The sequence below is a fragment of the Leptosomus discolor genome, chromosome 1 (genome assembly GCF_034619465.1).
Source record: "Leptosomus discolor isolate bLepDis1 chromosome 1, bLepDis1.hap2, whole genome shotgun sequence".
In the NCBI taxonomy this organism is placed as follows: Eukaryota; Metazoa; Chordata; class Aves; order Leptosomiformes; family Leptosomidae; genus Leptosomus; species Leptosomus discolor.
Genome location: NC_141391.1, coordinates 95,094,535 through 95,164,003, shown reverse-complemented (window position 1 = coordinate 95,164,003; position 69,469 = coordinate 95,094,535). Strand labels below are relative to the sequence as shown.

The 69,469-nt window shown below is 51.4% G+C and overlaps 1 protein-coding gene across 2 annotated transcripts; it reads left to right on the top strand.

Moving 5' to 3' along the window:
- Positions 1-19,627: 19,627 nt before the first annotated feature.
- BCOR (BCL6 corepressor) lies at positions 19,628-58,485 on the top strand. 2 transcript variants are annotated; one of them, XM_086471528.1, is made up of 14 exons: positions 19,628-19,713; positions 21,232-21,310; positions 22,229-25,057; positions 25,754-25,807; positions 26,253-26,436; positions 34,432-34,713; positions 35,108-35,461; positions 40,927-41,255; positions 41,589-41,858; positions 47,446-47,612; positions 54,722-54,867; positions 56,055-56,132; positions 56,342-56,492; positions 57,688-58,485. In XM_086471528.1, exons 1-14 carry the CDS (start codon positions 19,628-19,630, stop codon positions 57,980-57,982), a joined length of 5,304 nt encoding a protein of 1,767 aa, XP_086327654.1. In that variant the 3' UTR covers positions 57,983-58,485. The 2 variants fall into 2 exon arrangements, with proteins under 2 accessions (XP_086327654.1, XP_086327732.1); XM_086471606.1 differs by lacking the exon at positions 25,754-25,807.
- Positions 58,486-69,469: the final 10,984 nt, after the last annotated feature.

The window sequence follows — 69,469 nt, the reverse complement described above, 5'->3', positions numbered from 1 at the left end:
GCAGCGTGCAGCAGACGGAGCCTGGTCTCCCAGCGGCAAGGTGAGGAAGAGCGGCTTTCCCGGCGGACTAAAGAGGGGAGGGGGGGGAGAGGAAGAAAAAGAGAGAGAGAGAGGAGGAGAAGAGGAGGAGGAGGAGGAGAATTAAATCCCCAGCCACACACACACAAAGCCGCGGCGGCCAGGGCACGGGAGACGGCGGCGCGGGCGAGATGTGGGGAGCGCCGCGCTCGCCAGCGCAGGAACTTCGCCCGGAGCAAGCCAGCAACATGGCGCTGCCAAACCAGAGCCGGCAGCCGGAATGAGCATCGCGGGCTGCCGCTCCCGCTCCCGCCGCTGAGCCCAGCCGAGCCGAGAAGCAAAGCCCTTCCCGCGGGCACCTGCCCCGTCGGCGCAGGCGGCGGCCGCACTCCTGCCCCCCCCCGCCCCCCCCCCCCCCCGCGGCTCCCTGCCTTCCCGCACCCGTTCCCCAACCCGCCCGCGCCGGGGCAAGCCGCGGCACACGCACCCACGGAGAGGGGGAGGTGGACCGGGAAAACTTTTCTCGTCTTCTCCCCCGTCCCCGACCCGACGGGACTGCCCTTCCCAGGAGAGGGCGAGGCGACGGTGTGGGGACCCGCGGCGCGGACCGCGCACGCCGCAGCCCCGCGGCGCGGCAGGAAGGTCAGTGCTCCGCTCCGCGAACAGCTACCGTGCGGAAGCGCCGCCGCCGGGTCCCGCGGTGGCCGGGCGGCCGCGGGGCTCCCTTCGCCCCGCCGCGGGGACGGCAGCGTGGCAGCGGCGCGGCCGAAAGTTCGGTCGCGGGGCAGCGGGGCTCGGGCGGGACTGGCAGGCGAGCGGCCGTGTGTGGGGGGGAGAGGGGTCTCCCGGTGCGCCTCCGGGGCTGCGGAGGGGAAAGTTTGGAGGCAGTTGCTTGCAAAGATGCCTGTTTGGGGCGACGGAGGGGTGTGGGGGGGGGTTGCTGCCTGTCGCGCTGTCGGCTGCGGTACGCCCGTGGTGGTGGTGGTGTTCCTGTCGTTTCGCACTTTGCGATCGGGAAGGCGCCGGGGCAGCGGCGTTGCGAGGCTCCCGGGGGACGAGGCGAGCGAGGAGCGGCGCTGCTGACCCGCGGAGCGGGGACGACTCCCGCGCCGGGCGGGCCGGGCTCCGCGCTCCCCGCCGAGAGCAGCGGGCGGGCCGGGGGGGCGGTGGGCAGGTGAGCGGCGGGCGAGAGCCCGCTGCGGGCTGCCTTCCTCTCACCGGGAGAGCCCGGGGCGCCGCTTCCCCCCCCCCCCCCCGCCCCAGCGGGGCGGGCGCCGCCGCGCACGTGGGGCAGGGCGGCCCGGGGCTTTCCCGTGCGCGGAGCTGTGCTGGCGTGAGGTCCGGCGTGACACGGAAGTTTAGTCAGCCCGAAAATGTAGTTTTGGAGTTGGAGAGTGAGCCGGAGGGAGGCTCGGGGCTTGCCATCAAAGGGCCGGCCGGAGGGGGGACGGCCAGGCGGGGAGGCAGCGGAGGCTGCTTTGTGAAGCCGGGGCCAAGTGGGGCGGCTCTGCGCAGCATATGAGGCATGCATTTGATGTTCGCGGAGCGAGTCCGCGGGCGAGGGCTGCGGAGCGTTCACGTTCCTCTTTCTTTCTCGATGTGTGTGTGGGGTGCGTGTTGGTTCTTTTTTTTTTTTTTCCCTCTCGTTTCCGCGATGTCTGTCGGATCCCGGGTTCGGTGATCGCGGAGGGGGCGAGGGGGAGGCGAAGAGCACCTCCGCCGAGAAAAAAAAAAAAAAGGCCCCCGACCGTAGTGAGCGGTGTAAAACTGACAAAGTGTGAGGACTGGTTTTAATGGTATCGCCTCGGAGCTCCTCGCAGCATTAATTCCCACTAATGAATCTTTTCCAGAAACTCCGTTCATTGCTTTCATCTGCTCTTTGGAGCCTGCAGCTTTTGTATTCGTGTTTGTATTAAAAAGGGGGGGGGGGGGGCGCGGAGGGAGCCCAGCCCGCACCACATAGCCCCGTAGCAAAGCCCGGATTTTCCAAAGATTTCTATTAACTTTTTTTTTTTTTTTAATTATTTCCCGCCCCCTCCCCGTGGCCCTACCGCGGGGGGCGGCCGGGGAGAGCCGTACCCCGCCAAGAGCCGCTTTGGGAACAAAGCTGGGGGCGAGAGCGGGCGGGCGGTGCGGGGTCTCGGCCCCCGGGGCAGCGTCCGCACCCCCAGCCGGTGGCTCCGCCGCCGCCCCCCGGGTCGCCGCCGCCCGCGCTTCTCCCGCAGCTTTGTGCGCGCCGCTGCCCGCCGTTCTCGCCTACTTTCGTCCCCGAGACGCTGGTGCTTGCCTATGTGTCTGGAGCCCGGTGCCGTCTCGCTTGCGACACACCGATTCATTTCCTTTCGGTTCTGCTGTTGGAGCCGCTGGGTGGTTGTGTGTGGGGTTTTTTTGTCCTTTTTTTTTTTTTTTTTTCTTCTTCCCGAGAGGTAGCCAGCGCAGCGCTCACCCTAATTGCTTTTAGGAGGATTAGGAGCAAATTCCTCCCCCCCCCCCCCCCCGCCTGCCGCCTTCCCCCACCCCCCCGGGTTGCCTTCGCGCGCCGGGGTTGCAGTTTATCCCTGGTGCAGTTCTTTGAATTGCTGTCACAAATAGGTGACTCAGAGTTAATTAGGAAGTATGCACCGGATCAATGGGCTGCACAGCTCATTAGTTATTCCCCAGCCTTTTGCAGCGTTGGACCTCCGGCTCCTCGCCCCGTATACCTCTTTAATACGCAACCCGGAGGGCTGGCAGGGACCAGGGAGCACTTCGGGTGAGGGTGGGGTGGGGTGGGCCTGGGTGCGAAGGGGCGTGATGGCTACGGACATTGAAGTTTCCAGGTTGGGAGGTTGCGTGTGGACGAGTGACCGGATCCCCTTTTGCTCCCCCCAACACCCAGCCCCTCCTGCCCCGGCTATCAAACCTGCCTCCCCGCACGGGCGTGGTGGGCCCTTGCCCGCCCCCAGGTCGGAGGGACGAGCCCGGAATGTTACCAAAAACAAACAGGCACCAAAAAAAAAAAGAAAAAAAAAAAAGAAAAAAAAAAAGAGTGTGTGTGTTTATTGGAGCGTACGCTGAGAGAGCAGACAAAATCTCATTTGTCAGGCATGAAGGTGGGCTGTGTGGAAGGCTATAAATATACCGGGGAGGATTGTATCGCGGTCACTTTTCTGTTCTTCGCCATTTCTAAGGTGAGTGGCGGAGGCTGAGGGACCGGGCAGGGGCTTCTCCTGGTATTGTTTGTCCGTCTGTGATAGATCGGTCTAGACAGCCGCTCAGGCTCCCTGCGAGCTCAGGAACCGGAGCCTGAAAGGGAGAGTGGGGGAGTCGGAGAGGAAAAGGTCACCGCGATATTTTTTTTCTTTTTTTTTTTGGTGGCGATGGTTGTTAACCCTTAAAGCTGAGAAGGGATCGGGGCCGGCTGCTCCGGCCTGGAAAGATGTGGGAGCAGCAGTGGTCACAGAGATGCTGCCGGAGCGGGGGGGGGGGGGGGGGACACGGACGGGGGCAGCACACCTCGGGCTCCCGGCGCTGCCCCGTCCATCTCATGGCTTTATAAGAGCTCTTTCCCACAACAGGAAAAGAGTTCACCAGGCGAGCGCCAGATTATTTCGTTCCCAGGAGTCTCCTCTCTCTGGAAACTCCGAGGAGCTCTTGGAGCCGGGGTCGGGGAAGCCACCGCAGCCCCTCGGGCTTGGGGGCAGCGGGGCCCGGGGTTGGCCGGGTGGCCGAGCCCCAGCGGCGGGACATCCCCGGGCGGCTCTCCGCCTCCCCCGGCCCCGCCGTGCCGCCCCCCCTCCCCCCCTTTCCCAAGGGTTGCAGTGGAAACCCCGCGGCGGAGGTTCCCGGCCCCGCGGGGGAGTGTGTGTGTGGTGTGTGTGTGAACGAGTTTCCGCGGCCGCCTTCAGGTCCCGTCAGCTTGTCCCCCTGGCAGCTCGGCGCCCTTCACCCCACGGGGCCGTGCGTGTGCTCGCAGCGTGGGGCAGCCCTCGGCCCGCATTTATGCATACAGAAGCCGGGCATCCCTGCCTGGGGGTGTTTGGAAGCCCACGGGGGCACGCACACCTCGAGGAGGGCGAGGACAAGGCGGAGAGCGAGGTCTGCGTTGAGGCTCGGGTGGGTCGGGGGTTGTTTGCAGCTCCTGCGTGCGTGTGTGCTTCCTTTTGTACTGAGACGTCCTCGGTGGATGAGATGCGATCGTGGCGTGCAAGCCTGGGCGGTACAGATTAAAAGCAGTTAAGGCTTTAGAGCGATAGATAAAAGCTGGTTTTGTTGGATTCGCCTGCAGCGCAGACCATTCCCATTCCTCTTTGTCTGAGCCCTGGTTCCGGGCGCTACAGCCTTATTGGAAATGCTCCCGAGCAGTCCGCGCAGCCAGGGCAGCAGGCAGCTCAGCGCTTATTTACACGTCACATCTAAATACATCTCTAATTAGATAGAAGCAACGCCGGAAATGGCAGATTTGTTGCATATCTAATAGAGACCAGTGCAAACAGACTCAGCAGGGTTTCCCTCTCTTCCCCCCCCCAAAAGACCAGCAAGACCAAGCCAGTAATCTGAGACCGAACAGCAACGACTTCTCCCATTTGAGTGCGTTATGAACCACATTGGCGAATGTCTCTATTCTAATATTTAAAGCAATACTTAGGATGTGTGAACTGAATGCCCAAATATGGACTGGGTCTTGAAACAATACTGGTGCCTTGGCTTTATTCCTGCGCTGGTGGACAATCCAGGCTCCGTGTCACGCACTGTATCTGCCTTTGCCCCAGGATATGCCGAGAGCTGCAGTTTCTCAGGCAGTTCGAAATTGTTATCTCTTTTCCCGCCTCTTCTCTCACCCCATGATAATTCACTTTTTTTAAGGTTGGTAAAGAAGCCAAGGTCCTCTAATGGGGATGCCAGGGGCAAGGCGACTGAGCTCCAAGGGCTCCTGTCCAGTCCGCGCAAGCAAACTTTGTGGATCTGTGCAGCTGTGAGACCACACAAAGTTGTTGACATGCTTTCGGGTCTCCGTTTGCGGAGAAAATGGACCCAGGCCACCACAGCCCAAAATAATGAGTGCTGCGCATACCAAAGTAGTCTTAGCAATCTGTGGCTGTCGTTTAAAAGGTCTCTCAACTTTGACCGGTGAGTGGCCCCTGCAAAGACGCGCAAAAGGCCTGCTCCAGCTCAGGTCGTAGCTCCAGCAGCCACGTCGCCCTGGGAATAAATGTGGCCTGGAGTAAATTGGTGCTCAGTGCAGAGGAGAAGCGTGCTCTGATTTCTGCACATCTTGACAAAGGTGTGGTCTCCTGCTGGGACTCTGCAGCGTGGTTGGGTTGCGCAGGTGATATGCGATACGCTATCTTTCCCCCGCTCGAACACCGCAATAGATCACGTTTTAGTGCGGGCTTAGAAGGAGCAGCATGAAGCCGAGTTTAATACTTCCTCCTTAGGCTGGTGTCGCTTTGGAAATAATTGATGGCCAGAGCGGGCCCGCAGCCCTCTTTCTTGGTTTTGCAATAACCTGAGCGGCCGAGTCGAGCCGGCTGGCGGGGGAGAGCCGGGCAAACCCCTTTTAGCTACGCCGAGCAGCTCTCGCTGGCTGCGTGCGTGCGTGCAGGAGGCAGAGCGGAGGCCTGGGCTGCAGGCAGGGGGAGTTCCCCTGGCCGTGAGCAGCTCCCGTTAATCCTCGTGTTCTTTCAGGGAACCGGTTTACAGCAGTCGCTGCTCTGGAGCGACCTTTCCTTCTGACCCGATCTGCTCAGGTCCCGAGGCTGTGGCGGGCAGGGGTGTCTGTCCCGGAGGAGCGCGTCTTTTGTGGGGGGTTTCTCCGGAGTGGGCAGCCAGCGCTACTTTGAATGGCCGAGGTGATGAGGTGGGGACAGAAAGGAGGCGGGCAAGAACTCGTTGCAACTGTGGGCTTAGGAAAGTTCTGCTGCTTTCCAGCAGAGAATTAATTTTTCCTTGTTTGCTGGACAGCAGTTCTTGGCCAAGTGGAGATTTTTTTTTTTCCCCTCCTCTCTTCCACCGCTGGAAAAGTTAGCGAGTGAGAGCACACTTCAGTATCTGCCCACCTGTTTTCCTAAACTGTTGTCCAAATTACTGGGGACTCTCCCTCCACATGCAAGTGCTCCTTGCACCCCAAACCCATCTCGTGAGCTAATAGATTCGGTGCTGTGTGATTAGACATGCAAGGAAGTCCGCTTGGAGAAGATCCTGACAGCATGAAATATAATTTGTGATCTGAAAGACAGTTTCCAGTATAATCTCATTATGCACCACAGACTCCCGGTGTTATTTTGTAGAAGGCGGACAATGATCAATTTACATTGACCTGGGGCTGGGCGAGCTTTTAGATGGTAATTGCCATATTGATTTGCATGCAAAAAGAAGACCTTCTAAAATTAAAGACCGGAAGCTAAATTAAACTAAATTTATTGTCTAGGTGCAAACTAAAAGACTTGTTAAAGTCTAGGGTAGACTTGGAAAGCTATGAAATTCAGAGAAAAATGATTTTCATCCTGATCGCTCCGGAAAAATGAATCTACACGATGGAGACCGGAGCTGCAAAGACCCCATTGTGAACAGAGGCACACAAGCCGGGGCTGTTCCCTGTAAGCCCTGACTCTCTAAACAATCGGAGAGTAAAATATCTCCTCTGTCCAATGAAAATCTCGGCCTGAATGTTGGGATTGTCGTGCTAAGGAAAACAAAGCTTTATTTGGATAAGACAATTAAAGTGGAAAGCGCAGAATCCACCAGCCACACTGGGAATGGCTCGTATAAAGAGCTGAGTGTGTTCAATAGAGCGCTGGGGAAAGGGGGAGGCTCCAGGCTGTGCTCGGTGGCCGAGCCTGCACCGGGAAAGCCTGGCATTGTGCTTCCTCCGCCTGCTCCTCAGCCAGGAGGGGCAAGAGCGCTCCCAGCCAAATGCGCTCTCCTCTCCGTGGTTCCCTCTGCCCTCGAAGCAATCTCCCACGGCCAGGAGCTGCACTGGCGCAGCGCTGCGGCAGGGTCGTTCCCCGTGCACCTCCATATGGCCCGTGGTGGGTTGCAGTATGCTCGTGCCGCCAGCCTGCCTGTTCTTTCTCAGAGCGTGTTTTGCTTTTCATTTTCAGCTGAAGTAGCTCTTGCTCTTACCCCAGGTGTTCATTTAATGCTTGAGAATACCTCACCTAGGAGCCTTGTACGTCTTTCGATATTTGCATGTTAGAAAACATTCGGGCCTGTATCTTCTGTTATAAAAGTCAGATCTCCTCTGCCACGGGACTGTCAGGGTAGCTGGCGCCTGGCACAGCTGATAGCGGAGAGAAGTACACCCGTACTTGCACAGGCAGCAGACCCTATGCCTGGTGCAGCCCGGTGGCTATCCCTGTGCTTGTGTGGACCAGGTACCGTGGGACTGCCTGTCCCTCACCCCCTGCTGCGTTTGCCCCATGCTCCACAGGAGTGGGATGGTGTTGCAGCTGGGGGGGGGGGGTGTCTCCTGGAGGGGGATGGGAGAGCTCTGCGGGGCTCATTTAGCCGTGGCTTGAGTATGGCATTTGTGCATGGTGGTAGGTTGGGACAGGGAAGTGAAATCAAAGCTGGAGGGGCGTATTCTCAGCCTTCCTTGAAATTCACAGAGAACTGGCTAATGGCACAAGCAGGGATGGGCTGAGCCCCTCTTCTTTCTAAGTGTAAATTCCTTCCCTGAGCCAAACTTTCTCCATGTGAAAGCTCCTGGCTATGGAGAGATCCTACAGGGATCCCTGATCCCTGGGAAATCCCCTTTGCTCCCACGCCCCAGCATGCTGGGTTGTGTTCTAAGCCTCTCCAGCTTGCCCACAGCAGTAGGAGGCTGAGCTGGGTGTTGGGGGAAGACCTTCCCACAAGCTGCGGTCCCCCTGGCTCACCTTGCTCTGGCCTGGTCGTGCTCCTCGTGCGGTGTTTTCCTTTCCTCCCATTTCAGTAGTCAAGCACAAAGTGGATTAGCAAAGCCCCGTGCAGAATTAAGCAGCCCGTTCCGAAGTTATGCTGAGCTCCGCCTGGAGGACTTGCCTGCCTTTGCTCCGCAGACCTCCCGTACCGTGCCGTGCTTCACCGTGCCAGGGCAGCCCGGGGCCAGCGGGCAGGAGTGGATGCTTCCCAGGGTCTCCCCACTACGGTGGGCGAGGAGAGAAATAGCTCCGGCTAAAGTTGTGAGCAGCCGGGGAAGCCGGAACAATACTTGCAAGCAGGAAGTGATCTCCCAGGGTAAACGTTTTAATGGAAGTGTAACCTGGCATTGCACAAAAACCCAACCCAGGGCGGCTGCTGCCAGCTGGGGAGGATGCAGGGCTCGGGGAGGTGTGTGGGAGGCTGTGCCGTGCCGTGCTGTACCGTGCCGTGCCAGGGGCGCCCACGGCAGAGCCCTGCTTGCGGAGCTGGGGGCGGCTGCGGCGCGGCCTGCCCTGAGCAGGCGGCTGAAGGTTGTCTTATTTTAGCTACAGAAATATCTCTGTAGATCCGTTACTGCGAGATCTCGTTTGCAATAAACTGTATTGGCTCTCCTCTTTATACAAATTGCTGGTATGAAAGAAAACCCAGCCTATATGCATGGAGGCAGGCATGAGCTAGTGAGATCAGGTTTCCTACTGAGCTCCCGGAGGAGAAGTCAGCATTTGATTGAAGCTACACTTGGTTCTTGGTTCCCAGGGGACAGCAGCCCTGAAACACGAGAGCCCTCCCTCCTTTTTTTCCCCCCTTCTCTCTCTTCTTCCTCTAAAAGCCTTTGTGCTGAAAGAGCCTCAGTAGGCACGAATCGCCGGTCTCTCACAAGTGTGTTGCAGCCTTTGCTGACATTGTTTTGTTAGCAGTGGTTTTTACCAGGCCAGCAGATTTCTAGCTACGTATGGGCAATGAATAGTCGATGATACTGACCTGCGAGTACGTACTGGCATCATTTGTCGGTGAATCCGATTCGGAAGTCGATTGGAGGCATATCACATTGGTGTGAAGCACCTTACCTGCCTGGGGAGCGCTGCCCTTTGGCAGGAGTCAGGCCAAGATGGAGATGTGCTTCCAATATCAGCTGTTTTCCCTTGCTGGTGCCGGCTCCCAAACTGCGTATAAGCACCTAGAAAGTGTGCTTCCAGCTCCCGTGGCCTCTTCAAGAGTTTGTGTGGTACACAAGTTTCAGAGAAGGTCTCCGTGTTGTGGTTTTCCCTTAGAGATGCACAATTTGGCTAATGCTGAGGAATCAAACTGGGCAAGGAAAGGTTTCCTCGAGTTGATTTATTTTTCCCTTGCTTTCTATTCAGTAAATTCCACTTCTCTAACTTTGCCGCTGATAGAAAAATAAGTAAGGGCCGGGAAGGAGGTGCGGGGATTTGCATTCAAGTTCCAGCTGTGCCCAGTGAAAGGCCCGCTGAGAGCGTGCAGCACGCCGCGGCCGGGTGGTTGTATCGCAAGCGAAGTTGGACTCGTGTGTTCGGTTATTGAGGTTTTTCTTTCTTTTTCTTTTTCCCTTACGAGGGAAAGGGCTCAAGGTGGAGATGTGTCTCCGCCGGCCGGCTGCGTGGCGGGGCCGGGGTCATCGCCCGGGGCGGGGGCAGGGGCGGTGTCGGGGCCCCTCGGCGGGAGGTTTGCGGTGAGAAGGGGTCGAGCGCTGTTGCCAGCGGCCCGGTGGGAGGCTGCGGGGGGCAGGGGGGTGCGGGGAGCCCGGCCTTCCCGGGAAAGGGGCTGCTCGGGGGCGCGCCGCGCCGCGGGGGCGAGCTCGCTGTGCGCCGCTGCGCAGCTGCAGGCGCGGCTTTCCCCGCTGCTGCGGGGCTCCCCCTCGCCCTTCCCGAAAGCCAAACCGAGAGCGGAGCTCAACTTCTGATAAGGCGGAGTGCGGGCTGGAAACCCCTCTCCGCTGTGGGGGAGAGCCCCGCAGCGCTCGGGACCCCGCCGGCATCGAGCTGGCGGAGCAACCCCCCGCCCCGCAGAACCCCCCCCGGAGCAGCGCGTCTCCGCCTGACCAACCGCCGGGAACAAGCACGTTTCTGGCCCCGGGGCGGGGGAGGTGGGTGGTAGAGGGTGTTCCTTGTTTCGAGTAAACCAGCTGCAGTAGTTGATGGTAAAGCAATGTGTGCAGACACAATGCTGCTGTTGTTGGTTTGATCTCTAACTGGGGATTGTTAGTCTGGATTTAACTCTGTGGCGAGGAGCGGGGCGGGGGGGGCAAAGCGAAGGCTGTTTACAGGCAGCGCAAATAATGTGACAGCTGTTGGGAGCGCGAAGAGCCCCGCGCCTCGCCGGCACTCGCACACAAAAGCTCTCGCTGCGGCCGGAGCAGCCCCGGGGCCGCCCCGCCGCTCCCGGAGGCACCGCCCGCCGCTACGGGGCCCGAGCGGGGCGCCCCGGGGGCTCGGCGGGCATCCCGGGCGGCGGCAGGGTGCCGAGCCTCGCTCCCCTGATAGCAAACGCCGCTGGGCGGGAAGAAGCCGCCCCCCCTCCCCCAGCTTCTCTCCTCCTCCTCCGCTTGATTTACAAGCGCAGGGAGGCTGCGGGAGGAGCGGCCGGCTCCGCGCCCGACCCCGGACGGCTTCGGCGCTGGGAAATCCCTCCCGGCGGCGGGTTTGCGCCGGTCCCGCTGGCTTTGCGGGAGAAGCGTCCTGGGAGCCCCGCGGGAGGAGAGGGCGGCCCCGCTCCGAGCCGCTGCTGGCCTCGGGCAGGGCACGGCGTGGTTGCGGTGGCTGGCGGTGCAGTGCGTGTTTGCCTCCCAAGCACGTGTTGGCGGAGAAGTTGTTATCTCTTGAGATGGCAGCACCCACCCAACCCCTGATAACCTGGACGTGCAGGCAGCCCCTGGAGTGGGTCCTTGGTGAAAAACTCCTCCTGCGTAAATAGCCCGAGCGGCTATTTTCTCCTCAAAGCCTCTGCATCTAAGCCCCTGGGTTTGCCTTTTGAGCGCAAGATATAAAATACTGCCTGTTCTTGAAGTTTGCTCCGGTACCCAAAGTGATCTCCCAGCCCTTTCAGAAGAGCCTCTGGAAAGTCGAGGGAACTTGGAGAACTGGGTTCCGGCCTATATTTGTACCTGACATAGTTTTGCTACCTACAAGAATCGCTGTGTTTTATATAGTAAGTGACCTCCACGTACTATTGTCTTTTTGAGGAGGCGGCTCTGGGGTAGAAAGCAGGTAGGAAGGGGAGGTGCTTCTATTTCCTCCCCCAACCCCCTTTTTGCAATTTCAGTCGATGGATTGCCTGTATCTGTTTCTCTCCAGTCAATTTTTCTTTTTTTTTTTTTTTTTTTTCCCTTTTTCCTCCTCTTGGCCTTGACTGTCCCCTTGGCCCTTTATGGATTACGCTGTGCTATTAGTGGCGAAAGTGCACCAGTAGTCATTCAACAATTTTAGCATCAGTTCCTATAAACTGGTCTTTTATATGACATGTGCCATTTTTCTGCAAGAATACTGCTTGCGAAACTAGTTTCGCCTTGGAGCAAAGGCGGAAAGATAAACAAGCCTGCATAGCCAAAACACTGGCAATCTCTGCCTCCTTCCAAATCTTTTAAAGTCACGGAGTAATATTTTCAGGATTATGCTGCTGCCTCTAAGGAGGGAATGTCGCTGGTGTTAAAAAAAAAAAAAAAAAAAAAAGGAAAGGAAAAGAAAAGCTAATGCAAATTAGAGAAAAATAATTTTCTTTCAGCGATATGCAATGTATTAGTCACTTGTTATCATGCTTAGAGGCAGACCTCATTTGCGCGTCTGCCAACTCGTTCACATCTGCTCAGAGCTGTTCAGGGCATTTTAACCTTGGCGGTGTCGTGTCGTAGTCCCACGGATCAAGAACGAGTAATTAAAGCTCTAAGCAGCAGCAAAAAATTCATAGCCGCCCATCTGCATCGCAGTTGATTCGCTGCTTTGTTTCGGTGCGCAGCGCCGGGATGGGAAGGCAGGGCCGGCCGCGGCCTCCGCGCTGCTCTCCTCTCTGGCGGGGCATCGCCGCCACCGGCAACTTTATTTCCTTTTTTCCCTTTGTTATCCCCCTGCCCTTTTTTATTTTTTTCACAGAAAAAACGAGCGTTGGGTTTCCTTCTCCCCCCCCACCGCCCCCCCCCGGCGTTTTCTGCACGCCGAGACGGACGGTGCGCGCCGCTGGCTGTGGCCGCCCTGAACGTGCGTGTTTCTTCTAAAGGTCTGGAGAAGGTGATGTGAAGCTGGGACACAGAGTTGCGGAGACGTCTGTTGAGGTGCTCGTGATGTTGCTTTCGTATCCGAGGGCTCGCCAACGCTCTCCAGAAGCGCTCGGGAAAGCGTTTCCCATCAAGGAGAAACGTTAGCGCCGTAAACCCGACATAAACTTTGGGGCGAGGCTAATTTTTATGCATTGTTTAGCAGAAACCGAGCTGTTTATTTGTTTGTTGTTGGGAGGAGGAGAGGCAAGGGAAAAAAAAAAAAAAAAAAAAAAGGAAAAAGCCCCAACTTCCCAAGCAGTTTTTCTTACGTGCGGCCGACGAAGGTCCCGGTGCACCGGGGGCGGCCCCGGCCCCACCGTGGCTCTGCAGACAAAGCCGAGCGGGGGGTGGGGTGGGGTGGGGGGAGCTCAGGCCGGCCACGCTAGGTAAAACGAGAGACGGAGGCACCTAAGTTTAATATTTCGCTGTTATGCGCCGGCCATTTGCTGCGTGAGGCGCGGAGCCGCCGTCCCCCGGCGGGGCTTGCCGCGGGTGGGGGGAGAACGGGCTGACTTGGGGGGAGCGGAGGGAGCCGCTCCCCATCCATCAGCCCCTCGAAGCTGTTGCGCCGTAAATGAGGGAACCACAGGCCCTGTCAGCCGCAATTATGCAAAATGAAGTCGTCCGTGATCAATATCTCCCAACGTCCCCGACGGATGCGTGGGGGGGCCGCCCCCGCCCGGCGTGCCGCGGCGGCTCCGCGCCGGGGAGCGGTGCGCCGGGGTGGCCGGAGGGAAACCAAGGGCGTACGGGGGTGTGGGCAGGGGCTGGGGGAAGGAAACGGGGGCCGTGCTCCGGTATTTCTGCAAGGATAACGTTGCGGAAGCGAGCGCAGGCTTTTCGCCCAACTCTCTCTCCCAGGAGCGCTGGGACTTTCGTGTTCAATGGGGGGTGTGTGTGTGTTTCTTCACCTCCCCCCTCCCCCCCCAAGTTTTCCGAGGGGAATGAGGGACACGGCAGGGCTCGGCGGAGCCCGGTGAATGGCGAGCCCGTGGCGCTGCGCTCGCCCAGCCTCCCGCGGCCGAACAATGGGGGACGGGCGGGGGGGAAAGGGGCTGGCTTGGTGGTATTTTTCTTTTTCTTGTCTTTTTTTTTTTTTTTTTTTTCCTCCCCTTCCCCTCTCTCTTTTTTCCTATCCCCCTCCTGAAAAGCAAAAGCCATAGGGAATAAAGGCAACAATGAAGGGCTCCCGGGTTGCCGAATGCGTGGTGGGTTAATGGGGTGGGGGCGCGCAGGCCTGCGTTCTGGTCTCCCTTCCCCGCGCCGGGAATGCGGCCTTAAATTACCTGAATTGCACATTTCTGCCCGGCCCGCGGTGCGTGGGTGTGCGTGTGTGTATGTGTGTGCGTGTCCCTCTCCTGCTGCTGCCGCTGCTCCTCCTTCGCAGCCCGGGCTCGGCTGTTGCCTGTTGTCTCTGGCAGCAGCAGCGGAAACCTCGCTGCCGTGCGTGTGTGTGCGAGTGTCTGTGTGTGGGTGAGTGAGTGTGTGTGTGTATGTGTGTCTCTAAAATGGCGCGGACGGCCTGGGTAGGGAGATGCCGCGGCGGGTGGGCGAAGGAGGGAGGCCGGGCTCTCGCCGGGGGGCCCCGTCTGCGCGGGGGCCCGGGGGTTTCTGCGGCAGAGCCGGTTTGCGGTTCTTTCCACCACCGCCTCCTCCGGCAGCCTTGTTCATGGCACGGCCGGAGCGGCGGCAGGCTGAACGCCCGGCGAGGCGTGCAGAGGAGGAAAACCCCCGATTCCCGCCCCCCCCCGCCCCGAAGAGAGCAGCCCGCCCGCCGCGGCGTGCGCTGGGGGACGGAGGCATCGCCGGGGGGCGGGGGGCGGGCGCTGTAGCGGCAGTGCGGGGCTGCCGGTGCGGCGGACGGGGTCGGTGTTTCCCGCGAATCGCCGGGAAATCCTTCGTGCAGCGATGCCTCAAAGTTGGGTACCAGCCGCCTCGCCTCCCCCCCGGGGTGTGCGTGGGGGAGCCTTTGCAGCCCTATGCGTTTTAAACGGGGCGGGGTGGGGGGGTGGGGAGTGGGAGCGAGGGCCCCCGCCCTGCCAATGTCCCGTAACCTTCAGGTGCGGGCATCTCCCATGTGCCGGAGCAGCCTTGGCCCCCCGGGCCGCCCCAAGGAGGCGTGTGTCTGGGGGTCCTGGGCTTTCCCCGGTGCTCCGCGGCAGGCAGTGCCGTGTGGGCTCCGGGGGAAGGCGGCCAGGGTTATTTGAAGGATCGCCAGCCATTTTAACTTTCCCTTATTGGCCTCCTCCCCCGCCCCCTTCCCCAGTTTCTAGGCTTATTATTAATTGAAAACTTTTTTTTTTTTTTTCCCCTCTTTTTGGCTGCCGCCGGCGCTGAGAGCGATACAATGATTCGCCTCGCAGCATATGGGAAAGGGGGAAAGCGCCGATGCCGCTACGGCGCAGCGACTGTCTGTGCAGGGTCCAAGGCGTGACAGACGGCGAGGGGGGGGGGCGCGGGGGCCGGGGCCGCCTGTGCCGGGGGGGCGGCCCCCGCCGGAGCCCCGCTGCGGGCGGAGGAGGAGGCGGCGGCGGCGGCGGAGGGGGGGTGGGGGTGTGTGTGCGTGTCTCCGCCGGGCCGGAGCCAGGCGCAGCGCGGCGGCCAGCCCGGGGCGGCGGTGCCCGGAGGCGGGGAGGATGCCCCGCAGGCTCCGGTGCTGGCGCTGGCTCGGCGGCCCCGGCTGCCCTCGGACGGCTCCGCCGCGCCGTGTTTACACGGCAGAAAGTCCTGGTCGCCGGTCGACACGTGACGGTGTGGGAGCCGCGGGGGGGGACACTCACACACGACACGACGGGGACGGGGAGGGGGGGCGGCGGCTGCGACAGGAGCCTTAAAATAGACGCCGACCCCCTTGCGCTGCCTAAACCGAAATGCACTACCGTCGTGCATGACTCAATATGTATTTTAAATCGGTTTAGCGATCTCGCTGGCGCATTGTGCTTAGCTTTATGGTTAAATGAAATGCCACACGTCCCGGGTAAAGGTCAAACTTCTTCTCTAATCCGCGGATCCGTGCGGCGGCTACTTAGTCTGCAGCTTCCTCCTCTGGTTTACAAAACGTGTCACTAGTGGTGATGCCGTGTGGAGATTGCAAAAAATAACCTACGGTATTTTTTTCTTTTTCATTTTTTTAAAGCGCAGCCACCCCTGTTCTTTAAACACTTGTCTAATATTAGATTGCTGGCTGCTGCCAGAGCTTTATACGGCGCATTGTAAACGGTGCAGCAATAGTGTCTTTAGTCTCCTTTCTAGCCGTGGCACAGGTCGTTGTTTTTTATAACTCGTAAATATGTGAGTCGGAGGTACAAGATAAACGAGGTACCTCAACACATTCATAAGCAGCTGCCCGTATTTAAGCTTATAAATACCGTATCAGCGCTGCCCTTTAAATCAAGCTCCATATGAACGGGTTGAGGGCTAATCGAAGTGGATCGCTACGAGTCCCCGATTGCTTTTCACTCCTCTCTCAGGGATTTTCACAAATCTAGAAATGATCCTTTCAGTGGCCTGGAACCGGGCAGCGACGGGGGTGGGGTGGGGTGTGTGGAATCGGAGCCGGGTAATTTATTGCACCATTTTTAATTTCCGACAGGCCGGGTTGTTTGCCGAAGCGCCTGCCGCTCCGTCGGAGCCACCGGCTCTCGTAGACTTTTTTTTTTTAATCTTTTTTTTTTTTTTTTTCCTTCTCCTCTCCCCCCCGCCCCCCCGCGCAGCCCTCCCCGCCGGCTGCCGTTGCGCTGCTGCTGCCGCCGCTGCCGGCTCTGTGGCTTGTGCAGTGGAAACTGGCGGGCTGCCAGGCGGAGCTCGGAGGTGGAAAAGAGTAAAGGCGCCAAAAGGGAACTCGTGCGCCGCTGCAATTCTCCTCCCGCCCCGCTTCCTGGCTCGCTGCAGCCGCCGGCACCGCCGGGCTTTCTCCATCTCCCATCTCCACCTCCCCCCGCCGCGACTTTCACCTCGCACAACTCGCCGCCGGGCATCCCGGGTGGCGAGGGGAGGCTGCCCCGACCCGGGCGGTGCTGCCTTCCCCTCTTCTTTTCCCCCGGAGACACGGAGAAGCGGCGTCTTCCACCCCCTCTCCTCCCCTCCCCGCGGGCATCGGGTTTTTCTCGTTTCCACGCCAGGAGCGTGTTAACAAAACTTTGCTGCTGCTGGCGTCAATGGCTGCCAAAAGTCTGTTGACGTTGCGAGGGAGACCCAAACGTTTCCCTTTTGCATCAGCTGCCCGGACAGCGCGGGGTGTGTGTGTCTCTGCCTGCCCCTGCGGGGCGGGGGGCGGCGGGTGTTCCCGGCACGACTCGGCTCGGCACGGCTCGGCACGCCGGGGCCCCGCTCGGCAGCACGCCGGGAAGCAGGTTAGTGCTTGCAGGCGCTTTTCACAACTGGTTTCACACGGCGGCATCGCTGCGGAACCGCGTGTGCGTTGAGCGTCTCCCTCCCTCCCGCCCCCCCCCTTCTCCCCCCGCCTCCCTCCCTCCTCCGTGCATCACCGTCTATATTTAGCCGCAAATGGCTTTATCGGTCAGACACCTCCCGGAGGAAATGCCGTGCGCTCTCCGGCGGCCGAGCCCCGCTCCGCTCCGCGCCCCGCCGCGCAGCGGGGGCGGCCGGGGGGGGGGGGGGTGCTGCGGCGCCCTGGCAGCGGCGGGGAGGGCGAGGGGGGCCCGCGGTGGCCCGGCGAGTGACAGGCGGGGAGGAGGAGGAGGAGAGAGGGAGGGAGGGAGGGAGGGAGAGGGAGAGAGAGAGAGAGAGAGAGAGAGAGAGAGAGAGACGTGTCCTCGGTTTCCTCCGTGTGCTGGGACGCTCAGCCCGCCGTCGGGGTTGCATAACGGGGCCGGCTGCGCCCGCCCCCGCGGAAGCCGGGTATAAATAGGAGCGGTGCTCCCACACCCCCGCCCCCCCCCCCCCCCCCCTTCGCCCCGTCCCCGCAGCGCTGGGGGCTTGCGGAGCTGCGTTTGGCCGAGCCCCTGGAGTCCCCTGCGGATAGACGGCCGTTTGCGGGGGGGGGGGGGGGGGGGGGGAAGAGGAGGAGGGGGGAAGGGGTATGCGAAGAGTTAAAAGCCTGCTGCTTGTTACAATGAAATTATGGCTGGCAGTGGCGCCGCTGCTCGTTCAGCAGACCTCCACTTTTAAACAGTTCACAAGAAGTTCATCAGGGCGGCGATTATAACTGCACACGCGCTCGCACCGGGCGAGCGCCAAGGGGTGGCTTTGGGGAAGGGACTGGCAGTCGTCGAGGCGCAGGCTGTGACCCACCCAGGTGGGCCCTGGGACATCCCACCACCTCTCTGCGCTCTGGCAGGCTTTGCCCTACTCCGGCGACGGTGGCGGTGGTGGGACGTGGCGCCTCCAGATTACCCAGTGTGGCTGGGGAAGCTCTCGGCCGCCCGTGCCGCTTCAGCGTTTCGCTGGCTGCATGTGTCAGGGGTTTGACGGGCTCTAGTTCAGGCACCGCGCCTTATCTTAACCATACACTTCCATCGAGGAAGCCAGGTGGGCACAGGCAGCCCCTCTGAGGAGTGGCGTGGGTTGGCCTCGCGTGCCCTCGAAGGAAAGTGGGGAGTGGGGCTGCGTGCCGCTGAGGCCTGTCACCTCCAAGCCGGCGTCCATCCCTCACGGATGAGGCAGCGCACGGGGCGGCTACTAACCTTATGTAAAACCCTAAATCACTCTCTCCATGCTGCTGCTGCCTCTATTGAAAACATTACGAGCGGCGCATCTGGAAAACAGTAAATCTGTCCAGAAACCGTCTTTCCAGTGAAATAACTCCTTTTGAATGATAGCGCGGTATCTAATCTCCGCGGATTTTTGTTTCCTCGCAGCGATTTTTGCGGACTTCATTAGGCAAACCTAACCGTTCTGGAGAGAGGAGGTTCAGCATGCCGTTTCATTAATATACATTTGTTCCAGACGTGGAGTTTTGCACAAAAGGCCTCTCTGAGGGGAGAAAAAAGTGTTGGGGAACAAGGCTTTCCTGCCGTTTCAGTTCTTAAACCTCTCTGAACCTGTGTGAAGTATTGTGTTAAAGGCCCAATCTGGGCTTCTTCCCCATTAAATGCCAAAGTGATCATTTGCATATTTTGTAGCCTGACAAAGGAAATGAGTTTGCTGGGGAAGCATGGATGCTTTGGGAGACGTTACGCATTAAACTCCCAGTGGTCAATCGCCCGTTACTGGCTTGTGTGTGTGTGTGTGAAAGGAGTATCATGCCTCCCGCTTAAAGGCTTCTATTTTTGTGAGAGAGGAAGAGCTGAGGGATATCCTGTGCATTAAAGGCTCCCCCTACTTATTAACCCAGCATTTAGCAGCAGGATGCAGGCTGAAGCTCAGTCAAAAGAAACGACTCAACCTCCGAAGAGCAATTAAAATCTTGCACTGGAATAAATCATGCGCCGCGATAATCCTGTTAATAAAACGCAGCTTGTCCTGACACTTCGCTCATGCAGCAAACTAGAATTTAATGCGAGCGGAGGTGGCGTTAGGCAAGGTAGAGGGGAGGAAAAGCCTTTCCCGCTCCGCTGCTGGACGCGAAAATGCGGTTACCTTTCACCTGCCCCTCCGGCTGCACACGGCGCCGATCCTCTTGGACTGCTAATACTTCTCCAGCAAGCCCGCTAATGATTTCTTTCCCTGGAGTGAGCAGGCATCATTGAATTACTGAAAGCACTCGCAGCAGCAGCAGCAGCAGCAGCGGCGGCAGCAGCAGCAGCAGCAGCTCCGATGCAGAAGCCACCAGGGCTCGGTGCTTAATCAAATCAAGGGGTGGGGAGCTCGCCAACCCACTTACTATTTTTAACCCCTTTTTCCAAGTTAGTCATGTGCAGACGCTAAAGGAGAGGTTTTTATTTAGATCCCTTCTGTAGCAGCGTCTCTTCAGTTTTAAGTCCTCGTGTGAAAGCTTTATCAGCAATCAGCGTAGCGAATACGCACGGTATGTGGCTGTTCCTGTGATGCACTCCTGCTCCTGTGTACTCCTAATGCAGGGCTTTTGTGAGTGCCTGTGGGTAGTTTCGCATGTTCCCTTGCCCCGTGGGGTCTCCCTCCTTGGTTCAGCCTATGTGAGCTGAAGGTCTGGGGACTGGTGTGTACTTGGCCGGCTGAGTCATTTCTTGTGGAAATGAAATGCAGTGGAGAAACTTTTATTTGTCGATAGCCTGGAATGATTCTTAATTTTCTAGATGTGCGCTGGGGAAAAGATCCATCTCCTCTGACCTATAAATGCCCTCAATTTGCTCCTTTATTGCAGGGTATCTCCCTTAGCGGTTAACGTAGGCAGCTCACTCCCCGCACCAATCCTGCATTCATTATTAATTACCCGGAGGGAGGCTGGCTGCTCCGCCGTGATGTTTGCACTTCCTCGTAGACAAATCTGCTCAACTTTTTTTTTTTCCTTTTCTTTATACTTTTTTTTTAATAGAATATAAAACCGTGAAGAAAAGCGGTGATTTTTAAGAAGACGTCATGCTTTCTGCAACTCCCCTGTATGGCAACGTTCATAGCTGGATGAGCAATGAAAGGGTCCGCATGTGTGGAATTAATGAAGACAGGTAAATATTTAAGCTTCTGGCAAGTTAAACCACACTGTAATTCTGCAGCGTGAGGTCTCGGAGTTTGCTCGCTTCCCTAATGCTGGAGCAGTTCGCTGCTGCCTTGCATCGAGATCAGCCCAGCTTGGAGGAAGGGCAGGGGGGGAGAAACAAGACGTGCCTGAGAGCGGTAGAGCAGCTGCTGATTTACTATTTAACAGGCAACCTGGGTCAGTGAAGCGGGGACGCCCTTTAAAGAGATTACTCCCCAAAGCAGCCTTTAAACGCACTTTTACAATTAATTTATTATTTCGTATTTGTGAAGGGGAATTAAACCAAATAGTGCACGTGTTCTTGCGGTGACTCACTATGGCAGAGGGGTTTCTGCCTGCGACTTGGTGTTCCCTGCCTTTGGACCAACAGCTTGTCCTGTGAAATAGGAACAATGGGCTTTCTTGTCTCCCACAAGTGAATGTCTCTTCCTCCCGACCTTTTTTTCTGCTGAATATCATTCTTTCAATGATTAAAATTACAGTCTTTAATAGAATTTTCAATGGAGTGACGCAGGCAGTGGCTGGTGTCCTCTTCCCTTAACCCCCAACTTTTTAAAAAGCAAAACGGCACTGAACAGAAGCTGCAGGTATGCCTGTGGTTCTCTGTGCCAGTTTTGTGTGGTTTTAGTGTCTTTCTGTCTTCTCTTTGAGCCCGTGTTCTCACTGTTGTGTGAAAAGCCTCCGAGAAGCTGGGGAAAGTTTTTGGTCTTTGCAGGGAATACTCTTTGCAAACATAAGCTGAAGCAAAATGGCCAAATGTCTCACTTTGCTTTTGCGCCCTCCCTCCCCGCTTTTCTCCCAGTTATTTAGGGATAATAATTTTACTCGCTGCTTGCGGGAAAGGTGAATCTTCTAAAACCAAATATATTAAAATTGCATTTCTGCTTTAAGGTGATAATACACCTTTAAACACTTTGATTGAAAGGGGTTCTTTTGGGTAGTGCGAAACTTTCCTTCTGCTGCACGTCAGTGATTTTTATGCCTGGGATTTGAAATTTGGCACTAAGTTGTACTCTTTATCAGTGCTTTCTGTAATAACAAGTCCCAGTGCTGCAACACTGGTGTGGCACAGATGCGCAGCTCCCTCTTAAGCATGGAACGGCTGATGTTTGTATGATATTACTGTGTGTGTTTTAATTTTCTCCTCAGCAGCATCAATGGATGGTACATGAACAGGGTATGTTTAAAATGCGATATTCTCTCCTTGTAAAAAGAAAAGGGCAAGGGGCAAAAGAGAAAACCTTGGCAAAAATCACTTGTGTTGCAAGAGATGTGTTCGGTGTGTTCTTGGTGTCAAAACCTTTTATGCTTGTTTTCAAATGGTCCTTGCTTTCTAAAGTAGTCACTGTGCCTGGGTACGCAGAAGGATAAATATGGTATCGCATGGGACTTTTCTAGGGGAGTCAAAATATGGAGGTGATAAAATCCTGTACTGATCTGAGATGCACAGGATGTTTTCAGATAGTAAGCTTCTGTTTTTTAACAGGAAAATTCCCGTTAATGATGGCGATGCACCGAAAAGCAGACTGGAGTTGAGGGAAGAAAATCACCTGAATCACAGTGTGGTAAGAAGTTAATAGCTTCACGCTGCAGCTGAATCCGTGCTTGTCCTCCCCACCCTTACCCTGGGATGTTATTACATGATCCATTTGGAGAAAAATGATTAAAACACCTTTCTGTTGCAGCTCTAGCTGGGCTTGGGCCACATGCAAATTGTTTCTGTGAAACAGTGGAATGGGGCTTTTTTACTTATCTCATTAATCTTTTGACGCTGCCTTTGTGGTGCGTGGTGTTGTGTGACGTCGTACTCTTTACTTTACCTGTCTTATGGATAATGTCATGCATCATACTGGCATGTGTAACAAAACCAGTTCATATAAGCGTTAAGTGCATCAACGTTTCAGCAAAGTTGGTGGTTTTCTCCTTGGAGTGTATGCGGGGAGCGGCGAGAGGGGAAGAAATGTGACAGGAGACCTTTCTTCATGCTGCATCCTCAGAAGCCTTGCCCCATGAATCGTGTGGTGGTGGCGAGCCCCGGAGCAGAGCTGTGGCAGATGGAGAGGTCCTGGAGGAGGAGGAGGGAGAGGCTCTCCGTACTTCTCTTCCTGCTCTCCATGCCCCAGCCCACATCCTCTTGCACTGGCAGGGCTAGAGCTGACGAGCTGTTTGGTGCATGAGAACAGTGCCACCAAGCATCGTCTCTGGGCCACTTGTGGCTGCTTGGGCTATGGGTCCTCATGCCTTTGTTTCTAGCTGATGAATTTTGGATGCGTAGAGATTTGTATTGATGTTTGTTCTGATATATATTGCTTGGTAGGTTGCTGTTCTCCCGTTTTCCAGCGCGATCAGCCTCTGTACGTTTTCACGACGAACAGTGCGTTTGCACTGGTATTGTTTCTCTTCCAGAATGCTGATGTATCTGTAGCTTGAGCGATGGTCATGTTAGCGAAATTTGAAAGTAACATACTTCTTGTTCTGTAAAGGTGGATGCGACTACAGCACATCGCATTGACAGTCTTGCAGCTCTGAGTATGGACAGGTCTGGACTCATGCGAGAAGGACTCAGAGTCCCCAGTAGTATTGTCTATTCCAGCTTGTGCGGACTCGGCTCGGAAAAATCACGGGATGCTACGAGTTCGATAGCCGGGCTTGGATTTACTCCTGAAAGAAATCCAGAGATACAGTTTAAGTCTAATCCCCCTGAAGCAGTAGAAAACGCAGCTGTCTCTGGAAAAGCCCCGAACGGCTTCAGCACTATATACAAAACGCCACCTGGAATACAAAAAAACTCTGTCCCGACGGGGGAGACGCTGGGTTTGGACCGAACTGCAGGTGACAAGCAGAGTCCCCTCGGTGTCAATGGTGCTAGTTACCTAAGGCTCCCCTGGGTAAACCCCTATATGGAGGGCGCGACGCCCACTATATACCCTTTCCTTGACTCACCAAATAAGTATTCGTTGAACATGTACAAGGCATTGCTACCTCAGCAGTCCACCTACAGCTTACCGCAGCACCTGGCTTACTCGCCCGTGTGTACGAACGGTGAACGTTTTTTATACCTGCCTCCTTCCCACTACGTTGCCCCCCACATCCCTTCATCGCTGGCATCGCCCATGAGGCTTTCGACTGCTTCGGCTTCACCGGCGATCCCGCCTTTGGTGCACTGTCCGGATAAGAGCTTGTCGTGGAAGATGGGTGTCAGCCCTGGCAACCCCGTCGACGCGCATGCCTATCCCCACATCCAGAGCAGCAAGCAGCCCCGGGTCCCTGCCGCCAAGCCAGCCCCGGCCAACATGCCGGCGGACCCTGCACTCCTATTGCCGCACTCGCCCCGGCCGTCCCCCCGCCTCCCCCTGCCCCCCCAGGTAGGGGATGCCTATGCCGATTTCCACAAACACTTCCCCAGGATCACCACCTCTCCCTCCTCTGCCGTCACCCTCCCGAAGCCCTACGTGAACGTCGGTGGCGAATTTCCACCCTCCCGCCTCTCCAATGGGAAGCTTCCTAAAGGCAGCGATGCTGGGGAGGTGCCCCCGCCAGCTGCCCCTCATGTGCGGAAAGCTGGCCATGACCGGAAAGACGGCAGGTCCCCCCCGCTCCTGGAAAAGCAGACCCCGACCAAAGACGTCACCGACAAACCGCTGGACTTGTCGGCAAAAGTCATCGACGCAGAAACTGCCGGCAAGTCGGACCACGGTAAGAAAATGACGCCGACGGTGCTGGTGCATGGCAGGGCAGGAGGGGGGACGCACTTGCCGGGCAGCGACATCGTTCAGAAAGAAACCGTTTCTCCCGGGAACGGCTGCCCCATCTACAGGCCTGAAATTATCAGCACGGCACCATCCTCCTGGATTGTTCCCGGTCCCAGCCCCGGCGAGGAGAGCGGGAAGAATGTCCAGCTGAAAAACAAGGCGCTGGACTGGGTGATCCCACAGCAGCGGAGCTCCTCCTGCCCCAGGATGGGTGGCACGGAGGCGGTCGTCGGCAGTGTTTCAGGGACGGTGTCGGCCGGGGGGCGGCCGGCGTCGGCGTCGCCAGCTCCCAACGCCAACGTGGATTGTGCCAAGACGGCCAGGAGCTCTGCGGAGAGCACTGCCTCGGTCATACAGCACGTCGGGCAGCCTGTCGCCACCCCTGCGAAACACAGCAATAAGGTGGCCAAATCCTGTGGCCAGGAAGCCAACTTCAAGGCGAGTGAGACCGCGCTGACCTCCAGCCCCATCTTCCTGCCGCCCAACGAGGCATTTCGCTCCCCGCCTCTGCCCTACCCCAGGAGTTACCTCCCGTACCCGGTGCCGGAGGGGATAGCCATCAGCCCTCTCTCCCTCCACGGGAAAGGACACATGTATCCGCACCCCGTCTTGCTGCCCAATGGCAGCCTCTACCCTGGCCACCTGGCTCCCAAACCTGGCCTCCCCTACAGCCTGCCGGCGGGGCGAGGGGAGTTCATGACCTACCAGGATGCCCTGGGAATGGGGATGGTGCACCCCATGCTGCTGCAGCATTCGGCTTTGGAGATCAATAAGGAGGAGAAGGCAGAAAGGAGGTCACGGTCTCATGAGAGGGTCCGCTATGAGGACCCGGCTCTGCGGGGCCGGCTGCCGGAGCTCCTGGAGACCAGCGGGAAGATGCATTTCGACGTACCCGGTGACAAGAGCGTGAAGTTTCACCAGAGCTCTGGCCACAGTAAAAACTCGGCCAAAAGCGACAAACACCTCTTCCCAGATCTTCTGCGAGACGAGCAAGAGGCTAAAAGCGAAGCAAACGTAACGAAAGCCAGCTTTGCTATGGAAAGCAGTAATCAGGCTAATGACCCTACAAAGCACAAGGTAGAGCAGGCGTCGCAGCACAGGGATTTTATTGTAATGAGAGAGGAGTTTGGAAGAAATAATGATCTTCACGAAACCTATAATTTCAAGCAAGCCCAGAGTTCGTCGGTTTTTGGCTTAAGGAAAGAAGATTTGTCCATCAGCCAGCCTAAAGAGAGAGTGATGGTCCAGCCTTCGCCTGATTTCTTGGAAAGTGCTCACGAGAGTGACGCTCCGGCTCTGGCTTTTGGCAAGGTGCAGGAGGACGCGAAGCCATTCTGCATGGGGACCGCACCACCGAGCATCGACGCCAACCAGACCTATACCAAAGACGGAGCCGACGACGCAGAATCTGCCGATGGCAAAATACTGAAGCCTAAGCCGTCTAAGTTGGCCAAGAGGATCGCAAACTCTGCTGGTTACGTAGGTGATCGATTCAAGTGTGTGACAACTGAACTGTACGCCGACTCCAGCCAGCTCAGCCGGGAGCAGCGGGCATTGCAGGTGAGTCCGCGCGGTCCAACGACCGCCGCGCTTTTGGTCATTATTTCTCTGTTGCAAGTCGCAGTCAAGTATTAAAGTTGAGAGAAGCAACGCAGGTGGGGAAATCAGAAATTTTTCTGTTAGGTCATGCTTGCCAGAAACAGTTTTAAATCACAGAGTAAGTTTGTTAGTGAGAGAGAGGCGATGTAAAGAATAGGATGTATGGCTGTTACGTATCTACGCGCTAGTAAGCTTAAAGGGCTTTTACTAAGATCTGATAAAAATGTTAATGTACGTGTGAAATGTTTGTGCAGTTACGGAGGGGAGTCGGACAGGCATGCATGTTACCTTGGCACTAGCGAGGGCTGTAATTTCTCAGCTAGCCTGTAGTGCCAGCTAGCAGAGCGTACCCAGAAGTTGTGATTAGTATGCCAAACGTGCCGTTTGATGGAGAGGAGTCGCAGCCATGTATTAGCGGGTCTCGGGCAACGTTTGCGCCCAGCGAACGTGTAGGAAAGAGTAGGAGCGGTATTGAGGTTGATGCTGAGGGATGACAGACAGATATTGTATAGGAGTATCTTTAAGGTATTTTACTTTTAATGAAGGGATGAGTTAAGCCAAATTGTTTTGCATTGTTAAGAAAAGAATTGGTTTATGCTTATAAAAATGGATGAAATTATCTAAATGATCCATTGAGTGCCCATTTTAATTACATAGATGGAAGGATTACAAGAGGACAGTATTTTATGTCTACCTGCTGCTTACTGTGAGGTCAGTTCTTCAAATTTTTATTACTAGACTCTTACATAAACCTTTGAGTTAAATTTCATTTCCAAATACACAAAGGGAAGTTTGTGGGCCATGGTCGTCTTAATTCATTGTACAGTTTTGTGTTGTTTTGTTTTGTTTTCTTTTTGTTTTTGTCTCTTTTTACCTCCCAAACAGAATGTTTTTGTTTTCTATACAGTATACATTTATATATATCTTATATATATATATATATACACACACACACACTTATATGTGAAAGAATTGTGTGGCTATTTGCATATAGATGCTAGAACACTGTTCTACAAGTCAGGTGTATTAAACTCCTATCTATCTGAAACCTTGGTTTTTGAGACGATTTTTCTTTGGAAATGCTTTCATATAAGGTAAGGCAAATGAAGTAGCTTTTATCGCAAGACTTCTTTTTTCATATCAATTCTCTTTCTAGCGTGCAATGATGCGCTTCTCAGAGTTGGAGATGAAAGAGAGAGAAGGCCAAACAGCTACCAAAGACTCAGAGGTCTGCAGATTCAGCCAGGCAGACTGGGAAAACTTGAAAGGAAGCAGTGAAAAGAAGCCAAAGTCTGTCGCTCTGGAAGATGCCATTGCCGACCAAAATGACAATGACAGATGTAAGCAAATTTAGATGGCTTTCTGAAGCGCGTACGTGTCTCTATGCCGTGGCAGCTTGCAGCAAAGCTGCATGGGCAGCGTAATCTTCATGTTCTCGTGGTGTTGCTGGTTAAAGTCACTGACCTCAGCCTCTGCAGGTACAGAGCTGCCGCGGCTGGTGCTCTCTGTGCTTGTTTGGGGTCTGCAAGTTGCTGGTTACAGGAGATGGTTAGCCGTCATCGAAGTTACTGTCTTAAAAAGACTGTCGTTTTAATCGGTGGGGTACCACATCAACCAGTGAAAGCAAAGGTCCAAGGTTATATTTTAAATGCAGAAAGGAAGTGGAGAAAAAGGGACAGGCTCAGCTTCCTGCACTTGCTGTAGCGCTGGGACATGCCAATATTGCAGCTTTCAGGCAAAGCAAGGATGGAGGACAGAAGGGTGATGGGGAGCAGGAAAGGACGTGCTCTGCCAGGCTGGCTTACCCATAAAAGTTGGCTGTAAAACTCCAGGTGATGAAAAGCTGGTTTTCCTGGGTGACTTCTTGCTGCAGTGGCCGCGGGGGTGTGTGTGTGTGTGTGTGTGTACAGCTGGCCAGCACAAGTCCTCGCAGGCAGGTGGGGGGGGCTGTGAAATTCCCCATGGGACTGGCTGCTCCCTCTAGGCTGTGGCAGGGTGTCAGAGGACTATGGAAAATGCGTGCTAACAACATTGTCCTAAAAGTAAGAAAAACTTTAAAAAAAAAAAAAAAAGATACTAGGCGATTTTTTACTGTATGCAAGAAAAATCACTCTTTTTTTTCGGTAAGCATGTGGCTTTCATCAGTCTCCCAATTTGTTTCTTTTACCAATATAATTAAGGAATGGATCAGTTCCTCCTGCTGCTACTTTGTTTGTAATAACTCGGAAAAAAACCCAAAACATGCTGAAAGTGTTGCAAAACAAGAGGAAACACACTGCAGACTGTGTTGTGGGCACTGTACGTGTGCTCTTCTGTAGGTGGAGATTCATGAGTAGGGCTAGTAGAAAATTTCATTCAGGCAATTTAATAACTTTGAATTATCGTTCTGGTCTTTGGTTAATGCTTTTGGCAGAGAGCATGCTGGTCAATCGTACTTGCTTGGTTACTCACCTAAATCAAGTTACTTTGGTATTGCTGTCACTGAAATAACAGCCTCAACAAAAATCGGCCTGGCGAAATAGCAAGGGAAAGTTTTAATTGTGGAAGTGGAGAAAGTACCAGGTGGGGGGAGGCAGGCTGAGCCCCTGGAAGCTGAGCGGGCTTTCCCTTCTCCAAGCTATGTCAAGGCAGCTTGGGGGAGGGAGGCACTGCTACCTTTGCAGTCCCTGGGCTAAAGCTCAGAGCTCGGCAGGCTGCTGCCCCGGCTCTCCCCCTTGCAGCCTCCCTTGCTCCTCAGAGGGCTCAGGGTGCCCTGCTGATGTCCTCTGTTAAATCCCACCCTGGGTGTGCTGGAAAGTGTAAAGAGCAGCAGCAGGGTCCTGCCAGCTTGTTCTGGCTGCAGGGGGAGATGGGTCCGGCAGGGGAGAGGGTGATGGTGGGGGTTGGCAGTCTGCGGGGTCAGAGGTGGGTGCAGGGGAGGGAGGGAGAGGCTGCTGGGGGCGGCGTGGGGAGGAAGAGCATTAGAGCATCGCTGTTTGAAAGCACCGCCCCTCCCATCCTTGCAAAGGGTTGACGATACCGTGTGTCCTTAAATTCATCGTTTAGTGAGCTCTCCGGTGCTTGAATCTGCTGGCTAAAATGTGTTTGAGACTATTAAATAACTATTGGAAGCAGGGAAAGTATGTTCAGTCTTATGTTAGTTTATTCCTCTTCTTTACTAATTAGCTCTGACTTAACAGGCTATTTCAGAGTTTGGCCGAATGTCTAAACTCCTTAAAGCACAGATCTGTTCTGCTGAGGGAGCTCCTCTTCTGTATGCCTGCCTGAACAGCAGCAAATACTTACTGATACAGATTCAGGTCTCAGTAAAAGTTTTTTATTGTGGTGGTTCACCTCCTGCCCCTCGGGATAGCAGCTGATAAATCAGGAAGCTGAGTTTCACACTTCTTGGAATGCCTCTAGTGTAGTGGCTTGGGCTCTGGTGGGGCTTGAGCCACCAGCGGTCTTGATGCATCTCTCGCCGAGCGACTGGCGATGGGGAATTGTGGTCTACCTGCTCTTCCCTTTCGTTTGTCACCAGCGAGAGCCAGGGCTACCTGTCTCTTCTCTTCCCTTCCCTTCCGATTTCTAACCATGCTTTGGTGCATTTGACTTTAAAGCTCTCGAGTGGGAACTAGCTGATGGTTTGCAACCTCTTTCATTTCCTTTTCTGCCTCCTGCAAGCGATCTTATGCTGAAAAGATGTTTCACCTCGTTTTACGTAGCAGTAGTCCAGCTTTGGCTAAAAGCAAAGCAGCATGCCTTTGTGTGTGCGAGTGGGGAATTTAGGAGCAAAATAGGTGAGCTGTTTAGGCGCTGCTCCCGCCTTGAGCACTTTACCTGCCCGGTGTCAGTGGGGAAGAGGAAAACAGCAACTGAAACTGCCATTGTGGCACAGAGCTGGCTTGCAGGGCTCCTCCGCTGCCGCCTCGGCTGCAGCCGTGCCTGGTATGGAGCGCAGAGCCGATCGGCGCCCTAGCAGCTGCTTGCCCCCTCGGTTCCTCTAAATCTACCAGTGTGACGACAACAACAACAAAAGGCTAAACAACACAGGCAGGTGATGCTTACAGAGGCATCTGATGGGATGGAAGCTCCTTTTTTTAGCGTGTCCTGGGACTTGTTCATTTTCCTAGCTGTATAGCACATGTACGGAGTTTTTTGGAAGCAAACGAAGGCACAGTACCTGATTCCTTAAACTTTTCCTCTCACTTGGCGGTGCATGGCTTTGCCGTACCCAGAGTCTTCTTAGGCTTCATCGTGCCTTCCAGAGAAGGGTAAAAAAAGGTGTTTGGTTTTAATTAATTATTTATTTCTTTTTTAAAAAAGACCCCATTTAAGGGAGGTAGCCATGTTAGCTAATTAATGAGCAATTAAAGCCGAGGAGTAAAGTAGAAAGTGCTTTAATTCTCTCCCATCTCGTTTAGGTTTTGCCGGGCATTCTGAGAGCAGCCGCGAAGCTGCTTTGTTGCCAAGGTGACTTGTAAATGTTGCTGAGGCGATGCTGCTCCGGTGCATTTCCATAGCACAAATGTGATAAATTATGGGATGCATATGTCATGAGTCATAGGATTGTTCAGAGATCAAGTGATTTAAGCTATTGGCACAGACACGCGCATCAATACGGGCATGTGATGATCGCATGTTGGTTCATAACAAAGCTCTTTTAGCAGTATTGAAAATCATACCAGAGTGTGAAAGATTGAATAAATTCTACAAGCTGTGGATTTCTTGATCGGGGAGCGTGATTTTACCCATTTATCTAATTTTCTAGGAGGAAGACACTGCCCGTTTAAGCCTTAGCTGGGAAAAATAAAACCCGATATGTTAAAAGCCTGATCTTAAGGTGTGAGGTCATGGGGAAAAAGTTAAAGCAGTTTCTATGTGTGAAAGTGAATGGTATAATGTGCCAAAGCCTTTAGAGCTGATCTTCAGCATCGGAGCGAGGTGTTGGTGTCCCTTTGCATGGTAATCCCCTGCTTTTCTTTTCTCCCTGGGCTGTGTGTATATACGTGAACAAATGAAGGATGGAGACAGTAAACATGTCCTTTGCCCTGGTCAGTTATTACCTTCCTGCCGTGGGACATAGTGCAAAAAAAAGGGAAAAAACAAAAGTCTGTGCAGGGTGAATGGCGCTTGCTTGTTTGTGCAGTGCGGCAGGCTTGGGCAGAAGGCAACAAATATGGAAAACTCCCAAGCAGAGGTACTTGGAGGGAGAAATTAAATCATCTGGGTTTCCTCTGCCCCATAGGATACTCAGAATTGGATGCTGAAGGTGACTTACGGAATTTCTTACTGTTGTTGTGATCTCCATGCTGAATAGCAGGTTTTAGCATTTGGATAGTCATTACCGACCTCGGATGAATAAAGGGTGCCTTGCATAAGTGAGCGCAATGAGAGGTTGCTCCAGGGAAGAGGAAAGGCTGTTTTTAGCTGCCATGTTATTTGAACAAAAGAATCGCAGCTTAAACACTAAGATGTGTTTCCTTGTTTGCATCGCATGGGAGGGCCTGGCCTCAAGCAGCCGACAGCAACAGGAAGATGGAAAAATGAAGGAAAGTTTTTTTTTGGGTAGCGTGTTTGTGCGTGTGTGTAACCGTTTCTCGTGAGATTGTAACCTGTGCCCTAAGGAGATAGTGCTTCAGGCAGAAACCATATGGAAAGAAGCATCTTCTTAGTTCTTTGTTGTTTCTGGTTGGGTTGAGAAATGGTTTGAGTTTGTTGGTGCTGGTTCTCACAGCTGGTGTGAGACTGGCAAATGCTGGAGGCTCGAGGAGGGAACACGTTTAGGAGTTTAATCTCCTTACTCATAGAGGTGTGTTGCTATGAGAACTCAGCATTTATCCTGTGTTTCTGGCTACCTCATCGCTGTTTGAATAATGATGATATGAAAACTCCCAAGTATTTTGTTGTTGTTTTCTTCCTCGGGCAGAGAAAAGGATGTTGTAGATACATGGTGGGGGGGATCAAAACCAAATAAATTCTCCTTGTCCTTGTTGGGCATGCACGATATGCTTATGTTGCTGTGTCTCATGTTGACATTTATATCTTAATTTGGGGAGACGTTGCGTCTGATTCGTGTTGCTTGCAAAACAGTTTGAGGACAGAGTGGAATCCGGTGGTAAAATATTAATAGAACCTGTGCTCCGTGAGGCGGTTGCTGCTGTGCCAAGGGGAAAAACCTCTGGGCGTGCGACGTGTCCCTGCAAGCTGCATAAGAGAGCCTGACAGCCTGTGGGTTATGCTGTGTCCCGAACAGCGACTGACCTTTGTTCTTTCGCGGTGAAAATGCAGCCGTAGAAGAGGCGGGGAGCATCGGCGGTGGAGCAAGGACGCGTCCTGCGCAGCTCCCTGGCTTTGTGGTGGCTGTCCTCCCGTGTCGATGCAGGATGATTACACAACCTGGATTAATGTGCAGAGATGTCGCTCCTCTTAATGGTCTTAACCACATCTAGCAGGACGAGGTTCAGGGACGCGTGGGCAGTGGGCAGTCCTCAGGAGGGATTTCTGGCGCGGCGGACGAGGACACATAGCTCTGGTCGCCTGAAGGGTCCCCCTCAGATGTGACCGGAGAGTGGAGGCAAAGGTGTCGCAGAGACGCTGGCAGCGAGGGCTTTTTGGATAAACTTCAATAGGCGTGTGCTGTTCTCCTCGGCACGTGGAGCCCTGGGGAAGCACCAACGGTGATGAGCTGTTAGCGAGGTTGCAGCAAATGACTCTCCCCTCCTTTTTATTTTTTAGCACAGACGGTCTGAGCCGAGCGGTTCTCGGCATCCCTGTGCCAAGTCCTCTTGCAGATAGAGAAGGAATTAATCTGCAGCGGGTTGCTGTTGGTGGTGGCAGGCTGGAATTAGCTTGCTGTTTCCTGCAAGCCCTAAAGATTAAGACCATCAGCCCCCACCCCCCCCAGCCTGCTACTTCCTCTGACCCTGCGAAAGCTTCTCTGGGAGTTGGTCAGGATGTGCCTGCCTTTTCTCAGGCCAGACAGCATGAGGAGCAGGAAAGCTGTCCCGATCTAGCGACTCTCTGTGTGAACCACGGCGTGTAGCTGCTGGTACTGCTGGAGACGTGAAGGCTACAAACAGCAGCAGCGTGGCGGAGAGTGCCCTTGCCTGATCTGTTTGGGGAAACTGAGCATATAAGTATAATGTTTCCTTATGAAAGGGGGAAAAATAGCAGATTGCATTAAAAATGTGAAGTGAAATCCGATAGAAGCGTTTCTAAAGTGATACTTAAAACGTGGCTGGTCCGGCTGCTTTTATGCTGTGTGAAACAGCACTGCCGGTGCTGTTGGTGTGGTTATACGATACAGCTGTTGGGCAGCATCTTCATGCCAGATGTGCAAGTAGGAGGTGTTGCCAGATTCATTCTGGTTCAGGGGGATGCTGGTGATTTAGAGGCACAGTCATAGTAAGCTGAGATACCTGTTTTCTGGAACGTGTCAGCATTGCTGTCTGGAAGAAGTGTGACAAACTGGGTTTTAAAGTCTTGAAGAGAGCAGGTGTTGGCCAGACGGCCTGGTGGAGAGGAGCATCGCCAAATAGCAGAATGGCCCGAGTGTCCTGCTCGCCTGGAAAAAGCCAACTTTTGTTTTAATTTTTCTTGGCCAAATACCTTCTGCTATTTTATAAAGCAGCCCTGCAGGCAGCTTCCCAAGCAGTGTAAAAATGTTGCTGGGGTGTCTTCTGGTGTCTGCAAACATCTCCAGAACCCTAGGTGCTTCTTGGAGCCATTTCCAAATTGTAGTGAAGAAAAATCTCATCGGAGAAGCTTCTTTTTTTTTTTTTTTTTTTTTTTAACCCTCAGCCTTCCATTGCTGACAACAGGTGCTTCAAGGATGGTTGAGAAACCAGAAGGTGTCGGCAGAGCTGTAGGAAGGGTGTTCTCAAGATAAGGTGGGATAGAGTTGGGCTGCATCCAGGGGCTGCCAGTGCCTGGACACTGGTGTGGTGGGTCTCAAGAGGGCACAGGAGGGGAGAGGGGGCTGCAGGGGAGCAACCTCTGCCCTGGGAATGGGGAAGAGCAGAATTTGAAGGCCAGGCTGTACGGGGGAGAAGGCTGAGTAGGGACTGGGAGGATCAGGGGGAGGGGAGGGAAACGGAGCTGTCAGGAGTCCAGGTAGGAAACCAGCAGATGTGTTTGCAGGAAGGGAAGTGGGAGAAGGAGGGAGGGCAAAGAGGAGGAAGAGGAAAATGGACAGTGAGCCATGGGGAAGCAGGATGGAGCATACACACAAGTTTGCCAAATAGTGGTAGATGTGCAGAAAGAGTATTGGTCAGCCGGGAGGGCTAAAACGCATGGGGAAAGCAACTTGTTTGTGAGAATTGTGAATAGGAAGCTGATTAACTGTGTTGCAGTCTGTACTGCCTGTCTGCCTAACCATGCCTTGGCTAGTTTGGTTAAACCCAAGGAAAAATACCTACTCAAGATGATGATTAAGTGTCATTTTAAGTCAAGCATCCATTTAAATTGCTTAAGCTGTCTCTAAATTTGGGGGAACAGTATCGGAGAGGGGAAGCTGAAGTTCGGGCAAGCATGGCAACATAGGTTTTTTTGTGGCTAATTTGTCAGACTAGTTTCTAGTAAGCTTTTCAAAGCTCACCCGCTCGCTGCTGATAAAATTATTCCCTGAAAAAAGTGAGGTCTTTTTTTAAAAGGAGGTGACAAAGATCATGTGATACACAGTGACTGGCTGGTTACTTGAAGTGAGGAAGCCTTTTTATAACCTTGGATTCAAGTAGTGCTTTTTGCAAAATATCACAGCTATTCTTAGTGGTATTCCCGTGTATGTGTGTGCGTGCTCCGTATCCCATTTATATCTCCAGAAGAAGGGACGAACGCTTTTAAGTCAGACTCTGCAATTCGATGCGAGAAGTTAGGGAAGGATTAGGAGTTAGCGAAAGACTAATACTTTATTATCATCAGAAGGTATTTTTGAAAACAAAGTAATTGCAAAATGGAGCTTGGATTATTACTTACCACGGTTTTGAGGGGAGAGGTTGCTTTCTGAAAAGGGTCTGTGCTTCAATTGCTAAAGATGTTTCTTTATTTAAAAAAGCGTATTGTGATGTTTCTATGGATACAAGTATTGTGAATATTGTACTTCTTTAATCGATATAAAAACAACAGAAAGCATCGCGCTTTTGGGGGTTTTGTACTTAACCGTTGAGAAAACTGCTGCCTTAGGCTGACCGGAGGACCCACTTGCTCTGAAGTACAATTTTGTGTTTATTTGCATGCCTCATGAGCCATAAGTCATGATGGATATGACACTGAAGAGATCAGAGAGCATAGCTTTCTCACAATGAATTGTTTTGTATTTATTAGATCTTGTGGTGTTTGTTTTTTTTTAATTGTAGGTAACTTTACTAGTACAGAAAACAACCAAGGTCACTTTCTTGAAACTCCAGAGGAAAAAGATCTCTCAAATGAGAAATGTTATTTAGAGAGACATTCTATATATGAAAAAGCAGAAGACCAGCCAACAGAAGATATTGGCCAACATCCATGTCCACGTCTGGACAGGAAGCGTAAACACTCTGGTGAGAGAGTGCAAAATGATGGCAGCCAAAATGAGAACTTTGTGGATGAACTGCAGGATGAACTTATATCAAAAGCAAAAAAGAAGAAGAACTCCAAAGGTAAGACAGAATTTTGCTTTGGTCTCGCTCAAGGAATGTCTTGTGAAAGGAATGTCCCTTTGGCTTAATGTGTTTCCATTTTTGAACTTGATAGTTACTAATGTGAGCACTGTCATTTCACATAAAATTATATATATGTATATATATGTATGTATATATATGTATATATATATGTATATATAAAAAACTTGGTATATAAGGGTAAAGCACTAGTCGTTGGACACTGTAGCCACAGCAGTGCAAGTTACTGTAGTGCATGTAACCCGTAATGAGTGAACCTTTAAAATGCATAGTGTGGTGGTAAAGCTGAGACTATATGCCCCGAAAGTGAAATGTAGCTTTTGTTTTAAGTTGAGGGGGCTTTTTGATTAATTTTTAGTTATTTTTCCATTAGATGACTGGCCTGAGAGGGAAATGACAAACAATTCCTCTAACCACTTAGAAGAGCCCAATTGTAATGAGGTGACCAACCTGAAGGTGTGCATTGAATTAACAGGGCTCCATCCCAAAAAGCAGCGTCACCTGCAGCATCTTAGGGAACTATGGGAGCAGCAGGTGTCACCAGAGAGATCCCCGTCCGGCAAGTTGGGCCGGCAAAGCAGGAAAGATTTAGCTGAGGCTGTTCAGCCAGAGGCCACTGCAAAGGTCAAAGACTTCACAGAAGAAAGGCACACCAAGAAAAGGTCAGAGGCCAAAAGCAATAGAAGTTGGTCTGAAGAGTCCCTCAAAACCAGTGACAATGAACAAGGTATGCAGAGACTACTAGGGAAACCAGCCGGCTTTAGCATTTACAGTGACGCATGCTGCCACCGATGTTAAGGAATTGTCGAGAGCTTTTTTATTTTTTGGAAAAAAAAATTTATATCTTTATATTTCTGTAGATGTCCATTTGTATAAGGACTGACACCTCCTCTTTAAGAATTACACCATAGTGATATTTGGCAGACAAGAAAATGTGTTTGTGTATGTGTGTGTAACTATGTGTTCGTGCATGTGTGTGTGTGTTTTGGCTTTAAATACTCTTTCATAGATAATGTGAAGATGAAGTTCATGTCTCTAGAGGAGAGCTGGGGGGGGCATACAACGCGGGCATGCTTCTGGGCGCGGGAGGGAGCAAACAGTCTAGTCTGCTAGTTGGTGTAAGAGCGTTTAACCACATGTAGGATTTGAGGGGCTGTGACCCTCTGAAACAATGTCAGCACAGCTAGCAGCTGTTGATCTTGGGAACCCAACGCCTCCAGCACCCTCAGCACTGCTGGCTTTCCCTGCTTTTCCCAGGGCATATGCTCAAGAGCAAAGCTCATCCTCCTCTCAAAGAGGATGCCTTGCTGGTTCGACCTGGGTATGTTCTGCAAACCCCTGTGGCCCCACTCCCTGGCCCTTGGCAGAGATCTTCCTAGTGGCTCGCTTCTAAGGGCCCACTTCCTCAAAGCACATCAGCTTTCCTTGACTTGCTTCTGGCTGCTTCTGTCCCTCTCACTCCACTTCCTCCTTTTCCCCATCCTTTCCCCCTTTTCTCCCCGTTCCCTATCTCGGGGGAGAGCCTGTGGAGACAATCTGTCGAATTTTCCTTCCTCCAGTCCCCGCTGTCCTCAGCCCCCCGGGCACATTGTCTGCTCTGCTGCTTTTCCCCTTCTCTTCGACATTCGCTGCCCTAGCTTGGTTGGAGGATTGGTGGGGAATGGCAGCACACAGCCCACGTGGCTGATCCCCCTTGCGCATCCCCTGCACCTTGTCATGAATCCCTGTCTCTTCTGGGCACAGCAGGGAGCCCTTGTCTCCTTTTTCAGCTTTTCAGGTAAAAGGTTGCAAATAGTTTTCTTCCTTCCTCTCCTCCTCTTACCTCTCCAAGTCCTTTGCCTGCTTTTGAGGAAAGGCTGTTTCTGGGAGGGGGAGCTCTGAGTTGGACGTCTGGGCTCCTTCCTCCTTCACAGACCTGGGAGCTTCATCAAACTGATAGACATTCGCCATCCAGCTGGCCTCACCTGTAGTTTAGCTGGGATCCCCTCAAAAGAGGGAAGCACGAGGAGAGTGGATCCTCTTGTCCCATGCCATGGAAAGGACTGAGTCCAGGTCATCCTGCACCGGTGAGAGTTTTCCTGGGTGGCATCTCCGAAACAGTCACAGGCAAAAGTGTCGGCTTCCCTTCTGTCCTAAAGCTTCTCACCCATCTTTCCGCTTGGTAGGATTATCTCAGGGTAGAAAACCCCAAACTTTGATGCTTATTGGTGGGGAAGGTTCCTCAAAAGGATTTGTGGAGCAGGAGATGAAAACTTAGTTTAAAAGGAGCTTTGACTCTTACTCCCTTGCTTTATGTGCTGCCTTGGCAAGCGTGGTATCTGCTCAAACATCCCTGCCCATCACCTGCTCCCCTTTGTACTTTCAGAAAGAGATACCTTGTAGAGATTAAACAGGGTCACTAACAAGAAGCCGCATTGTGTAAAGATGCTCAAGCTTTCCCCTGCAATGCCTCCCGTGGCAGTGACAGGCTTCTCTAACTCATGACCTCGGGAAAGAAGAAGAGGTGGCTCCCAATTTATGCACCATTCCCAATGGCATTCAGATTCAGTCGCCCCATGGCTGTGAAAAACCTCCTGGTTTTGGAAGCTGCTATAAAACGATAAACCTGACTTAATCATGCCGTGCCATTCATTGTGCACTGGAGAGGCACTGGAGATCATTCAGATCACTTTGCTGATGTTCCTTCAGTCCCATTGAACTGTAAACCTTTGAGTCTTCTTTTTCTTAGTTCACTAGGATAAGGACGTTTTTCCCCATTGTGTGACAGAGCATCGTCTGCATGACAGTTGCATGGGGATGGAGACTTCCAACTTACCTTTCTTGCCTGGGACTAGTGCTCGAGCTTTCTTAAACAAGCAGATATTGTGAATACCAGAATATACCCTGTCACTTGCAGCTTTTTCTTGCTCTGGGGCTGGGAACAGCTGTTCCTGGTGCCCAAGCACTGCCTGTGAATGTGGCAGTCTGCTGCTGGGAAGCTGCTTGTATCCCAAGAAGTGGACTGTAACAGGGCATCAAGGTCTGCCCCTGCACCCGTCAACCCTTACTCTAACAGCAGGATGATTTGCGCTTGTGCCTGCTAATCTCTGGGAAGACAGAGGTTGCTGACTTCTGGGCTTGTTGTTCCAGTCGTGTTCAATATGGGATTTTAGTGTCATGTGTGGCATTGCAAGCCGCCACTGGCTTGTCACCCCTCTGTCCCCTGGTCAGTGCCTGCTGGCTGGGTGACCAAGCTGTGGTCGCTGGAAATGTTCCCCCGGTGACTCTTCTGGCTGTTGCCTCCTTGCAGCCTCATTTGTGGGTCAGAATCATGAGAGCTGGGATGTGGCTTGCCCGAAATAATTTCAGGGCCCTGCCTCATCCCGCTCACAAGGCGATGTTGCCCGTGCTGGCTGTCCAGGGCGCAGCAGGTCCGTGAGGATGGGGATGCCTGCAACCTCAGGGCATTGTGCTGCTACCCCAGACCTTCACTGTGGTGGGAGCCACGGTCTCTGCTGGGGTCTCAGCCGAGCATTAACCCTCTCAGCGCTGGTGGTGTGCGGTAGCCAGCTCTTCCGACAATCCCCCAGGGAGCTGCAGCCGCTCAGCCGGCGTGAGACGAAAACTCAGGCAGCACGAAAACCCAGGCAGCACGAGAAGAAAAAATGCAGGCAGCACCAAAACAAAAGCCTCGAGGAGAGGAGCCGGGAGGATCTTGCCCACCAGGAAAGCCACTGCGTGCCCCTCGGAGCCGCCTCGGGTTGCAGGCAGCGCGGCGGCCGCTGGCTTGGCAGGCAGGAGGAGGCAGCTGCCGGGGTGGGAGCTGAACAAGTGAGCGTTCAGGTGACGCGGCAGCTGCTGCTTTTCCACGTGGACCTCTCTGCAGCCCGCTCCTTCGGGAAGGGAGGCTGGTCCTGCTTTGAGTCAGGCTCGCCACAACCCACATCAGTCAGAGGCCTGGGGTTTTTTTGGGGTTTTGGTTTAGGTGTTTTTTTTTTTTTTTTTTCCATGGATATTTGGGGATATTCCTGCTCACTTTTGGTTTTCTTCTCCCTTCACCTGTGTAGTGGTCAGAAAGATGGGGTGGGATTCCAGGATTAATTACATGCCTTTTTTTCTGTCCATATGTCTGGCATTTCCCAGGCTGACACTTGGCTTTTTCTGGATAGCACTGGCCTCTTGCAATGTTATTGATCCCAAAGCTCCTGGGCATACCGTTGCTATTCTCCATCTCTTGGCTGCGGCACCCGTTTAGTCTGGTGCCTGCTGTCACCACTGTGGAGGGTCGAAGTGGAGCACGGAGTTGACATGGAGCTTGCAGGCTGGAGTATGCATTTTTTGGTGGTGATTAAACTTTTGCTTTTAATGCCTCAGCCTCCCTGCATGGGAAAGCCTGCAGTTCTTTGAGATAGGCTTCTCTTCTTGTGGTTTTTTCCTCCATCCTTTTGGAGTTTATGTCCTTCTCCAGACCTGTGAGGTGTTTTTCTACGTGCAGCAGTTTCTTGCTTCGCTTTGCACTCACCAGACCTCATTGCTGCTGCTTTCCATCTTTGCAATTTTTTTTAGTAAGCAATTAAGTAGAGAATGATGATACTTCTGTATTGCAATTGGGCTTTTCACGTGCTACTCCAATTAGGTTAGTTGGGAACAGGAGAACGAAATACTCCTTGCTTCATGCTGTCTGCAGAGTTGGAAAGACAGCCTTGCATCCGTAGGCTTAGCCTACAACTAGGTGCCTTCCTTCAGGATTGCAAAGCCTGAAAAAAGTACTGGATTTTTTGCTGAACAATCTGCACATCCTCTGTCCCGTAAATTCCCTGACATCTGCTTGGCAAGCTGTGGTATGCATCTTTTTCTAGAAAAAGTGACTCGAAAGAACTGAGGGATTTCTGTTTTCATCTTTAATCTAGAAAGCCTTCTGCAAGTTGCGTTCGCAGATCTATTTAAAGGAAGACAAAAGTGTGAAGCTGCCCACCAAGAGGATTCTAGATTTTCTTTTTTACCGACTGGCTCTGGATTGTGTCTCTCTAAGTAAAGGTCTCTCTTCTCTGAGCAGCTTCCGTATTTGCTCCTGCCATCTCTTCTGTTCTGAAAGTAACATCACTTCAGAGACTTCTCGGAGCAAAGGAGCCTGTTTCAAGTGCTCAGGGTTTTTTCCACGCCTTCCCTCAGTGGTGTGGTATTGTTTGGCTAAAGTGTCCTTTCCTTTCCAGTGATCTTTAATTTTTCTGCAGAGGAGTTGGTTCTGAGGTCACCTCGATTCTCTTCCCAAGGGAAATTCAAACTATAAAAAGTCAACTTTCCTGTCCTTGTTTTGTTGTAAACCTGCTTGCACTCTGAAAAAAAAAAAAGTAACCATGCTTTTTTCCATGTGGCCCAGATTGTGGGATCCAGCTTGTCAGAGCTAACCCTCGGAGAAAACCCAGCCCTGCCAGTATCCTGCCGCAGGCGGCAGAGCACTGGCCTTAGCTCCCCGATGTCCATGGGCTTTCTGGTCTCACAGAAAGACTTGCTTCTGGATGGAGTCCTTGGAAAAACACAGCCGATTGCTTTTCCTGCAAAATTCCCGCGCTTGTTGATAGAGAGTTTGCACAGGGTTTCTGTAGGGCTGGCTTCTTAAGCCTATCTTCTCTTGGTTTGTTTTTTAAATAAAAATGCTGCCGAGGAGACGTTCCCAGTCTTATTGCCGTCTTAGGGCTAAGCTCAATGTTGCCACTTGTGCTGTCCCATTAAGACCTCATCCATGCTCCTGCCTCTCTTGCTCTCCCCTCCTCCCCTGCCATCCATGTATCTGCCCTGCAACCACACCTAGCCAAAGGTGGACAAGCCCGGCCGGGCCCAGGCTGCCGGAGGAGTTGGTTCCCCTTCAGATAAAACAGTTCCAGGTAAGGAGGCGAGTTTTTCCCCCAGTGAGGCGGTGCAGCGGCAGCTTTGCCAAGCTGGCACGGCACAGCACAGCACCGTACGGCCTTTGCGGTGCCCTGGCACCCGGCGCGGGGCATAGCGATTTTTATCAGAGCGTTGTAACTGTTAACGTAATGTTGACTGGCAAGATGCTATTTACAATTTGAATGTGGAACGCTTAAAATATTAATGATTTGAAAATGTAATTGGTAGAACTCTTAAGCAGTTGAGGAGCTTGTATTAAGTGCTAGCAATGTATTTTCCTTTTAACACACCATGCAATGTGTAATGCCTTTCCTTCCCATTTAGGCTTGCCCGTATTCCCAGTGTCTCCGCACATGAAGAGCCTTTCATCCACCAATGCAAACAGCAAAAGGCAGGCTCAGCCAAGCTGTACTCCAGCCTCGAGGTTGGCTGCCAAACAGCAGAAAATTAAAGAAAGCCGGAAGACAGATGGGCTGTACACAGACGAGGAGGAGGATTTCCAACATGCATCTCTGCTGCAGAAATACAGCGAGTGTGAGAAGCCATCAGGGAAACGTCAGTGTAAAACAAAACACTTGGCACTGCAGGAGAGGAGAAGGAGGTCATCTCTGACAGGGGATGACACCACAGATATCGAAAATGCTGAAGATAAGGTATCTTTATGTAGACTTAATTGTCCACCAGCCTCTCAGAAGGCAGAGCCAGCCTGCTTAAAACTAATGCGCTGTCATGCATGCAGGGTAGCGGGGATTGCATTCACGTTCGTCTGTGGATGCTTTGCACATTTTGTATTTGCTTTTCTTCACCCAAGTTAAAGGCACTATTGCAGGGGGTGAGGCATCTTGCATTTAAAAGCTGTAGCAGGTCTTTTGTAAAAAAATTAAGTAAGAGTAGAAAAGTGTGATTCTTTGCTGGCAAAATATATTCCCATTGCTAAATTGTAAAAACGAGGATTAAAAAAACCCTCACAATAATGGCTTTGACAGGTCACAGTAACGAGGAAAGTCAGGAAGCGACCAGAGCCTACTTCAGACTGCGACTCCTCGCCAGCCAAGTTGTACGAGCAGAAGCTGTATGATCGCCTGCAGCAGACCCCCTCATTGCTACCTGCCTCACAGCCCTCGCAGCTACCGATCGCAAGCCCCCCTCAGGAGACCACCCCGAGCCGGCCCATGCCGCCCGAAGCACGGAGGCTTATCGTCAATAAGAACGCGGGGGAAACGCTGCTGCAGCGGGCGGCACGCCTGGGGTACGAGGTAAGGGTCCCTGAACGCCCTGCAGGGTGATGGATTTTTTTACTTAAAAAGTTAAAGCCGTCTTTCGAGATTTATAGACAGAAATTTTGCAAAGCAGCAGCTCTGAGTTTGGTCGTTGAATTTCGGAGGTGTCCCCCCCCTTCCTTGCTGCATTCCCTTCCTTGGCATGCGGGGTATGGGGGCAGGTTGCTGCAGGAATAGGTCCCCACCGCTGTTGGGTCAGCATCCTGCGCGAGCGAGCAAAGGGTAAAGATTTATTGGCAACCCTCGCTTCCGTTTAAATATAGGCCATCTGCAAACAGAATGAATGTCTTTTTTTTTTTAAGTAGTCTTTATGGTGATCTTTAATGAGCTGTATGATTTTGCTTTTGTTATTTGTGAAGAGCATGTAGTTTAGGAGAAGGGGTTTTTTTTTTGTTCTTTTCTCCAAGGAGTAACTGGTATGTGACACAGGATGTGGCGCTTGGAGTGTCCTCTTGCATGATCAGATGCATCGTAGGAGCACTCTGCATGCTTTATGCTCAGAGTCTGGAGCTGTTTGGCGTAGCTGGAACAATGTTGTCTAATGAAACAGCCCCCCTGTTGCTACAAAAATCAGAAACCGATGAATCCCCTAGCTGTGCTGTTTTGAAGCACGCTTTTGTTGGAGAAGTACGGGCACATAGGTATGGGTATCGTTCTTGCTCAACTTCAGATCTCGTGAAGAGGTGTTTCATTGCAGGGAGCGATTGCTGCCTTCGGCGCGGCTGCAGGGTTCGCCTTGGTGGTCAGAGGACTGCTTGGACCTCAGAGCTGGGTTTGAGCCCTGCACTGGAAGGTCACATCAACCTGGGCCCAGGTGGGGCCTGCCCAGTGTCAGGGATTTGTTGAGACCTCAAAATGTCCTTTGTATGGCTGGAGAGCTTTGTGTGGAGAGAGGCCTTCTCCAGCTCTGGAAGGCAGGGTTGGTTGGAAAGGTTTTGTTTGCTGTAGACAAAGGCTTCTTCTAACCCAGGCCACTTCAGCTCTAGCTAGGAGGAGGAGAAGTGGTTGTTACAACGTTGCTATGGTAATCTCCATAGTTTAAATGATTTAATTTCCCATGGACCTAAAATTTCCTATGGATCCAAAATCAAAATGTGTTGTAGCATGTTCTCCAAGCTATCAGGGTGTATTTTCTTCCTGCATGGTATCTGTCAGGGTTGAGTACGCTTGGGCACTTTGCTTTCTGTGCCCAGCGTGCTCCGCTGAATGCAGCTTAATGGGAGCAGCTCCGAAACTTAGTGATGGGCTGAGGTCTCAGTCAAGCAGGGCCTGAGGGCTCTCTCTTTGCTTTGCTGATAGTGGGAGCTCTCTGCAGCATTGGCCGTTAGTTGCAGAAAGCTGGGGATGCTCGGGCTCACCAAGGTGAGGGTCCTGGGGCCATGGGGTAATGTTGTGTGCTCACCATGCCTTCCCATCATCAGCTGATTGGGGATTTTGATTTTCTGACTTGAATTCACCCAAAAGTTCAAGTGAACACCGTATTTTTAATAGGCTTAGTTGTTTGACTTGCTCGTTCTGCCACTGTTGACAGCTCAGCAGCAGGTCCTGTTGTTGGTCAAGTATGGGGCAGGGAGGAGAGCCTGGTCCATGCACCTGAGCTGCTGCCGGGATCCAGCATCGTCTGTGTCTTTCAAGGCTCCGAGCGATGGGGGGCTGCGCCACCCTGTCAAGGCTTCATTTGGCCTGTGGTGAGCTGCGACAGTTTGGTCAGCCGTGGAAGCTCTGTAGCTGTGATGTTTTTCTTGCTAGTGACCAGACTACTGCCGTTAGTAAAAAGCTGAATTTCCTCTGTCTCCAGAAAAAAAATAGAATAGTTCAGAAGTTACACATCCCTCTATTTAAAAAAAAAAAAAAAAATCTCGACAGGTCAAGGTAATTTACTGGTCTGTGACCTGTGGCAGCTGCACACATCTGTTTTCTGCTGTCCCCATTAGCGGGGCAGCAGCCTTTGGTGGCTGCAGCACCATGGCTGGGGGCTGATGCTGCAGTGGGAGCGCTGGATGCTCATGGGCACCTGGGGGCTTCTCACTGCTGCTGCGGTGGCCGCGGGCAGCCCTGCGCCCCTTTGCCAGCTTGGTGGTAGGGGAGGCAGAGGAGGTTGCGTCACCAGGGCCGCAGATTGCAAAGGGACGCTGAGCGCTGATGCAGGACTCGGAGCTGGAAGTGGCTGGCACCGCGGGGCACCACCGAGCCCTGACGACAGCAGGAATGCCGTACGGGGCAGGGCAGCACCAACAGCTCTGCCCTGAGACCAGATGAGCTCGTGCCTGCCCTTGGCAGCCTGCCTGCCTGCCGCCTGCCTTTGCAGCAGGGATGCTCTGCGGCTGTGCAGAGATCCCACCCCAAACCCAGAAGGCAGTGCTGGCACCTTTGGCATGCAAAGGTGCTGGCAAGCTGTGTATATCCCTCCTGGACCCACTGGGAGCCCAAATGCTGTTCGCTCAGGTGCCCCTGTCCCAGTCCGCACTGTACGGATGTGCCCCAGATAGTTGTGGGAAGGAGGACACAAGCGGTTATGATTTTGCGTGTAAAAGCTGACACGAGAGTGAAATGCTGAAGGACAAATGTGGCTTGTGTTTGGTCAAATAAATTGCAGGGCTGCAGCCAACAAGGCTACTTAAAGACAGTGCAGCAAATGCTCTTCGGCTCTGGAAATCCGTACGGGCTGAGCAAAACCCTGCCGAAGCTGGTGGGAAGCTTTGCCTTTTCTTTGCTAGGCTTCTGCACCAGGCCTTGCTTCATCCGGATGTTAGCAACCCATCCCAGTGCATGGACGCTCTCAAATCCATTCTGTTTTCCCCATTTGAAACAAATGACTTGAGATAATAGTAGTCTTAAAACTGTAATTTACTTTTTGTGAAGGGGGAATTATAGGGAGCGTAAAGTCTTTTTGGGAAAAAAATTACAAAAGGCTTGCGTAATGGATTTGATGGGAGAGGAGACACTGGCTGTCTTTGTGCTGCTTGTTGCTTTTTGGTGTGTGCCTGGACTTGGAAAGTTCTCTGGTGAATTTAGGATTAAATCCTGCCTGGGAAGGCAGTGAAATTAGAGGAATGTGTGCTACGGGTGGAGGAAAGATAGTGTGTTTCCAGGGGGTTTAAACACTCATGAAGACAGGGCTTGTCCAGGCAGGGAAAGAGGATTTGCCCTGGACATGCCTCCCGTGAGGGTCTGTCCGTGGGTCCCAGGTGGCACAGGAGCTCCTGAGCATCATCCTGCCCTTGCACAGCTCCCCAAGGACTCTGCCGGGGAACAACCATCACTTCTGGGGTTTGGCACAGCGCTGCAGGGAAGCGTTACAGCTCAGCTTATAGTGCCTCAACCGAGGACCATGTTTTGACGTTGGGTGGAGGGGAATAGTGCTTCTTGGTGGCAGCATGTGTGTCCAGGGCATGGGGGGTGTTCGGGGAACGGGTGCTGACCCCTTCCCTTGGGAAAGAGGCAGGAGCTGCTACAGAGCATGGGTGGGAGAGACTAAAGTGAAGGGCACTTCTTTGTAGATGAGGATGGAGCATGCATATTTGCATGTGCCTTTTAACGCGTCTGTTTGTAATTTGGCTAACAAACTGCAGGCAGCAGACGTGGTGGTGGCACATATCTTGGCTGGTGACCTGCTAGCTTGACTCTTTGGATTCACTGCGAGTGATTTTCAGATTGCTGGTTTAAATAGAGCACCTGAACAGACATTAAATTGCCCTGTGGCACTTTCACAGCCTTTCTCTAATGTTAGCGAGAGATGCTTAGGAAACCAAAAGTGTGTTTGTGGCACCACATGTTCCTGTATTCGGCAGCGATGGCTAATTTTTTTGTAAATTGAATAAATCATGTTAAAAAAAGTTAATGAGGCATATAATTAATTAACAATGTAGAGTTTTATGGTCTTTATGGTTACATTTTGTGGTTAATGACATTCTTCTTATAGCCTCTTAACACAGAATTGCCCGACAAAATTAGCCTTTTTGTCCAGTAGTAGGTATTCCGCCCTAGGACGAGCCTTTCCTTTTTACAAAAATAGATGAAAGGTCTTTTATTTTGAGTTGCAGAATCTATTTTAAATGGTAACTGCATGCTAAAAGTGGAGCCGAATACGGCAGCTGCTTCTGGTACCTATATCCATCTGCTAAATTCCCTGGCAGGGTGGTCTGGTTTTGAAGGAAAATTCATACCTCGGAGGTATAATTTTGCGCAGCCCTTTCTTACAGGCTTGAGTGAGTGCAGGGTAAAGAGCATCCATTCTGGGCTGATTTTTGGCCTTTGGGCTGATTAGCAGGAACATGAAAAGAGCCCCTGTTCGGCGAGAGGCGGGACTGTGGGGATCCCTGGTTAAACCGGTGGGTGCGTCAGGTGTAGGTGGTGGACTGCTCGGGACATGATGGGGATGCTCTGGTGCCTGGGACGGGCAGCTCATTAGCTCCCCGCTTTAGCCTGGTTAGTGAGGGCCTGCTAAAAGAGCAGCTTCATGCTGTATCCTGGATACCAGCTCTCGGGTCAGGTATACCCAGAGCACAGATTATTGCGGGCTTTCTGGTAGATTTTGAAACGGAAAGAACAAATGCATCGCACCCGGCGGTTGTTTCATTCTCTTGTTTTGTCAAAGCAAACACTCACCCCCTCTATGCCGTATCTGGCTTTGTGACGATGCCGCTCAGCCTCTGAGAGGAGCAAATGCAAAATTAATGGCTTGCCACTAATCTGAGAAAGCGGGTGCTATTTTATACATACAGCATCACTTAGAACTGTGTTGGTTTTTTAATTTTGCATCTGACACAAATCGAGGAGGACTCGCACCATCCTAAATTTTTGGTTGAGTGATGGAGCAGTCATTGTTTCAAGGCTGCACGACAGCGTAGAGCAGAGTCTGGCCTAGGCTCTCGACCGTGCTGTATTTGACTGTAAGATGAATTGTGTTAAATTCACATGGCTTCCCACGGCGCCGGGCTCGTTATTGGAACCTGGCGCCTGGCTTTAGTTCTGCATGCAGAAAACCAGGGTGGGCGAAAATGGGATTTCCCTGATCTTGATAGAGCCGGGCTTTTTTTTTGTTTGCCAATAGCAAACTGTCCTTTGTGTGTCTTAAATGTGTTTTGTTTCGGGTCATGCGCTTTTTCTTTTTAAAATCAAACTGACGTCGGCTGTGCTGCTGTTGTGCTTGCAGAATTTTCTGCTAAAAAATGCAGATGTAAGAGTAAAAACCTTCCTGCTAGCTTTACACGTGGAAGTTTTGAGAAGTGGAAAGCTGTGAGTTTGATCTGCGAAATTTGCATGTTCCACCCTGTGTGGCAGTTCCTGATGTTGGGAGCTGCGGGAAGGTCCCTGTGGGGCACGGAGCTCTCGGTGTTGCTTCCCACAAGCTAGTCTGCTCGTGGGAAGTTGTGGTCTCCGCTATGTCTCCTGAATAAACACGACTTTCAACAGCTGCCCCTTTTCTTTTCCTTTTGACTTAGGCATATCGTAGGGATTTTGGGTTTGCCCCCTTTCCCCGCCTTTTCCTTCAAGATGAGAAATCCGTGCATCTCTGCCGCAAGAAATAACGCAATATATCTTTTTTTCCTCCTATTTCCAGGAAGTGGTTCTGTATTGTTTGGAAAACAAGGTGTGTGATGTGAATCATCGTGACAACGCGGGTTACTGTGCCCTGCATGAGGCCTGTGCCAGAGGCTGGCTGAGCATCGTGCGGCACCTCCTTGAGTACGGCGCTGACGTCAACTGCAGCGCCCAGGATGGAACCAGGTTAGCAGCGCCCCCAGCCCAGCATCGTGTGGCCACCACCGCCCGGCAGCGGTTTCTTTGGCCACGATGTTGGGAGGAAGCACCCCTTTCCTCTTTCTTTATGCCTCCTTTATCCTCCCCTTGTCCCCCCTCCCCATCCTGCATGAGATCCCTCGAAGAAGGTAATGCTGCCAAGGTCCTCCTGCACGGTGCCCTCCTTATTGCTGGTCCTTGGGCAGGAGCGTGCAGGGCTTGGTGACTTCCTCTGCTCTCTGGTTAATAAAGTGGTGGGGGAACGCTCTTATGAACTCGAGTTCGGTGAAATTTTTTTTTTCCCCTGGGATGTTTAATAAGTTGTGCCTTTTTTTTTTTTCTTTTAAAGAGTTTGTGAAACTGCCAGCTGCAGGGCAGGAAGGAGTGATACTTGAGCTGCAGCCCTGCTTGTGTGCGCTCCAGGTCCTTTGAGTTGTGCCAAAAAAGTGGGCTTTGCCTTGTTAGCAGGGTTACTTTTAAGAGCACTTCAGGCTTTTGCGGCGATTGTGTGTGCGAGTCCTATATATGCTGTATAAAAATGTTGTTTTGCTGAACTGTTAAACTATCTGCTCATTTGATATTTTTGTTTAATTTTTTTAATCCAGATTTAGCCTTTTTTAGTTTCCTTCACAGAATAATAGGGATGCTTAGTCGCTGTGCTCACAGAATAGATAGTGAGCTTTACTTTTTTTGCTTTGTGGAGATAGAAATGCACCTCCACACTTCTTTTGAACTTCTTGTGCATCTCCTAAAGTACCTCTTTGACCACCTCTGAAGGGCTGACCTGGGGCTAACGTGTCATCCGCATGTGCAGAACGTTATCCAGTCTATTCATTTTGAGGTGCAAGTCTATAGTCTATGCATTTTGGGGCAGGTCGCTTTGTATTCTGCTAAGCTCCTGCAGCTTGTTATCTTAAATGGTTTATCGCATTCACTATCACCATGCAAATAGCCAGGGAGGTAAAATTAGCATAACTAAGAGTCTGCTTCTTTTGTTTTTGAGCTTGTTATTTATTAGCTTGGGAAGGGAGGAGTCAGGAAAACAAAAGTCCCAAGAGGGCCGGTTAGGATGGTCCATTAGAAGGTCATGGTGGTCAGTCATTACCGGCCCATCACGCCCAAAGGAAACACTGAAACTCTGGCTGGATTGTCAGATTCCTTCTCCCTCTCCCACTTCTTTGTAAGAAGTCTGAGCTCTCTAGGCTGACAAACAGCCCTGCCATTTTCCGCTGTCTCCAGCTTTAATATGTGACCTGGGCAACAGCAGCGAGTTGCCATAAAACAAATCCTAAATTATTTTTGTCTCACTTGCTGGAATAACCCATATAGAAAATTATCCCAAGAAGTTTCTGACCAGTCTTAATCACCTGCCGGTTCAGAGTCCTTTGATTTTGATTCACAGATGGAGCTGATTTTCAAGAAAGAAACTTGGCTTGTGTACCTGAAAAGTTGTTTTGGGGAAAAGACATTTTAGAAATTAACATAATAATGGTCTGATTGTAGACAGTAAAGTCAGAACTCAGGTTGCGATTCTCTTTCTTTTCTGATGGCAGACTTAATTTTTGTTTGAAAAGCTGCCCAGCGGACAGCATGAATCCAAACCACATCTAATACACAGATGAAAGATGGTCTAGCTGCCCTGAGTTGGGCAGGACAGAGAGCAGAAGCTTCTGTAAGGAGCTTCTGATCGGTATATCCCCCACCTTTTGGCAGGGCCAGACTGTCTCTGTAGAGTAAATCATGACATTCATAAAACAAAGCTCATTTTTCTCTTGAAGCCTCAGTAAGTTTTTCCTCTTTAACTCTTAGGGGGAAAGAAGTGTCAGTCTACTCTACCTCAACTGTGTTGCTTTTTAAGTTCAAGTTCCTGAACATGTTCACCCCTTGGAAAGATATTAAAATCTTAAAAGAATAAAAAAAAAAGCCCAAACAAACGCACCATCAAAGAATTCTCCCCCTTCTGCTTTTTTAACTACAGTGAATATGCCTTATTGCTCCCTCTGCCACCTCACAGGCCCACTATACAAAGGTATTTTTGGTCATGCTGGAAGCTCTCAAGTGTCCAGACAGCACCAGTGGATGTGTTCGGTTCTGTTCAGGCAGTTAACATAAATCCTCATAGAGGAGTGCTGTAACTGCTTGAGCTGTAATGTAGCTGCATGAGCTGTGTTTGCTAGTGTGGCAGTCTGGGGTGTTACTGGGACCCCAGCTGCCTGAAGCTTTGGTCTGCGTTACTTGCTGCCTGCCGCCTCTGTGGTCAAGTTTTTGGAGGATGCTCCCTGAAAAGTTGTGACAAGTGAGGATGCGGCTTCAGTCCATATGAACGTGACGGGTGTAGGAAAGTTCTGCAGAGTCTGTGCATCGCTCTTTTCAGTCCACGCTGAAGTGCTGCAGGTGCTCTGGTCGATGTGGTGGTTTTGCATGCGTATGTTTTAAGCTTTGAAAGTGAAGCAAAGACCTGAGCCCCTTGCTTTGGTGTTGCTTTTTATGTACCTATGCAGCCAGTCTGTCGTGAGTTCAGTAGATAAGGTAGGCTTTCCACCTCTGGTTCCTTACACTATCAGAAATCTCGTTGAAGCCGAAGCCAAAACCAAGCAAAGCACCAGACTGTAGTGGCATGGCAAGGAGGTGACGGGGTTTGGGAGGTGTAGGTACGGTGCAGTCCTTCCCTTCACCCTCAGCTCGGCGCTGGGGCTCTGCCTGCACACCCGCTGCTGCCTGTGGCGCACCGTGTCCCCCTCTCTTCTGTATACGCAGCACATCTGGCCGGGCCGGGCTAAATACGGCTGTCTTCTCTGCTTTTCCCCTTAAACTCTATGCTGATCGTGGCTCTCCAAATGCGGCGCCTGGAGCCCCTGAATACACAAGCACTCTGCTGCTGAATTAGTGGCTAATCAAAGATTACTGTACAACGGGGCGAGATCTTTAAGACCTGTCTCAGAGGTGCCAGAGTCACTAAGGGCTCTTAATCGTCTTACCTATAAATAATAATAGGCTGTGCTTAAGAGGTGAGTGCTTTCCTTCCCTGACAGGACCCCGGTAAGTGTGGTAGCTCAACAAGGGGCATACCACAACCAGTGCCTGACATTAGCAAGGATGGCCGAAGGTGTATTTGGCCTTATCTCCTTGTTCTTCTCCTCTTACCTCTGCAGCATGCCCTAGCTGAACCCGCGCTGCTTTAAGAACAAAGCCACATGCCAAAAAATACAGGCATCTCCTGCCTGATAGCGAAGCCTCTCCATTGCTTCAGAGTTCGCTTGCTAGATTCGCTCTCCGCAGCCAGTTTTGCTTTATCCTTCTCGCTGGCGGCTGATGAGCTCAGCCTTTTTTATTTTTTTCCCTGGAAGGACCATGCCAAGATGGCTCTCTTCCTGAGTCCTTTCAGCTGGTCTTGGCAGAGTGGTACCCTCCAGCAGCTAATTGTGTTAAAGAAGAGGCGGCCGGCATAGCTGCCCTCCTGCAACTTGTGCCTTACCTCTTCTGTGGGGCAGCGTTGCATAATAGAGTACATGGAAGTGAAAATAAAAGCCAAGATATGGTATTGCTCGGTGAGTTACGAGACCTCTTATTGCAGCGAGGAAAATTCTGATGGTGCCTGAAAGGCTGAGAGCAAACCCTGACTGGTCTAAATAGTTTATAATTTTGGTGGTGGAATGATAAAACCCAGTGAAATGTTTTCCTAACTCTAGTAGCAGTAAAAATAGTAGGAAGAATTCGACAGTACACAAGAGAGGGTTGAGATGTGTGTCTCCTGTAGGATATTGCAGCTCTCAAATGTCCCCAGATCCTTCTGGGGCCTTTCAGAGGGTTTGTTTTAGAAACGAGCTGTACTACCGTTAACTGTACCATTAGGGATAGAGAGTGTTTATTTCCACGATGCTTGGGGCGGATAAGATTATATGGGCAAAGCAGCCCAGGAGAGGACTCCCAAGGATCTTTTTTTCACATCTGAAAAAAGTTTCCGACTCCAGTAGTCACTTTTGCATCCTACAAAGGGGACGATTAAACTCTGCCAAGACTGAAAAATACTCCCTCCTCTGCCCGCCCTGGTGGGAGAAGCAAGCGAGTAGCTGTGCCTTTGCATGGTCCCGCTCGTGAGCTTGCCAAGAAGCTGTGCTGGCCAATAAAAGAGTCTGTCAGCGCTCTGTTATTGCCTTTTTTCCCCTGCCTTATCTATGGGGAATCTCCTCTTTTTTTTTTTTCCACTCCTTGCCAGTGTTTTCTTGCCTTCCTCCGCTTCCTTCTATTTATTGTTCTTCCTCCTTCCACGCAGCTTTACTGTGCCTTTCCTTCCCCTTGCCTCTATAAAGTCGCCTCTCGTGCCCAGGGTGGCCTCCTGGTGCTCTGGCAGGCCACAAAGATAGGTCTGCCTGCCCCACTGCCTGCCCTGCTGCCTGCCCCGTTGCCTGCCCTGGTGCCTCTGTCCCTGTCTGCACCACTGTGCCGGGCTGGCTGACTCATTGATAGGGAGAAGCGGTCCCATCCTGAGGTTACAGCCCAGGCACTGCCGTTTTTCCTTTCAGGGGAATGCCCAGGTGTCCTTTAATAAACTCGTCCGGGTGTCGTTAAATCGATCGAAACACTGGGCAGTGATTTAGATGCTGTTTTTAATAAGTTAAGGGATCATCTTGAATTCATTACTGTTTCAAAAGCCACTTAGGTAAGTCAGTTTAAAAAAAAAAAACAAACAAGAAAACCCACAAACCAATAAACCCACAACACTCTCCACCCCCTCCAAACCCAGAAAATCCTAATTCTAAAATAAAATGGAAAACAGTTCAAAATTAAAGACTCCAGTAAAGTGAGGGGTGGGGGGTGGGGAAGAAAAAACGTCCCTAGCATTTGGCGGCAGCCGTAACTCTCATCTGTTCCTGGAGCCTGTTGCCAGACTTTCAGCCAAGGATGCTTCATGCCCAGTGGGGAACAGGAGGGTTTGCAGCAAGGCTGACCTTTCCTGCTGTAGATGCTCGGAGTGTCGTGACCCGACAGCTCAGGCCTCAGATGCTTGCTGACAGCCAGAAACACCCGACACTTCTTCAGCCTCTGTGTCAGCACCCCTATTATTTGTTGCCTCTTGTATTGTATCGCCTGGGATGTTTAGCACTGGCCAGATCTTGGATGCACTGGGCGCTGTGTAGGCACGCGATGCTGTGGCAGTCCCTATGCGGAAGAGCTGAGTCAGTAGGTGGAGGTGGGAGGCTGAGGCTTGCGTGAGACCCTGGGAATGCTGGCCTCTCCAGCACCGTCTGTCTCAAGGGTGTCAGATAGTTTCAGTGTTATGTTAGAGACTTCCCTGAGAAATTGAGAAGAGATATCCTGACCCTTTGCAAGTGATCCTCGTGGTCCTTTCTGGCCTTAAAATTTGAAAGTGGCTTTCCAAAGAGTGGCACATTGGGCTTTGAAAACATGCATGTGTTGTGCTGTCTGGTGCTGGGGTCTGAGGGATGGCACGAGCTGGATTGACGACTGTGCTCAGCAGCTTGAGGATCACCTGCTTGTTTGCTGTGTCGTTGGCCTGGGGTCTCTAGGAGGCAGGCAGTGCGGGATAAGCCCTCTCTCCATAGGGGAAGAGCTGCAAAGTGCACCTCCAAGTGCACCTCCTCATGTCAATGTAGCGTGCATATGCCAAAACCAAAAGCTGCATACAGCTTGCCGGCGAGATGGGAGCAAGCGGGAGTGCTTCACGTGTGGCAGATGCTAATCTCCCTAAGTCACAGCCTGCTGGAAAGTACTTGGAGTAAACACACCTGGAACGTCCTTCTTTTTGAGATGGATCATAGTCCCCCTCCTACCAGCAGCGCTGTAGGATAGATGGGAAGACGGTGGTATGCCTTCCTCTTCTGCCTCTCCTTTGCCCTGAACTCACGTGGCTGCTAGCGTGTACCGAAGCGGTGGTGATGTAGAGGGGACAGTGCCATGGATGGCAGAAGGAGTGGTGGGACGTGGCCTCCTTGCAGAGGGAGTTTCAGCCGTGGTTCTAGCCGAGCGTTGCTTGGCAGATTAGTAGATGGAGTTAAGGGGTTTGCTTGTCTGTGCTTCCAGCTGACTTCTCCTTGTAACGTCATTCTGAAAGCTTTCGAGGAAGGCAGTACGTGATTCTAGTTGGAGTCCTTCCTTACTTCTTTTGCCGTTTAATACATTTGTTTGAGAGCTTGAAAGCCTTTGGGGGGGCAGTGGTGTTGACAGCCTAAAGGAGGAGGTGTGTAGAGTTGAGTTGAACTGCCACGATCGCTGGCAGTTCATCTCCTCATCGCCGTCTAAGGAAAAGATGGGATTTTAACACATCTTCATTAGTCTGAAGGGTAATATGTTCTACTTCCAGACAACTCCCCATTACATATAATCAATTTTAAAGGCAAAAGTTAATGCGATTTATAATTAGTGATAAGGAATTCTAAACCTGGAATTGCAGGCATGTGTATTAATGAATAATCCTTCTGTAGGCTCACAAAATCTATGTCTGAGCTTGTATAGATTGCTCATGCTGCTTAAAATACGTTAACTTCTGGGTGGACTGAACTTAAAATAACACTTGTTTTTCTGTCCTCCGAGTAGAAGGGTTGAATTGTGCTGCAAATATATTTGCAAGTGCTATTTAAAAAGGATATAGCATGGAAGTTTAATTCCCAGCAAATTTTCATAACTTATTTCTGTGTACATAATTTAGGAGCTTTAGGTAACTGATTTCTGTGCTTGCCCAGAGGCAGGCTGAATGAGGCCTTGCTCTACAACATGCTGTTCAATTGGCAGAGATTTGGAACGGTAGAGTGACTTGCAGCAAAATGATGTTGGTGAGACTTCATGCAAACTCCTGCTTTCTGTTACAGTGGTGTAATTATTTTACTGGCCCTCGAAATGTGTACGGCAATGAATAGACCTCAGAGAAATATCTGCCCCGAGCAGTCTGACTGTGAAAAGACAAGAGGGGAGGGGATGATGTGCAAGTAAAACCGACAATAATATGATTGGCAGCTGTATTAATAGTGTTATTTGCTATAAATAACTTTGATCTGAAGTCAGAAGTTCCTTGTCAGACACATTTGCATAATACTATTGAGTCAAAATGTAACACCGTGATCTTTTTTATTTCCCCCTAGACCAATCCATGATGCAGTTGAAAACGATCACTTGGAAACTGTCCGCCTATTACTGTCTTACGGTGCTGATCCAACGCTTGCGACCTACTCTGGGAGGACCATCGTGAAAATGACCCGCAGCGAGCTCATGGAGACCTTCCTCACAGGTCCGTGTCCACATTGCGTGGGGCTTTGCTGGTCATAGCAGATGGGGAGATTCTCCCTCACCCCCGAAGTCCCTGCTGCCGGGCGGGGATGGCTCCATGCCAGCGAGCGTTAGGGTAGGCTACAGTAGCTCCCTCTCTGCTTGCAAAAACCCAGCAGCTGCAGGTGGGAAGCGTAGCCATGCATGGGGGCTCCTTCTAATTGAAACTCTTAATAGGTCATAAGGATTATGCCGCTGTCAGATTTCATAGGTAGGTAGGAGGTCAGTGGGCTGTTTTGGTGCCTTCAGTTTTCTGCTTGAAATGAAAATAAGAAACTTGCCAAATTGAATAGCTGTTTGTTAAACATAATCATGTTTTCCCGTGGTCTTGCTCTTTATCTGTCTAGTACTTGTCTTTTTGCAAGTTCTGCCTCATTTTGTATCTGAAATGCTGTAAAACTGTATTAAAGGCTCTTGTCTTTAAACATGGCCATGTTCTAACATGGTTTTAGGATTTTTTCCTATGGGTTTTGGATAAAGACACTTGCATTCCCTGGCGACTTACCTCTGAAAATGTTTGCAATGTTCGCAGTCAGTGAGTTTAAGTACTCATCCACTTACCTGTTTAAATGGTGCAGTGTAGAGAGTGCATAGGTGTATCAGGACTCCAGTAAAGTCCAGATTAGCATCTTGAATCCCAGTATCTTTTCATCAACTCAACTAGCAAATCTCCCAAATTATGTCTGTAGAAAAGAATTACATCTTCTGAACGTATCTGTGTGATAAAACCTTTTCCGTCACTTTTTTCAGGGCCACTGTTTCACCCCCAAGTTGGTGTCCAGTATGGCTGTGCAGGCTAAAAAGTGTAGTACATCCTACCTTTCACAAAAATAAAATGCTGCTCTCAGTTTCTGAAGCTTAAGGTTGGGTCTGTCCCTGTTAGACCTTGGGTGATTATTTGGTGTGGTGGGGCCAGTATGTGATGTGATGGGAGAAGAGATGCAGGAGAAAAGTGAATTCCAGGAATATTTGCGAGAATGGTGTATGTATGCTGTTGTTTGTAGCATGCGCATCAGAAATACGGTGTGGGGTTTTTTTTGGTGGAAGGTGTGGAGGATGCATAGTGAGACTGTATGACACATGGTCTGCTAAACTTGCCAGCTTTTTGTTCTCATCAGTATGTTTTTGTTGTTGTTTTTCCCTCTCCAGAGTATTTAACTGACCTGCAAGGTCGAAGTGTTGATGACCCTGGTTTGTACTGGGATTTCTATGGCAGCTCTGTGTGCGGTGAGCAAATGTTACCCTTTATTTCTTCGTACGCGGAGGCTTTCAAAACATGCGGCACGTGGGGGTGGGGGCTGTTTTGTTTTCATGGTAGAGGAAGCTAGGAAGGAAGCAAACTGATTTTATTTACAGATCACGTTATTGGAAGAAAAAGCAAGACCTGCAACGGTCTCTTCAATGCTGACTTGGCACCTTTATTCAATTTTATTTAGATCCGAAAGATGAATCTGGATTTGACATCTTGGCAAATCCTCCTGGCCCAGGTGATGAAGATGAAGATGGCTTTAGCGACGCGTTTGAATTTGAATTTTCGGATGAGCCTCCCTTGCCGTGTTACAACATTCAAGTGTGTCTCTCTCAGGGGTAAGAACAAACACAGGGTTTGGGGTAAAAATAGCTGAGACGATCTGCTTGGGATGACAGCAGTTTGTGTCTGTGGGGAAGTGCGTTTGCATTATCTAACGTAAATGAGAGCGCCGTACCGTAACTGCCAGGCTTTTTAGAAGTAAGCTAATAGGAGGTGAGAGGGGGAAAGGCAGACTTGCTGGGGCTGTGTTTTGAGTGCCATACTCCTGAGCTGAACAAATGACGTTTCAACACAGATTCCTTCCCTCATCCCAGGCAGGCGTCTTGGTATAACATCCCAAAACACAAGTGCTTCTAGCACTTAAATTTGGATATAAAGTTTGTAAGGTGTTCTTAATTTTATTTAACGGGCTTTTCTGTTTTGCTGAGTGGACATGCTTTTGCAGATGACGAAATGACACTGTTACTGCTGTTCCAGACTTTGCAGCAAAACTGGTTTAAAGCCCTGAATCATATCAAACAAATGAACATCTTGCAGAAGGTGCTGTGATACTTAATAATAAACAGAGACCTGGAAAATTTTATTGTCTGTTATACTCAAGATATAAATTAGCTTCATAAACAGCTACCGTTTGTCATTTGCACCAGTTTTGATGACAGCTGTGGGAAAAATAGTTTTAAATATTAATCATGCAGGAGTGCAGGTTTTAGCATGTTTTTTATTATTTGGGTGATGGATATAACTTAAGTTCTCTGAAGTGGACAAGTACAAAGATTGGATAAAAAAATTGTATTTCAATCTGAGAAAACCGCCTCTGTTGACTTGTGTTTAGCATTGGCATCTCCGCAAGTCAGAGGTGATGAAATTTCTGATTGTAACTCTAGGCCATTTCCTAACTCGCTAAATGGGAGTTGGGCTCAGCCAGGCGAACCTTCAGCCGTGCGGGAAGCTGTCGGGATGGCTGATGACCCACGCGTGTGCTCAGGAGCCCTGGGTTTATAGCCTCCGGCGCCCCTGCATGCCTGGTCCCCCTCCTTCCCCAGAGCTGCGGGCAGCGGTACCATGAGTAAATACATGCAGCGCCCGCACATCTGCTATATTAGACCCCCCGGGCAACGGCCTTGATTTCAAGGGGAGTTGTTTGTGCGGGTATGGTGGGGCAGGGTTTGCCACACGGCGATGCGGTGAAGAGTCAAGAAGCCCGTGTCTTAATGTCGGTTATTGGAGCCTCTTTCTCCTTTGCTTCCACAGACCACGAAACTGGCTTTTGCTCTCAGACGTGGTGAAGAGGCTAAAAATGTCAGCTCGCATCTTCCGCTGCAACTTCCCCAATCTGGAAGTTGTCACCATCACGGAGGCAGAGTTTTACAAACAGACTTCACTCAGCCAGTTGTTCTCTTGTGCTACGGACCTTGAAGCTTTTAACCCAGAGAGCAAAGAGCTGTTGGACTTGGTGGAATTTACAAACGAACTCAAGACTTTGCTCGGCTCCTCGCTTCACTGGTTGCATCCGCACGAGGACCCTCGCTTTGACATCCTCTGGTGAACCATCAGGCCATTTAATGTACAGTGCTCTATACAGTTACTTCTTTATGTATATGTGTTCAAATGCAATTGTTTCTGTAAAGAAAGGACACTATTAAATATGAAAATATCTTTCCTTTATATAAGAGATCTGAATTCCAGTTGGATGGATTTTGGAAGAATTTTTTTTTAACTTCAATCAGTTTTTACAAAATTGTTATATAATGTTTCTTTAAATGCACACAGGCTTTGGGATAAGTTTGTTATTACTTGGAACACATTTTTTTTTTAAAGAACACACCCACACATTGACTTTGTTTCATACAAAGCACTGATTACACAGAACATACTTTTTCTAGGTGACGTGATCAAAGTCGTGTGGCTTGTTTGGGAGATAGAATTTGGTAAGGCACTTGGTGATATTATTTTTGTTTTTTTGTTTACAGAATTACCTGCTTTGGCCAGGTAAGCACTATTGAATATAATTCAATAGTTTGTAATATAAATTAAACCATATCCATACACATCAACTAATTGTAAGAACTTTTATATCCTAATTTAAAAGCTGTGAAATTTAGTTTTCACACATCAAACCGGATTGTTTATATATGTTTAAACATTTTATGCTCTTTATTTAAAGAAGACTTTGAACTATTTTTTCTGTACCTTGTAAAATATTGAAAAACTAACATATGTTGAAGTTGCTTGAAACTGTACATAAACTAAATTTTCTGAATTGTGTGTTTATGTTTGAGATCTGTGTTTTAACTTTGTAAGTAAATCTCCTGCCTTTGTATTTATATTTTACAAAAATTTTCTTAAAGGCAATAAAACTGTTGAGAAATGAAGAGGCTAAAGTGATTCCCATAGATGCCGTGCCTGGTTGCGAAATGAGGTCCACTCATTAAGGTTTATGAAAGGAGGCTCCGCGTGCGGTTCCTGAAGCGGAGCAGAGCTGGCACAGGTGCCGGCAAGCAGTTGATGAAATCTGAGGTAGAATCTGCATTGGCTTTCTAAAGTCAGGGTTACAAGGAAACATCGGGCGGGCACCTTTTGTAGGACAGAGGTTTAAAAGCAGTATTCACAATACTTTCTGCATTGCCTTTTAGTTCAAGAATTGTGAATAGGTTCAATTATTTTCCCTCCTTTGTCATCTTTTTAAGTTGAATTGACTGAATTCTCCTTTCAGCGGTATCTGAAGAGGGGAGGAAAATAGTACCAGGGTAAATGCTTTAGTTTTAAAGTGGAGGATTAAAGCTTTGAGCATGCTTTGGGGAGGATCTAAAGGGACAATGACCAGAGTGTCACTTTTACATAGCTCGGGAACTTGCATGTGAGAGGCTGGGCTCCCTGGGCTTGGGCAGGCCCTCTCTTAAGGGTCTGGGCCTGCCCTTCCACTTGTAGAAAGATGTTCTTGCTGTGAACCCAAACTCTTGAGTTTTGCTTTGGGGCTGTTTTTAGTAGTAGTATGTCCTGGGATAGGCACACGCTTCAGCTGAGATGTTTAGATCACACTGCTTTCTTCACACTTTTTTCCTGGGGCCAGGACACCCACCAAAAGGGTTTTGAGCAGACCACCTGGTCCATCTGAGAAGATCATCTGGGAAAAAGTTTCTTTGTGTGAGGCTCAGAGGTTTTGATTAATGGACAGTGTACAACAGGTTGAATCTTTGCTCTTGGGGGAGCTTAAGAAAGGGTGTGAATGACTGCCGTCCTGAAGGTAAGGGAGAATGACACCGCATTCCTGAAGGTGCTCCAGAGGGAAAGGCGCAGAGCTGATATCTCTCGTGTGTTGCCGTCGAGTCTTTTGCCAAACATTTGTACTGTGTGGCTTACAGTGGGACTGCTTCTGGTGGTAAGGTGGTTTTGTGGCTGAGCCAAGAGGTGAGAGAGAGATCAGACGGCTGTCTGCTGCTGGCAGCTGAAGTCCCATATCCGCACAGGACAGGGAATTTTTATTCCTAATACAACCACCAACATCTTTCTCCAGACTTCGGATAAGGATGATGATGGTCTCTCCTGTATGGCTTACATGCGCACCCTGGGTTTCCTTTTAAGCCAGCCTCCAGCTTTGCAAGGAACTGAAACACAGACATCCCTGCTCGGCAGTGCTGACTGCTTTTCCTGTTTTTCCCGGAAAGCAGAGGTGGGCCAGAAAAACTAAGGCAAAGGAGAATGTTGAAAGCAATTGTTATAGACACCTTTATCTGATCAGCTGTGTAATGCTTGTATGGTTTGAGCTGAGCATAAATCAGCTTCATACCACTTCCAGAGGTGCACGGCAGACACCTCAATTCTTGCCGTGCCCCGCAGGCAAACAGAAGATTGACACAGCTTCCTCTTTTGGCCAGCTCCTCCTCAAATGATTTTGAGCACGTGCTCCCCAAACGTCTCTGCTTAGTCAGCTTTCCACTATCTCCACTGGGTACAGTTGGGCCTTCTCCATGCTGGCATTTGCATCTGTGCTCAAATACAGTAACAGCCTCATGCTGTTGTAATGCAAGCGTGTGCCTGCCCCAGGGCCCGTCTGCGCTCTAAAAATAGGGCCATGGCGGGGAACACCTGATCGCAGTGCTGTCCCTTGACATAACACAACCATTTTATCTTCTAGGATGTACTTTTTAAAAGAGATTTTGCTGTGCGAGGATGCTTGAGAGAGCACGGAGGGTTCAGCGAAGGACGGCGTGTCCCGTGCTGCTGGGCGCACGAGGCTGGCTTGGCTGACCCTGTTCTGGGTGGTTTGGGAGGCTGTCACCGGAGAGGCTGGCAGCATGCGTAGTTTTGCAGTAGGCAAACCCAGGGGATAGGTACTGTGGGGAGAGATGGCGGCATGCCAGCAGAGAGCAAACTCAGTGACAGCGAGTGTAGGCAGGGGAGTCGAAACGCTGGCTGCCTTGCCGGCACCGGGACTGGCTGGATCCCGTGCAGTGCAGAGCCAGGGACTGAGCTAGCTCCAACCAGCAGCTTCTCCAGTCACTCTGCTCTGCTTTGAAACACTTGCCTGTGCATCATCTGTGGGCCAAAGAGACTCGCTTCACACCGTTGGCATTGCTCCAGGTTAATAAAAAATAAGGAAACAGAAAAGCAGCCTTTGGGTATGGTAAAACCTTGCTGATCCCGTGTCCTGCCTTCTGCAAGGTGAAAGTGTAGTGTTGATGCTGTTGGGGCCCAAGCCAAGGTGTTTCCTTGAATTGCCCCTGCTTATCACTTAGATTTGCCTGGCTGAGAGGTTGTGCTGCCCCATGGAGGTGTTGGAGAACCACTGGTGCAATAGGGAAAAAACTCCCATCTCCAGCTAGAGCAGGCAGGTGAGTCTCACTGAAGGGAGTTTCATTTTTCAAATTCTCACTTGGTGCTGGCTGGGAAATCCCAGCAAATACCTGGCTCCAGGCTGGCTGCCTGGCGGCAGTGTGGTGGGGAAAGCCACAGCACAGGCAGAGCTGGAGGGTTTTCCCCAAGGTAAGCAATGCTGCTGGGGACCGCAAAATACTGAACACCTTCTTGCCTTACCCAGGAGGAGTGGGTTCTGCATAGTGGGATCAGCCCTGAGAGTTTCCCATTTGGGTTATTTCTCCCTCTGGGCACTTCTCATTTCTTCTGCTTTGCTGTTGTCTCCCCCTTTTGCTCTGGTGGCCTAGCTTGGAGGCTTGCGCCAAAGACACTGATAACACTGAATGGCAAGCAAGGGCCAGAGGTGCTTGGTCCTTGTTTGTGCTCTTTGAGGAGCAGATGCCTGCTGGAAGCCCGACTCAGCTTCTAGTTTGCAGGATCACAGGAGCAGAATGGAAATTGTCTTAAAAATTGCTCCCAGGGGCCAAGCTCACTCCATGAATCAAAGAGTTTGAAACTGACTCCTCCCTTCATTTCTGCGCTAAATAACAAAACTATAGATGAGACCAATCGTTTGTGCATTAATATGAACAAGGTGTCAGGGAGTGGTAAATGCAGGCAGCTGCCATTCCCAGGCTCTGGGGGGCTGCTGGTAAACATTCAGCATCATTTCTTTGGTTCGTACAGGAAAAAGGCACACATTACTACTTTAAACTTGTACAGATGAAAGCTAACTGAAAAAATAGTATCATTTCTGTTTAAAATTGTTTGCAGAACATCTTATTTTCATTTCAGTATGGGTCCAGTGTTGGTAGGAGAGGGCTTGGCACCACTACACAAGACAGAAGAGTTGAATGCCACAGTCATGAAGACATGTATTAGGTCTTTTCTCAATGTGTTTATCCACCATTGCATTTCTGCTAGAAGGAGGGGCAGGAGAACAAAGTGACAGGAGTCCAATAAGTTTCACTTCGTAAGCTTGTAGTGTTGTCAGGAAAAAAAAATCCCCGAAGAGATCTGAAGAAGATGAAGTTCTCTTTAAGTACCATGTCTAGATGTCCAAACTGTCTTCTCACCTACATCAGTCTTGTTAGTTCTGCATTTCACCTGCTAGTGTGCTTTGCATGGGTTCAACATGACTGCAGAGTGAAGAGATTTTATTTTCCTGCAGGTTAAGTGTGATGGATCATTAGGAACAACGCTGCCTTCTACCCTTGGGGGTGAAGGCAGCGCGTTGCTTGTTTCTAGTTTGCCAGCCCTGAAGCAAACCCTGCCCGCACCATGTGCACATTTTGCTCCAGCAGACCGGCAAGACTATAGACGGTTGCTCTCTTGAGCCAGGTATGAACCACAAATCTGCCACTAAATAGATTTTCCTTTTGTTGTCACATTAATTTGCAACTCATTAATAGTGACAGCAGTGAGGTACTGCACTGATGCAGATTTGCATATTCATGACCAACTTATTATTAAACAAATAAGATTTCCCTAGCTTAGGAAGCACCCAGAGTAATGCCACATTGTGCATTATATCAGCCTAAATGTTTTATTTTCTCTTTAATATGTTAATAGATACAAGGGGTGCTCTTTTTTTAAAGTAAATGTGCATCTATAAAATAACACATAATTTAAAATATCAGAATCATTTAAATAGCAATCCATTAACAAATCTGCCAATAATTGAGCAGGAATACCTATTTAATGTACAAATCAATTAATCCATTCCAACTGCTGGCTTTCTCGCCTGATGACCGTAATGTAGGCAGTATCGGCAAGGCACAACCGAGTCGCTGTACCGGTGAGGTGAGCGAGGGACAGACAGCTGATCCCATCTTTTATGGTTTGTTACAGTCAAATTGTTTGGTTTTCTTGTTTGTTGTCCCCAGAGGAGTGGTGGGAGAGAAAGTGAAGATGGTGCCCAGTACGGTACCCGCTACCACCCTCTCATCTTGCTCACACCTCTCCGGCATGGCTGAGGGAAATGTGGCCGTCGCAGCACCACAGGGCCCCCCGCTCCCTGTTACCTCTGCCGGCAGGCACTCCCTGTGGGTGCTGCCTCAGTGCCAGCTACGGCTCAGCCCTGGAGAGGAGGAGGGCAGCCCTCTGGCCCCTGGCATGGCAGGCGGGCGGTGGGCAGCGTGCTCCCCTCCGGTGCATTGGGGAAGGTTCATCCCTGTGCTGAAGAAACCAGCGGGAAAAGCCCTTGGATTTCCACAGCTGCTCAGAATCTGCAGGCAGGGGGGAACAGGAGCGTGGGGCCATCCTGCAGGCAGGTATTTTAATTCACTAGCTGGTTACAGTGAAGGTCCTTTGCCCACAAAGTAGCACAACATTTTTCTGTCGGGCTATTCAAGACTAGTCAGTATGCATCTCAAAACCCTCTTCAGCTCCCTGCTGCATTCATATTTTTCAGTCCTTTCTGGCTCTTTTAACAATTTGTAGGGTACTGGGCAGAATTACACGTGTGGGAACCAGCTGGTTATTGCAAAGTTCCCTTCAGTCCTCAAGTCATTTTTTTTCCTGGCCTGACTTTCCAGAGGCCTCTGCTGGCATTGCCTAACCATGAGGCCAATGTGGTTCTTACCCCATCCTGCTGTTTCCTTATGAGTCACAAGCCAGCTCCTTTGAACCGCTGGCCTGTGCTCCCAGCCTCCCTAGGCTCAGGAGCTCCTGTTGCTGGCTAATTGCAAAGGGTGTACAGCCCTGAAGAGGCACAGCTAAAACTGAGGATGGTGAAACACAGCCCTAAGTCACCCCAAAGACTGTATCCCTGCAGGTGCAGAGCAAGGTGAGGCTGTTTTTTAAAACCTGTATACAGTAACCTCCCAGTGCCCTTCTCCAACAGGGGATAATTTAATTTTCTGATATGGAATCTGTCCTTATCTTCATCTGCTCTCTCAGGTCCTTCCCTGGCACAATGAGGGGTGCCAGTGGGGCCATATCCTGGTTTCCACCGCTCTGTGGCTGCAGCCGTTTTCACGTGCTGAGGATGTAGAGGGTTAGGCAACACATGTGGCAGATGCTGGTGATGTCAGAGACAGTGTTTAGTATTTGTAGCTGTCGAAATTTCAAGGAAAGGGCTCCCTAATGAAAAACCTTTTCCAATATGCCATAAAACTCCTGTTTAAGTAAAGCCTACGCGAAGGCAAGTCCTGACAGGCCTCCTGAAATGAAAAGGGCAGATTATTTAACAGCTGATCAACACTAATAACCCTTGGCAAATACAGTATGCAAATTTAGCACTGGAGCCAACATGCGCCGAAGGGACTCTACTCTAACAGCCTGGCCTGGCTGCTCTCAAACCACGGCTGTTAATCACAGATCCCAGCGCTGGGAGCGGGGAGACCTGGGCTGTGACTGCCACGTGTTAGGTCAGTGGTCTGTGGGTGCTTGTTTAGGAGAAGTTCCTCTGTCACCACAGGAATCTAATGGGTGTTCAGTGTCTGACCGCTCGGTGGGGCCAGGCTCGGGCTCCCTTGCTGAGATGCTGAAACCAGTGCAATAAAGCACTGAGGAAACTGAAACAAATAGTTCGAAGCTGGGTATCTTGCCTCGCCCCTCCATGACATCTTAAGGGAAATATCAGTTTTAAGTAGCTTTGTGATATGCCAATCTACACACACACACACACAAAATCTTCTTTCTGATTTGGGCCAACCCATGGGCACAGTTAAGCATGGGATGGGAACTGGGTGCAGAGTGGCGTTCATCCTTCTGCCCCCTAGCTTCTTGACACGAGGGTGGCTTCATAGCTGCCCGGCTGCCCTGGCCAACTTGGCTTCCCCAGCCCAGGGTCCTTACCTGTGCTACCCACCAGCTGCTGTGAGCACCTGGGGATTTGGGGTGCCTTGCTGCAGGGCCAGCTCAGCAGGGCAGCGATTGCAGCAGCCATGTCCATCTCAGAGTTCGCTGCTGCTGGATGGGGTGGTCCCAGCTGGGACCCCTATGAGCTGGTTGCCCTCACTAACCCAGCAGAAGCCAGACCCAGGAGACACTCGGGGGGGGGGGGGGTGTGTAAAGGGTGGGAGAGCACCCCAGTCTCCTGCAAGGGGAGGAGGCAGTTCTGCCTGGCCTTGGGAGCAGGGCAGGGGGTCAGGGATGGGCAATGAAGCGTTGCCCTTTTGGTGGCAGTGTGGCATTACCTTGGCTCAGAAAGATGGTTGAGCGTATGCTTCGGGAGCCTGGATGCTCAGCCCATCCACCAGCTTCCCACGCAGCTGTTAACAGTCTAGTGACCAAGAGTACCTGGTCCCCAAGGGGTTACCTCTCCTGAAATGGCTGCCGTGCCTGAAGAGCTAGTGTGCCTTTGATTACCACTGTTTTCAAAGGCTCAGGAGTGAGCTCGATTAGCAAAGTCAACAAAGAGATGCAAATACACCACAGCAAAAAGGTGCCTTGTCAGTCTGGGAGTCAGTGCCCTGGGTAGCAGCAGGTAACCGCTCTGGTTGTTGGGAAACATTAGAGAAGGGCGGGTGTGTATTCTGGAGAAACCAGTGGCTCAGACCAGCTCATGGCCCTGTGGACACAAAGCAGCGTCTCTGTCTTCAAGGTTATTTAATAGTAAACAGGTGCCTTCAGGAGGAAAGCAACCCACTGCTGCCCAAGCATTTGGGCTTGGGCTGTTTTGTGAATGCAGTAGGCGCCGTGGTGGGGGCAGCACAGGCTGGAGAAATCCGGAAAGCCCCTTCCCAGGATTATTTCTACAGCTACAGATCATCTCAAAAATGCAGCCTTGTGCTCAGCCTATGTTTGACTTGCCAGGCCTTCAAATGTCCGGCTGAGTTTCTGACAATGTTATAAGCCTTTCCTGCTCAGTGTTTGCCTTAACTTCACCTGCGGTGACTCTCAAGTGAGCTCGGTGCTTGGCAGGGCCCTTGGTGTTGCTTTGGAGGCAGAGCAAAGTGAGGCAGCCCCAGAGGCGGAGGACGAGGAGGAGAGCAGGTCTGCTCTCTGCTCAGCAGCTGGTGCCAACTCGCAGCAAAACAGCCCCAAGGACGTTCCCGTACGCACAGCCCCAAGGACGTTCCGTACGCGCACCCCTCTTCTGCTGCCGGTGGCTTCCGCGTCTGGAGGAATGCGGTATCCCAGGCAGTCTGTTTGTGAAGGCGTAAGGCATTTTTTTAAATACACAACAGAGACTTCTGCAGGGCTCGGTCTTTTTGTAAAGTAAATTTATTTGACAGGTTTATTTCTTTATCAGGTATTTGTCTAACCCTGTGACACTGAGAGAGCTGATTTCCTGGTACAAACGTTAAAATGTAAACTCCCAGAGATGTGTACTGTCACAGCCAGTGTCCAAAATATCCTCACCCTAGTTTCACCTAAGTGTCCTGGCATGACAGCGGGGGGCCCCAGAGATGCTGGGGAGTCTACACAATGATCACATCGAGCCACCATGATGTACAAAAGCCAGGAAAAGAGGTGGCCCCAGTAAGAGGACAAGAGTCAGGCTTCTGGCCAGTCCTGGCTGAGTGGCTGGTGGATTCAGGGGTTAAAACCCAAGCCTTTTGCAAGTGGTGCCTCCATCTGACAGGATGGGGAGATTAGAAACACCTTAAGCACCTGAAGGTTTTGCAAGACCACTGACGGATCAAATAAAAATACGTGAATTATAAATCAATGTAATTTAAAGCAGATTTATTTGGAAATTGAGATCGGGCACTAAGGGGCTTATTCAAATCACTCTGGCTTGCCATTAGTCCCCCACTCCCAACAACACGTGCTCTTTTGGATTAGGTGAGGTGGGGGTGCAGATGTGCTACCTCCCATTTAAATCAGGCCTGGGCAGGTGGCTAGAGCTGGGACAGGGCGACTGGGGAGGTACCCAGTGTGAAGGAGGGACTCAGCTGCCCGCTCACCCCTGCGCTGCCTGGCGCTGGCCACCAACAGATGACAGCCAGACGGGATGAGCAGGCGCGTGGTGCGGCTGCAGCATGACATGAGGTCTCAACGCAGCCCAGGGTGTCAGGGACCACAGTCAGTTCCAGCAGCGATGGACATGCTGGGGAGTCCCTTCCCTTGCTCACTTGGATGCTGGCTTAACAGGGCACCTTCACTGTGCTCCTCCCATCATCTGCTGTCTCCCCTCCTCAGCATGCAGCAGCCCCGAGCATCCGATGCAGGGAGACGCTGCAGTTCTGCACAGCGTGTGCATGTGTGTGTGGGGGTGCTGGCTGCTTTTCCCTAGCCTCGGCTGTGCAGGAGATCCTGTTACCTGACATAGCGCAGGAGTCAGGAGGGGGGGGGAGGTTGGCTCCCTCTTCTCATCAGGCTCGCAGTCACCCTGCAAACACATCAGTTTTCCTAAACAGGCACCGGAGAGCTTGAACAGCAATACCACCGTGGCATTTATTAATTTTTTAGCACAGCTCTGCCTCCCTCCCCCACCCAGTGTGATTTGCATACCTGCTAATCCTCTCCCTCCTGCAATAATTCTGTGAAGGGTAGGGAAATTATATCTGAGCAATAACTCCTCGACTCCGAAGCTGTGGAAGACCCTGTGTGCCGTCGTGCTCAGAGCAGAGACTTCCAGCAAGTGGAATTAGGACTTTTAACATCCTAAGACATCCACAAGACCCAAGGAAAGCCAGCCGTCTTGAGTACGTGAAACCCAGCCCTGCCAGTCCCGGATGGCTTTGGCCCCAGGAAAGCCCTTGCCCTCGGCAAAAGTTTGCCTTGAGAAAACTGCTGTTCCCTACCGGCAATGTCTTCTCTGCAGCGAAGCTGCTTCCCTGGGGCTGAGTGGAGGAAGGCCCTGTGCTCTGGAGGTTTCATCATTCCCCCAGCCCTGCCTGGGGAGCTGGGAATGCCACCTCTCTGCCTGCACATGCTGTGACTGAGCATCCCACGGCAGGGCTGTGCTGCAGGGCTAGCTCTGACCCCACGGACTTTGGATGGTTTCTGATGAGCTCTGTGCCAGTTTTAGCCAGCAAGAAGCTGCAGAGAGATGTGTGACCCTAGCAGTTGAATTCACCGTTTTTCTTACTTCTGTCTTTATCCTCTTCTCCCCAACTACTTTTTTCATTTGGGTTTGTGACTGAATGACATCTCTTCCAGTAAAAATCCTAAAGACGGGCCAATCGGGGCTGGGGAGAGAAAGAGAGCAAATCCCTCCAGAAATCCTTGGAAAAGCTGTCAGTTTTTCCTGTCCTCCAGCCTCCTCTGTGACCAAGAGGGGACAGGGCAAGCGGGCAGGGGAGGAAGGACAGCAGGGTGGCGAGTAGGTGGTGGAGAGCTCTAGGGAGCTTTCTGTCTTATTTGGAGCCAATGGCGTGGGCGGACCACAGAGGGAAACACAGGAGAAGAGCAGGAAACTAAATTTCAGGAGGAAACTTTTATCACATGGTGATAAGCCCCCAAACAGCAAGCATTACTCAGTGGGCGAGTGACTAAAACCCTAGTGAGCTGCAGCTCTGTTAAAACTGTGCTATGCTCTGGCTCTGCTGGAAAAAGAATGAATTTTTAAGGTCTGAAAGCTGCATCTGTGAGGGCTCTAGCATCAGCACAGCATCCTTCTGTGCCATGCTTACCCCTCCTTGCTCCATGCCCTGAGACAGCTGCGTAGACAGTGTGCAGTGGCAAGGGAGGTGAAAGGAGAGAGGTGATACTCACTGTTGTATCTCTCCCGTGACCCCAAGATACAGCCTCTCCCGCTTTTTGCCGAACACAGGCAGTGGCTGCTGGACAGGGCACCGGGGGCGTCAGGACAGCAAACCTGGCATATGAGCCAGGGTGAAGAAAGACTGCACCACCGTCCTGTATGCCCACGACAGGGAGCGTCCCCAGGCTCTAGGGACGGATGCAGAGCTCAGAGGCTCACGCCACGGGCAGGGTAAGCTGGCAGGGTGGGCAAGGCACACCTGGAGCAGGCAGGCTAGCGCAGGCAGGCTGCGTGCTCACGCTCACACCGTGCGCGGCCTCGAAGCGCGCTGGGGCAGTCGTTTGCCAGGCGTGTCGGTGGCTGTCGGCAGGGCTTGCTTCATCAGGCACTGACAGCGAGGTCTAGGAGGTTCCTCTTTCTGGACTATATTAAGGCGCACACAACGGCTTGAGGGTGGGGGTGAGAGGACAGCAAGAAGTTGTGAAAGAGCAGCACGCCGGAGCCCGTGAGTAACTAAAGCCTTTTGGCAGTGTTTCAGAAAATGGGGTGGTCCAGTTAGGGAGTTCAGGAAATTGTCTG

Bases quoted from the DNA above. Each gene is read 5' to 3' on its own strand.
- BCOR (XM_086471528.1), top strand. From the start codon at position 19,628: ATGCTTTCTGCAACTCCCCTGTATGGCAACGTTCATAGCTGGATGAGC. The intron at 21,311-22,228 runs GTAAGAAGTTAA...TGTTCTGTAAAG, and splicing joins ATCACCTGAATCACAGTGTG to GTGGATGCGACTACAGCACA. The intron at 41,859-47,445 runs GTAAGGGTCCCT...TCCTATTTCCAG, and splicing joins CGGCACGCCTGGGGTACGAG to GAAGTGGTTCTGTATTGTTT.